The sequence below is a fragment of the Solanum dulcamara genome, chromosome 2 (assembly GCF_947179165.1).
Source record: "Solanum dulcamara chromosome 2, daSolDulc1.2, whole genome shotgun sequence".
NCBI lineage: Eukaryota > Viridiplantae > Streptophyta > Magnoliopsida > Solanales > Solanaceae > Solanum > Solanum dulcamara.
This window is the reverse complement of record NC_077238.1, coordinates 20,280,615-20,352,703: the sequence shown is the minus strand read 5'-3', so window position 1 is coordinate 20,352,703 and position 72,089 is coordinate 20,280,615. Positions and strand designations below refer to the sequence as shown.

General features: G+C 37.8%; 1 long non-coding RNA gene and 1 pseudogene across 4 annotated transcripts; one reads left to right on the top strand and one right to left on the bottom strand.

Annotated features, from left to right (window-relative positions):
• Positions 1-14,000: 14,000 nt before the first annotated feature.
• LOC129880422 (uncharacterized) lies at positions 14,001-41,717 on the bottom strand. Of its 4 annotated transcripts, XR_008765386.1 has the most exons (5): positions 41,343-41,717; positions 41,207-41,268; positions 22,595-22,693; positions 22,451-22,497; positions 14,001-14,151 (listed from the first exon to the last, which is right to left on the bottom strand). It is a non-coding gene; the product is annotated as an uncharacterized LOC129880422 (long non-coding RNA). The 4 variants fall into 4 exon arrangements; XR_008765387.1 differs by having other exon boundaries at positions 22,451-22,717; XR_008765385.1 differs by having other exon boundaries at positions 22,451-22,693.
• Positions 17,951-18,069, top strand: LOC129881234 (5S ribosomal RNA; annotated as a pseudogene).
• Positions 41,718-72,089: the final 30,372 nt, after the last annotated feature.

The following is a 72,089-nucleotide window of genomic DNA, read 5'->3' as shown; positions in this document are numbered from 1 at the left end:
ATGGCAATACTGTAGCTACCCGGATGCTCAGCCATCCACTCTAATCTATGGCAACGAAATATATCACGGATCTCCAGGAATGCCTCCAAACCTGTGGTGGTCTCCTTAAATTTTGACGATTGTTCCTCTCTTGCCCCATCCTATAGAAGTCAAATAGCCCTTCAACACACCAGCGCTTTGGTTTTCCTTTGATGTGGATTGGTATAGAGGGATGCTCGGGCATTGACTTGCCCTCTGACACTCATTAAAGTAGATTGGGGTACAGAGTCATCATCTCTCTCTCCTTGTCATGACCTAAAATGGGTCATGAGTGGCACCCACACTTAACCTCCTAGGTGGGAGAACCAATGACACAAACCCTAACTTACATTAGTTATTCAACTTATGAAATACGGTAATAAATGTGGAAGCTCAAACTTATGAAAGTAAGAAATAACACAATCCACCAAAGTCTATTACATAGCGTTCCCCAAAGTCTGAAAGTCATCACTTCAAGGACATCTAATTCTAAAATACTAATTCTGGAAATATCAAACCTAGAATAAATAAATAACATAATGTGTCCGAAAACTAAGGACATCATGCCACGTCCTAGAGAATCCAACACAAGATAGAAGGAATAGCTCACCCTAGAATCGGATGTGTTGGACACTGGCTAGAGCTGAGGTAGAGTCGAAGTCAATGGAACACTCGTTGCACTCCACAAAATGCAACAAAGAAAAATACAAGTAGGGGTCAGTACATGACAACATGTACTGAGTAGGTATCATCGGCCGACTCAAAATAGAAATCAATATGCATAAAGTAATAGTATGCAATCAACCATTGCACTTAACAGGTGGAAACCAACAAAATCAAAATCAAGTAATAATACAATGAAAAATTACATAATCAGTCGACAATATCAAGATCACACATGAGGACTCAAGCCTTCACATCAAGCTCTTTTGGGATATGCGTTATTTCAGATTGGGTAGTGTTAAGTCATTTTAATATGTTATCCTTTAATATTATCATGTCAGAACTTGACACCCGATCCAATTGTATCGCATCAAAATATGACACCCGATCTAAATATATTATGTCGGCTCATGACATCCGATCTAAATATATTGTGTTGGCTCCTGACACCCAATCCAAATATATCATGTCTGATCGTGATACCTGATCTAATATATAATTAATTTATTATTATTTATTATCACATTTCACTTCAATAACAATATTTCATCAAACCCTCTTTATTCTAGGCATCACTTTTGATAGGACATTAAAGATTATGGATTTCATAGCCTTGAGATTCCAGACCAATCACACAACATATCAACCATTCAAACCATAACAATCAAATGAATAGTAAACTTCATACATTACTCAATGACTATCAATTTCTATTAAGAGTCTATCTATGATATAGAATAAATCATAACCTACCTCAACCGAAGAACCAAAATTAAGCAAGCTAATTCACCAATGATTTTCCTTTCTTCAATATCTCAAAACATTTTCAATCTATCAAATATACAATGTTCGTAAGCAAACAAATCCGTAGACATCCATATTATTATCCCTCTATTTCGAATAAATAAATGTAACACCTTAAAGAAGATGACATTACCCATATGGTAATTAGGAATTGAACATGTTATAAAGAATTTCCTTATGTCCTAAAGCTACGAACTTCACAAAAACATGGAGTAAATATCATGGTTGCAATAAATTATTAATATATAAGTATACTCCTCTCAATCATCAGCCTATAATTTTCTAATCAGTAGCCCTCAACCTCCCACTATAATATTAGTAAAAAAATAATGGTTGTAGTGTGGCAATCAATTTACCAATTTAAGTTAAAATTCATTCACATATACCACATATAATACTAAAATATTAGTACTATATTCTCCAACCATCCTTTTGTATACAAAATGAATAAGGTTCAGTTGTCAATTTGCTTATCTATAGCAGTCGCTCTCGGGTGATGCCGCAGGTAAGTTTTGCCCAAACCCTTCTCTTCTTCTTTTTATTTTCTTTTCTCAATTAATCATGTACTAAAAGTAACAAAACCTACTAACTTATTTTAATAAATATGGAACAATTGGTATAATATATTAACTAAATTATCTTTTCAGCCCATCAATTAAATTAGTTATCTAGAGTTACCCCTACTAAATAATCGTAGTTATTGAATAGTCTAAAATACCCATTAAAATTTACGAAATAAGTCTTTTATGAAATAAGAAGATCTAGTACTCAAAATGACCTAATGGGTCATTACATTCTTGCCTCAGCTGAATCCCCTTCTTCAGATTGGGGGTGTAGATGCTGCTAACGTATGAGAAGGTAAAGAGCCTCCGGTTGGTTTCAACACCAAGATGATTTATTTGGAGTATTTGGATTTGGGCTTCGACACAAGGGGTGTCTCAGAGTCGTGAGAGTACTCCTCCTTGAAACCACTAAGTTTGACATTTGTTGATGCATCTTGGATGCGTCATTTTAAAATTTCCACGGCTTTCTTCTTGTAAATGTTTTTTTCCACCACCACGCTTCAAAGGTTTTTTCAGAGACATTAGTACCTGTGGAGGAAGATTTAGTACAAAAACATAACAAAAAGAATCAAGAAAAGAAAAAAATTAACTGAATCTACTATTTTTTATTCTATAATAAGGTGTCTACAGATCGTAGAGGCGTCTACGACTCATAGAACCTAATCATAGAATCATGCCTACAGTTGTAAGGCTCTGAATCTCTTCTATGAGTTGAATTTACGATTCGTATCATACATTCCTTCTTAGACTTAGGTTTGTACCACTTGAGTTTCGATACTTGACTTGGACGAATCAATCATACGGTTTGTAGCGATGTCTACGACTTGTAGGATGTACTTGTGCAAGTTAAGTGTCAAAACATTTAAAACTGGAATTTTATCATTTAGATTGATGAGTCCAATTGACGAGCCGTAGAAGATTTTATGACTCATAATTAGACTTGCAAAGCTCATTGCTTGTGAAGGTTTAACCACTGATCTTGAGGTCTCATTTACGAGGGGTAGCTATGACTCGTAGAAAACCCTTGTCTGAAAAATCTGCAAATTCACTGATTCCCTTAAAAATGTAGTTCAATAAAAAGTTCAAAATTCCTCACTTATTCTATTCATTGAATTTAAACAACAATTTTATCAAAGACCTAGTTCCCCAGTTCCCAAATCAGTTCAACAAGTTAAGTTCAAAATCTCAAATGCCCTAATTTTGTAACACCAGTTCCTTTCGACCCACATCAATACGAATTCAATTAAAACTCATCCTTAGATGCACATAGCATGGGGAGGTAGACTTACCAGAATGAAAATCTAATCCTTTAAAGTTTGTTTTCAAATTGGTACTGTGATGCACTTGGGAACTCAATGGAGACTTGTGCTTTGAACAGAGTGGTGCTTGTGGAAGGTAATAAGGAATGATGGAGGTGATGGATTTTGATGAAGGTGATGAGGGATAGAGTTTTGGTACATGGGTCATTTGGGTGTTTTTTCACTGGAGGGAATGGTTTTGAGAAGAAGAAAGGAAGTGGAAGTTTAAACTTCACATCTTTTATGTGTTTTAATAGCGGGTCGGTCAATGTTTTAATATAACGTGAGGTGGAAAATTGCTTGTTACGACTCATAGTGGTTTCAATGAGTCATAAACAAGATTCGTTGTTTACTTTAATCTTGAGGAAGTTTAGAAAACATACCTGGAGTCTAGGAGTGTAGGCTTCGAGTCATAGATGTTTCTACGAGTCATAGAGTACAGTTATAGACTTAAAGCTGCTTCATTTCTGTTGATTTGAAGTTGACGAGTCTAGTTTACAAACCTTAGAAATATCTACAACCCATAAAAATAACTCGTATGCCTCTCTGATTGCTTTTTAGTTTCTAGTATTTTCATTTTGACATGGGCATATACTCATATTTTGGCCTATTTTTTATACTTTTTGTGACTCTAATTTGACACGGACCCTAACAAAATCTATGTTATCCTAAAAAATGACAAGTGAACATAAAAAAGCAAATTAAACAAGCAAATATATTGGGTTTCCTCCTAAGTAGCATTTGATTTAACGTCATGGAATGGCACATATATGCCTAGTTACTCAGACTTCACTAGCTTCCATGCTTTCACAATTTTGATCTCATCCTTTGTGCTTATGTATGCTTTGATCTCTTTACCATTAAATTTGAACTTTATACCATCATTCTTCTCTAATTCTACTGCACCATGTGGAAAGACTTGGCACACTCGGAGTGGCCCTAACCATTTTGACTTGTGTTTGCCAGGAATATAAATACATCCTTGAGTTGAAAAGAAGGACTAAGTCTTTGGGTGTAAATGTTCTCTTTTCTATCTTTTGGTTGTGGTACTTGTTCATCTGCTCTTTGTACAAGGCCTCACTCTCATATGCATTTAGGCGGAACTCATCAAGCTCGTTTATTTGATTTATTCTTTGCTTTGATGTGGCATCCCAATCCATATTCAACTTCTTCAATGCCCACATAACTTGGTGTTCCAACTCTACAGGCAGATGGCAAGATTTTTCAAAGACAAGTTGATAAGGTGACATACTATAGGGGTTTTGAATACAGTGTGGTACGCCCATAGAGCATTATCAATCTTCCTTGACCAATCCTTTCTATTTGCATTCACGATCTTTGAAAGTATTTGCTTGATTTCGAATTTAAGACCTCAAATTATCCACTAGTTTGTGGATGATAAGGAGTTTCTACACTATGTTGAACCCCATACTTTTCAAGTAACACTTTGAACAGTCGATTGCAAAAGTGGGAACCTCCATCGCTGATTATTGCCCTTGGTGTACCAAATGTTGAGAAGATATTTTTCTTGAGGAATGTGGCGACACTGTTTGCTTTATTGTTGGAAAGTGCAACAGCTTCAACCTATTTAGATACATAGTCGACCACAACAAGGATGCACTTCATTCCACATGAATTCACAAAAGGACTCATGAAGTCAATTTCCTATACATTGAACAATTCAATGATAAGAATGAGAGTGAGTGGGAATTCATGTTTCCTTGAAATTCCTCTTTCTCTTTGACAATGATCACAAGACTTGGCAGAATCATGAACATCTTGATGAATTATTGTCCAGTAGTATCCACATTGCAGAATTATGTAGGTTGTCCGAATACCACTATGATGACCTCAAACGGGAGATGAATGGTATGCCTCTAAAATACTCATCATCTTAACTTCAGGTATGCAACGTGAATAATCCCATCGATACAAACACGGAACAAGTATGGTTCTTCCCAAAAGAACTTCTTCTCACTGGACATGAACTTGCGGCGTTGGTGAACATTCAATTCGGTCTCACTATATCACTTACCAAGTAGTTAGCAACATCAGCAAACCATGGAATCAAGTAGTGTGATGCTGCCAATACTTGTTCATCTAAAAAGGTATCATATATCACAACTCCATCTCCAACTTTAATATTGCCTCTTTATCAAGTTTAGAGAGATGGTCTACAACTTGGTTTTAGTTTCTTTTCGTTCCTTCACTTCGAAATCAAACTCTTGCAATAATAAAACCCATTGAATTACTCTCGGTTTAACATCCTTCTTTACCATGAGATATCTCAATGTTGCATGGTCTGTATGTACAATGAATTTGGTGGGAAAAAAGTAGGATCTAAACTTCTCGAAAGAGAACACAATGGCAAGCAACTCTTGTTCGGTCACGTTGTAATTTCTTTGAGCAACATTAAGGGTTTTTCTAGCTTAGTATATTGGATGTAGAATCTTCTCAAGCCTTTGTACTAATACTATACCAAGTGCTACTCTACTAGCATCACACATGACTTCAAACGACTGCTCCCAATCCGGTGCAATGATGGTTGGAGCCGATACTAACCTTTCCTTCAACTTCTCAAATGTTTTTAGATAGGTCTCATCAAAAACAAACTTCGTCTCCTTCTCTAGTAGTTTTCATAAAGGATGAGCTATTTTGGAGAAGTTTTTGATGAAGCAACGATAAACTCTAGCATGAATTTCACATTCTTTTTTTTATTCATAAAATCTATACCTATAGAATTTTCCCAAAAAGGTTCGAATGCCTTTGACGGATATAGGAGGGGGTAACTTTGTAATTACCTCAATCTTTGCTCGATCGACTTCTATGCCTTTGCTTTAAATCTTGTGACCCAGCAATATTCCCTCTTTCATAACAAAGTGACACTTCTCCCAATTGAGCATAAGATTGCACTCTTCACACCATTTTAGTACATCTTAGATATGAGCCAAGTTATCGTAGAATAAGTCACCGACTACTGAAAAATCATCCATGAAAAGTTTGATTGTATCTTCCACTATATCTGAAAAGATAGACATCATACAACATTGAAAGGTTGCCGATGTGTTACACAATCTGAAAGGCATCCTTTTAAAGGGGAAGGTACCATATGGGAATGTGAAGGAGGTCTTTTCTTAATCATTGGATGCTATAAAAATCTAATTGTAGCCCAAATAACCATCAAGAAAGTAGTACAATCCTTTGCCAGCAAGACAGTCCAATATCTGATCTACGAAAGGCACTGGAAAATGATCTTTTTTTATCCATGAGTTCAACTTGCAATAATTCATACATACCCTCCAACCAGTGACATGCCTCATTAGAATAAGCTCATGCTTTGCGTTTGGCACCACGATAATACCACCCTTCTTTGGTACACATTGGACAGGACTTACCCAATGATTGGGTGAACAACTCCAGCATCTAACCACTTACTGATCTCCCTTTTAACTACCTCTTGCATAGGTGGGTTGAGATGTCGTTGGTGTTCAATGCTTGGTTTGAAATCTGGCATGAGTTGGATTTTGCGAGTACATATTCTTAGGGGAATGCCTATGATGTTTGCTATGGGCCATCCTATTGCTCTTTTGAAATGTATCAAAATAGATGTAAAAGCTTTCACTTGCTTTTGGTGAAGATCGACAACTATTATGACCGGCAACGTGTTTTTGGGTCCCAAGAATGTATATTACAAGTGCGATAGCAACACTTTGAGTTCCAAAGTCAGAGGTTCCTCGATAGATGGTTTCACGGGCGGAGTTGCTCTATTCTTCAAGTCTAAGTCGAGTCTCTTTGGTGAGTTATTGAATGTTTCAAGGTCATTTAGTGCACAAACTATCTCACTATACTCTCTGATGTGATATTTATCAAAGTTCATAATGACAACAACTAGAGCTTCAACACCCAATATCTCTTCAATTGGTATTTTTGGTTGCAAATCGTCAACAACATCGATCATGGGAACTACTCATAGGTCATTGGATTCTTCATTGTTCGATATATGTCAAAAACCACTTTTTCATTATTTAGTCAGAACTTTAGCTAGCCCATTTCCATATCCACCAGAGCACGTCAAGTTATCAAGAATGTCTTCCCAGAATGATATGAACATCAAAGTCTACCTCCTAGTCAAGAATGAGGAAGTCGGCAGGGAATATGAATGATTCAACCTTCATTGAAACATCATAAATATTGCCCATGGGTTTCATCACAGTACGGTTTGCCATCAAAAGCTACATTGACATTGATTTGGGGGCTCCCAAGCATAATTATCAAAACATTGCTAGCGGTATCAAGTTAATGCTGGCACTTAAGTCGCACAATGCTTTTGCAAAGTTGAATACCCCTATGGTACATAGTATAGTAAATGCACTTGAGTCCTCTTTCATGCCTCTTTCTTTTGCACGAGTGAGTGAGTGATAATTGTGCTACAATGATGCAAGTTATCGACTAGTTCAAAGCTTACTGTTCTCTTCTTTGTGATAAGATCCTTCATAAACTTGGCATATCCCAGCATTTGTTCTGGTGCCTCAATCAAAGAAACATTCACTGAAAGTTATTTTAACATGGAGATAAACTTAAGAAACTTCCCGTCTTCAGCCTTCCTTTTCAATCTTTATGGGAAAGGTGAAGGAGGTCTTGGCATTGGAATTGGAGTTGGAGCAGCGTATTTCGCATTGCTTGCTTTCTCACAATGCTTTTTATCTCCTTTTTCAGGTTGTTTGGTGCTTAGCTCTTCAAGTACTACTTCTTCCTTAATTTTTCTTTCTATTTCATCCTCACTAACAATCGAGTCGTGTGCATCATCCTCAAGTTCTGACATAGGTGAATCCACTGTTTGAATGCCACTTCGGGTGGTCACAACCATACATTGCTCATCATTATTTGGATTTTGAATTGTATTACTTAGGAGAGTTCCTTTCTGGCGTAGATTCAAAGATGATAAAATCTGCCCCAATTGTTGCTTAATAGGTTTTATAGATCTAGAGTGTGACTCAACTTTTTGATTTATTCTGAAAAGATTATTGCGTATATCCTTAAGATTATCCTCTGTTGCATCATACTTTTCATCATTTTTGTCATCATGTCTTTGATTCTTACAGGATCCCCCATCTTAATTTTCAGGAGGGATGTATGCACCACTCTTGTTGTTATCTCTCCTTCCCCAATCACCTTCTCTGTCTTGCGCGCGGTTGTGATCATTGTATCCATTCCGATTGTAATTGTTCTTGCGATTGTATTTCCTATCACAATTATAGTTGTTGTCTCGGTTGTAATGTCCCTTTCGATTGAAGTTGTTATAGTTTTGACCTTGGCACCAAAAATCCTGATTGGATGCTTAGGCGTTAGTCCAAAAACCCCCCGCTTGATCATTCACACAGTAAGCATCTTTCTCATATCCATAATCGTCATAACTTGGCACCCTACCTTACATTGATTTTCTCTAGTCCAATGCTTTTAAGTGCCAGTTTGAGTTTGGTTTTTGACTGAGCGAGCTCTTTTTGTAATTCTTCATTTTGTATCTTGGAACCTTGATTTGTGATAATAGTAATAGATCTTTTTAAAGTTTATATATCCCTAGTGCTCCAAGCTCGGTTAGTCTTTGCAACACGATCAAGTCTCTCTGCATCCTCTTAAAAAGTGTTAGCCAAGAATGCTGCGCCAGTGATGATGTCTACAACAACTTTTCCATTATCCTCAAGTGCGCAGTAGAATAGCTCAAGAAGTGACTCATCGTCAATTCTATGATTAGGCACACTTTGTAGATACTTTACAAATATCTCCCAAGCTCCACTAATTGTTTTTCTGGGCATTTGTTGAAAATTTTTGATTTGGTCTGTTAGTTTCAACTTCTTGGACAATGGGAAATACTTCTCCATGAATACATTGTGTAATTTATCCCAAGTTGTGATGGAATTGTATAGAATCTCGGATAACCAAATTGTGGCTTCGCCAGTAAGTGATAATGGAAAAACAAGTAGTCTAATGACATCTATAGTTAATCCTAGGTTGCCAACACTGCTCTTGCAAACATACACCACATTTTGGAGATGAGTGTGCAGATCTCGAATGTCAAGCCAGCAAACAGTCCTCTACTATGAAGCATTTGAATCAGCCCACTTGTGATACTAAACTTAGTTCCAGGCGACAGTGGAGGTAAAACAATAGCACCAATAGTTTTGATGGTCTCAGGGTTGACCCAATAGTTATTCCATATGCCGAATTCACAAAGATGTATGGGTGGAGGACGTTGTCTTGCGATTGGTTGATTGTTAAGAACATTCTGTGGTTGATGTTTTGGAGGATGTTGTGGTGCATTGTCATGTTGCCCTCCAAGATGTTTTGCATCATTACCAAGTGATTGTCCATCATTGTTATTGTTGTTGTTCGCCATCCTACGAAGCGTTCTTTCGATTTCAGGAATAAAAGGATTTAAGGGAATGCCTTGACTCCTCTTATTTGGCATGCACTAGGATTCAAAACTTGTTTCAACATAAATAAATACGAAAAATAACATAAAATAAGGAAATAATGACTACAAATAAAATAATTAAAATTGATCTAATTTAAAATCCAAACTCCCTAGCAATGTTGCCAAAATTTGGTATGCTCTAATTACACCTCCCTAAATAAGTACAAAGTGATCGTTGATCAAATATCAAACCTAAAAAAGGTGAGGGTCGATCCAATGAAGAATATGGTTTAGACTTTAGATTAATTATTTGCTATTTACTTTACTAATCAATTTATTTTTGTAAAGAAAGGGCAAATTTTTATAAAAACTAATTAACAAATCAAATAACAAGCATCAACGAACAAAGTAACTATTTAATGTGGTTTAAACCAATATGAAGTGAAACTAGGGTTTTATGTGTTCCTCACGAATCCTTAACTAAGTAGACCTTTTTTTATTAGTAATCTTTTCCTAGTATGTTGCATGTAGAATTAGTAAGTTAATTTTACCTAAGCTCTTGATCCAAAAAATAAGTGAATTTCACTACGCAACTTGATCTGTCTACGAGTGTATGCTTTACCAATGATCCCAGATTTAGCTATCCTTTGATCCGTTCAAGATGATTAGATGAGGATGATTAGCCCCAAATCTCGTTGCTTAATCCTTTTTCCCATCCATTACCTCCTTGTTCCGGCAAGTAAGGATAAAGCGAGTTCTAACGTTGCCCACCGTTAAAAAGCAATCAAAACAAAGGGAAAAGCAATACATGCATGCACACTATTCAAGAATTACTTTTTATTAAGTTCTACGACGTTAATTGTTCATGGTTTCCAACCCTAGTTATGGAATTAGCTACTCATAACTATATGATCACAATCAATAATATTTAGGTTAAGAGAAATCATGAACTTACAATAATAATTGTGAGAATCCCAAGACCGTGAACGCAAAGGGTAAATGTAGGCTGCACCAGTTGATGCATATCAACTAGTTTTTCCCAACTTGAAAATCTCTAACTGGGTGCTTAAAATTTGTTCGGAACCCTGTGCACCCAAATAAACTATCTATCCCACCAAATTTGATATTTTGGACTCAACGTCAATGTCAAACATTCCAATAGAGGTCGTCTTGATAAAAAGTGGATCTTAAACCCAAGCTTCAAATTTGGCCATAAACCACGGTATTGCTAGAAATAAGCCCGGAAGCCTCGAGACCTGAATGAAAGGTGCTTCTAAACCATATTCAACGTTTTGGAGTTAACAGAACCGTCGAAATTAGATTTTGAGGCCATTGAGCTGAAGTTCTGACCAAAGTAAACCATTTAAATTTCAGAAGCTCCAAAATACAGAAACTTACACAAAATCCAAACGAATGACCATGCGACCGAACTGTAAGTCCCAGCAAGTCAAAAATGATTTGAGGGTCGCTATTGGAAAACTCTAACGGCGAAAAGAATGCAAATAGGAGACAATGACCTAGAGGGTCATTATATCATATGTGTATAATAAATGTATAAATTAGTATATGATCAAATATATAATATATACACATTGATTATACACATCTTATAAAATAATTATACACAAATTACACAGTTTATATATATACTATCTTGTTTAAAGGCTATAGATATAAAATAGATTTATGCCAATTCTTACCTCTATAAACAGGTGATTAGAATCAAAATCCTACAATTACTCAAGTTATTAGTCTAACTACTACTAAAAGTAAATATCTCATGAAATTTGATTATAATAGGTAAATAGGGCTATAAAAATAAACTATGACTATTTTGAGTTTAAAACTTATATGAACTGCTACTTTTGTTTTAAAATGTGGCCTAAAGCCCACAAAAGGGTATTCAGACCCAAAATGTATCAAAATCATTGAATTTCAGAATTCAAACCTTTCTTTAGGGCTTAGATAAGGATCAAGACTCGATTTCAAGTCAACAAAATATATTCAAGTTTTGACCAAATGTCAAGTCTTCTGAAAATCCTTACCAGATTGTATGTTCCAAGATAAAGGCAAGATGTCTATTAATTTAGAAGTCGAATAAATTAATTTGATTTAAAGACTGAATGAGTTATGTGGATACACATGATTGTACCATGGATTTACTGTACTTTTAATACTTTAAACTTGAGAAATTGCATGTCTTTTAAGCATTTGTTAGTAAATTTGATGTTGGTTGTGTTTGTTTTCCAGAAAACTAAGTCAGAGTATTAAATAAAGAAACATCGCACTGATTGCAGAAATTTTGAAGTCTAGAGGCTAACCTATGAGTCGTAGTAACTTCTACGAGTCACTGATACCAATCGTTAAAACAATATTGAGGTATAAAGGCAAAGTTGGAGTTACGAGTCAAGTCTAAGACTCGTTCAAATATCTATGAATCATAAAGACATCTGTAGAAGAGACCACAATAGTTGAAAGCCAGGACCTGATCTACAAATGAAGTACATGAGTCATTTTGAAGATTACGAGTCGTAGAAGTCATCCATGAAGAAGAAGAGTTCATCGGTGCAAAGGGTTGCGTTAGGATTTGGGTCTATGGCTAGTCAGCCTGAAGAGATTCACATAAACGAGTCATAGAACCCAACCGACTTAAAGTTTTCTATTTCTTCCAAGTTCATGTTTAATTAGGATTATTTGTATATAAATACATTCATTAGATTTATTTTTATATTATGCACATTTTGGATTTGAGAAAAAAGCTTGAACTACTTTTGGGCTTTAATTCTTGAATTCTCGGTTTTTGTTATCAACAATTATGTTAGGATTTTATTTGAAGATTTTGAATTCTCATATTTGTTACTGTAAGTGCATGATTTATTTTAAATCAAATATTATTGATTGTGATCACATAGTTATGAGCAGCTAATTGCACAACTATAATTGTAGGAACCATGAAGAATTAACGACGTAGACTTAATAAAAAGTGATTCTTGAATAGTGTTCATGCATGTCTTATTTTTTCCTTCGCTTTGATTGCCTTTTAATGATGACCAATGTTAGAACTCGCCTTATTCTTACTTGCCGGATCAAGGAGGTAAAGAATGGGAAAATGGATTAAAAAACTAAGATTTAAGGCTAATCATCCTCATCTAATTAGCTTGAACTGATCAAGAGATAGCTAAATTTGGGATCATTGGTAAGGGATAGTAAAGAAGATACTCGTAGACAGATCAAGTTGCATAGTGAAATTCACTTATTTGCCGGATCAAGGACTTAGGTGAACTTAACTTACCGATTCTAAATGTAACACAATAGAAAAGTATTATTAATAAAAAAGGTCTATATAGTTATGGATTCGTGGGAAACACGTACTCCCTAATTTCGATTCATATTGATTTAAAACCATATTAAACTGTTGCTTTGTTACTTGACACTTGCTATTTAATTTGTTAATTAGTTTTACTAAAAATCCCCCCTTTATTTATGGAAATAATCTGATTACCAAAACAAATAATAAATGATTAACCTAAATCCAAATCATATTCCTCATGGAATCGATCCTAACCTCTGTTAGGTTTTATATTTGATCAAGAACCGCTTTATATTTCTTTAGGGAGGTGTAATTTGGGCGTATCAAATTTTGGCACCGTTGCTGGGGAACAAGGCTTTTAGATTAGATTATTTTTATTATTTGATTTGTAGTCATTATTTCCTTATTTTACTTTATTTTCTTTTTGTTTGTGCTGAAACTGGTTTTGAATCCTAGTGCATGCCAAATACAAGGAGTCGAGGCATTTACTTGAGTCTCTTTAATCCCAAAATTGAAAGAACTATGTAGGATGGCGAACAACAACAATTATGTCACAACCCAACCTCGTAGGCTGCGACTGGGGTCTGACCTGGACCCCCCGTATACATATCTATCAGTTGTGGTCACGTCGAATTATAAACATGCAACGCATATAAATCAAGTGTAGTCAAACCGGACTACAAACAACACAACTACATGGATCAGAGCCCTATAGGGCAATAACATTTTCATATATTTGTAGTCTCTTTCATTTGCATCATAGCATGAAAGGGCATGCATGCCAACAAGATTTTCACAACATAATAACATATATTATACATCATGTAGACCCAGCTGAACCAAACAGACACATACAACCCATATATACATGTCTGCATACCTTTAACAATATTAATGACAACATATGGCGGAACAGGGCCCCCACCATACCCCTGAATAACAAAACAATCTTATACATCAACGGCCAGTGCCAAAAACTAAGCTCTGATACAATAGAGCCTCTTCCAGCTGAGCTGAGTGGAAACCTAAGCTAACGAACTTCCAAAACCTGTACCTGTACCTGCGGGTATGAAATGCAGCACCCTGAGAAAAGGGGGTCAGTACGACATATACTGAGTATGTAAAACACAACACAATATGACTGGAGGTATATCTGAAATAGAGAAGCAGGGGATAAAATATCATATAAGGATCTGTACCTATACTCTGTGATTTATAAAAACATGTATGCTCAAATTTTCAATATAGCTGGACCCATCAGGGATCCGGTGAATCATATCTGTAGAACCATCACCTCCTTATTACAACACATTATCACATATATACATATGTACCCGGCCCTCTAGTAAGGGCGCGATGGACAATGTAGTGGAATTGTGCATGAATCCAATACCCGGCCCGGGACTCGGAGAAAAAGTATTAAAGTATACACGAGTAGAGTAGTGAGAAAAAAACATAGTTTAAATCGTTATCTGAGACTCAATGAAGTCCTCAAGTGAACCATCACTTGGAGATCAGGGTAGGAAGTATCTGACGTATACTCTTTAACTGTCACTAAGTACTAAGTAAAAAGGAGTTTTGGAAATCTTAGACACATACCAATGTGAAATATCTTATAAAAGTATGAGCATTAATTATCTCAGAGTCTTTAGGAAAAAGAAGGGCTCTGTCTAATCAATCACTATACAGTCACAGAGAAGACTCGAGGAATAGGGGCTTAACTATTTTAAGAGTCTTAACATTCAGAAGTGAATACGAATTATGAATCATGAATCATGTTCAGAGCTCATGAATAGAGTTACCCCAAGCTTCATACACATATCATTGGTCACTTAAATCTAAGACATGCCCAAAAGAAAGGAAGAATAGGCTTTACCTACTTATGTCAAAAACATGCCAAGAGAAAGCTTCACATACCAGTTTCGGGTTACTTCTTATCCCGTTCGTCTCATCGTTCTTTGAACCTAAGTAAAATAAAAGAAATATGAGTATTAACAACCCTTGTATTTCCAGAACCTTAGGCTACACATGAGTATTCATAGAACTCAACCCCTCGTTCGCCTTCTCGGTTAGTTCCTTAATTAGCTAAGGCGTTAACAAAAATCGGGTAGCACCTCCCCTATAATGTGCCCTATACGAATTTCAATTTCACTCCTAATACCTACATCCAACCAAAAACAAAAACCTTCAGCATATGTTGAAGCAATTCACATCAACAATATACAACATAAACTCCAAACGACTCGCTCGAAACTACGATACCAAAATAAAGTTTCTAGTTTTCATTTTGCAAAACCTTTAACCGTACGAAGTGGGGGGTCATGTGGCCGCAAAACGCAGCTCCCCCACATACTTTAGAAAACTTTTAGTCCCTGCAACACACCACCACACGATTAGCAGCATCCCCCACATCCACAATGCCTCATTTTGACTACAATTTAACTATAACGATTCCAATTTAGTTTATTTCGAACGTCAAGCATTTACACGACCTTATTACACTTCCATCAGTATAAAAGGTGTATAATACACTTCATAAAGACCCCATAAAGACCAAATTTAAAGGATAAGCCTTACCTTACCCAAAATTGGCCAAAATTGCACCTCGAAAACCTTTTTAACGTGCTGAAAGTAGCGGACTGTTTGTAGCTCGTCCTTGTTGCCCCAAAATGGATTTTTACATTTTCAAACATAGATATATCATCATAGGATACCCTAAATAATTAATTTACAGAATGAAATCGGGACTTACCTATTTGTTTCCTCCAAGCCATCGCTAGTTTCTCTCTATACTTAGGGTTTGTTTTCTTTGTTTTGCTGTAGATTTAAGTGTAGGAACTGAAGTATATGTTACATATACATACATATATGTGGTCCCAAGAGGTGAAATGTGCCATCCCCTAATGGGGACACGTGTCCAGCCCTTATTGGGCCACCGTGTCAATAAAAGCAAGGTGGGGCTGCCATATGGCAGTGGGACCCACCTCCCCCAAGCAGGTGGGTCACCTACTTGACCCCAAGAAGGTGGGTCACCTACTTTCTTGAGGTGGTGCCATGTGTTATGCCTTCATTGTCTGCCACGTGTCATTTTCTCCTCTTTTTTGTGGGTTCGTAATCTCATCTTATTTTAAGAGCCTATGTAATCCATGCTACGTAAGCTTAGTACGTACTCAAGTAGATTTGGTATGTAGGACTTCCAAGTTAGTAGATTATGTGGGTAAATCGAGTCCTATGACTCATCACCTGGCCTCCAATTCCTTCCAGATTCTTATGACTCTATTTCCAACCTTCTCTACAATGGGGTATCACATTCTCCCCTTCTTAGAGTCGTTTGATAGTGTCGTAGCATATCCGGCTCATATGATAATGTCTAAGGAAATTAATAGACATTCCATGTTTAAAAGTGTGGGGTGTAACATCCTTTCCCCCTTTAGAACATTCGTCCCCGAATGTTAACTTACCTCGTAGGGTTTCGCAAGGATCTCGGGGGTTCTATATAACCGTCGTCTCTCAATCCATTTAGGGGTTTAGGCTACCTTTGTACATAGGGAACAAGTCTGGATATCTTCTTTCTATCTTCTTTTTAACTTCTCAGGGCACCTTCTTTCTGGTATTTGTTTTGCCAAAATACCTTGACGGGAGTCACATCCTAGTTCGCAACCTTCTAATTTGCCGTTCTAAGATGGTTATAGGTTGTTCCTCATGGGATTCCATTTCGTGGACATCATCTATGGGACACATGCTGGGTGGATCACCAGTACATTGTGAAGTACTCGAATAGACGTACCGGGTGTATAATTTCGTAATCAGGCGATAGATCTAAGTGACGAGCAACTTTGTCCATCTTATCAGCAACTCGATAAGGTCTAATGTATTTTGGGTTAAGTTTCCTTTTTTGGCCAAATCTTTTTACTCCCTTCCTGGGTGATCCTGTTACGAATACCTAATCGTCAGTTTGAACTCTGCACATCGATGTCGATTATTTGTATGTCACTTCTGTCGACTCTAGGCTACTAGTCAATAGCTTGCTTAATCATGTTTGGTTCAACTGGCTTAATCTTTCAAACCTCGATTCAACTAATAGGGGACTTACACGTCCTGCCCCACCAATCTTGTACGGGGTCATTGGGATACCGAAGTGGTAGCTATTATGGTAGGCAACTCGATAGGTGATGGATAATAATCCCAGCTACCTTCGAAGTTAACACCTCAGCTAGCGATATATCTTCTAGCGTCTAATAGTGAACTCAGTTCGTCCAGCAGCTCGAGGGAAAATTGGGGTACTAAGAGCTACCTATGTTCCCGATCTCTTTTTGGACTGATCTCCAGACGTTAATCATAATTAAAGTTCCTCTATCTGATATATTAGCTGGGGAAACCTCACGTAACCTTACTACCTCTTTGTCCTATAACTTCACCTAGTTCCAGCTACATAGGTGGTCTTGATTGAAAACAAATGGGATGATTCATTAGACTACTCACAATAACCCGTATAGCACCCTACTCTAAAAGAGTATAGAATAGGTGCGTAATGACGTTGATCATTTGGGAATCCTTAGCTTCGTATAGTCCCTCTCGACTCTTTTCATAACTTTAACTGGTACTCTTATCTTTTAGGTTTTGCTTTTCAATCCTTAGAGTTGGCTGCCAAGTGGTGTCGAAATTCCCTCACCCACTGGCGCATATAGCCATTCTGTGGTTTGCGTATCATTAACCAGTATATGTTGAAGAACTGTGGCATTCAAGTGAGCCATTAGTTAGTAATTAGCTAATCCTGATGGTTTCCCTTAATCCCTTTTTACAATTCCCTTAACCTAACTTATAGTACCATAGGTACATAATCCCATGTCGTTTCTCCATCGCTAGTTCAGATCCTTCCATCTCGCGCAATCATACCAGCACTAATGCACTAAATTCCATCAGAATTTTGAAGTTAAGCATGCTTGGGCGAGAGTAATACTGGGATGGGTGACCTCCCTGGAAGTCTTCGTGTCGCGTTTCATTGTAATCCTTCCAATAATGTGTGGGGCACTCAACTTAGCCAAGATTTACCTTAGCATGGTCTCGCTATTCCTCGTATTTTGCCTTGCCCTTTCCTCTATTATCTTGCAACCGGTATAGGGGTAGATCTTTAGTTCCACTATAACCACGTCCCTAGTCCCCTACTGTATTCACCCCTTTTTGTATGCACCCATTCATTAGGGTTGGCTACTAAGTAGCGCTAAAGTTCGTTCATATAGTGACCTTTATAGCCGCTTTGAGTTCTGTCTATCATTAGCCGGCATAATCCCAAAGAAGTTTGGCATATGAGCTCGCCATCCTGTAGTAATCAGCTAGTTCTACCCATCTTACTTAACCCATTTTACACTTTTCTTATCCCGGCTGGTAACAAATTAGATTTGTTATCTCATGTCTTCCTTTACCTTTATGAGAATGTGAAAAGGTGCTCAACTTAACCTGAGAAATATCTGAGCGTCATTTCGCTAGGTCTCATGTGTTATCCTGATGTTTCGTCCCTTATTCTACCATCGGTGTCGGGGTAGATCTTTGGTCTAACCGTGGTCATGTCTTACTTTGTCCATAGTATTAATTCCATCCCTATTGTTCGGCTTAACCTATCCCCGTATCTCTCGGTAGGGTATCCAAAATATCATAATGGTATTTTCATTTTTGGACCCCTATTCTTTTTTTTCCCCGTACTTCCTCACTTAACATGATGTCTATATATATATATACGTAGGTCGTACAACCCTTCGGATGCAACTTGTAGGAGGTAGACGTAGTCTTTCCGTCTCCTGGTTTATTCTACTGTACACATCTTACTCACATTGAAACTTACTTGTCCCATCTTGTTATACTTCTTTCTTTTACCTTATTTACTCTTTGCTCTTCTCATCCCCTATCATAGGAGGTTTCGTGTTCCTTTTTCCTTGGTTATTTATCTATCGCAACATCATTTGTGACCAACTCTGTAGCCAACATTTTGGCTTTTGGTCTAGCATGTTGTCATTATCCTTCGTAGTGTCCCTTAAGTTATTCAATATCCTTTCATTGTTAAGCCCTTTTCTTTTTATACGCACCCACCTTCTAGCGTTATGTCATTCAAGGTCTTATTGAAATCTTCTTAACACTGCCTTACATTGCATTCTGACTTCCATTCCATTATCGGTGACTTCCAGACCTTCCTGACTTAGTTCAGTCCGGGTTCTTATTGAAACTTAAACATCCCTCTCAAATATGTTATCCTATCAATTACCTTCACCTTACCTTTGCCACTCTCTCATTGACTTCCCCCCTTTAGAGGGTACTTATACCTTTATATCCTTCCCCAATTTACTTGCTATTGTATCATGTCCCCATCTTTCTGTATATTTTATAACCTGGTTATCCGCGCACGAAACCTTGGCTAAATCACAAAGTGTCGAGAACCTTTTCATACATAGTGCGATACCTCATCTATTAATCTATACTTGAGTAATAGGACTCATGGAACAACTTGCCCAAGGCCACCTTTTACTTATCTTCATCAAAATTTAATTAGTACTTGTAGTCGTTCCAATTTCAATTAGGCGGTGCTAGTATTCCGATGACAACTGTTCAAGGTTTTCTCGAAGTAGTAGCTTTATCCCAACCTATATCCTTTGTTTCTTGGGGTGAATGTAAGTTGCACCATTTATTCCCTAAGTCTGTCGTCTTTGTCTTGTAAGGGCTCCGTTATTTTTGGGGCGACATTGTGTACACGTGTCATTCATTTATACCTTATGCCCCTTTCCCTTACTATGTATCCAACACAGGCTTTTAACTTAGTCAACGTATACCAAGTGCGCCTTACTAGTGGTCCTACTTTATCCCTGTAAAATTGTATCACACCGTTAAATTCATACTTACATATCCCCCTTTTAGTTCGTACTCATATTCAGTTCCTGACATCTCTTTGAGGTGCTTCTGTTAGAAGTTCTTTCCCCAATTAGCCAGTGGAGAACTATAAACTGTTATCATAACCCCTTTTTCAACCATTGTTGGAAGAAACTAGAACCTCTTAAACATCACATTACTTCTTTTAATACTTGACCTACTTGGTCTCCTTCTGAATTTATCCTCGAGTTATGAACAACTTATCTAGTTTACAACTAGCAGTTGGGGCTTGGTACTTCTTCAAAAAGAGTGAAACTCAATTGCGGGACATCTTATCCCTCAACCTTAGCCCCCTATTTTTCCTACGGCACAAATACGGCTGGAGATACCGTGGTCTGAACTCTAGTGCTCGAATAGGCTTTTTCTTCTCCAAAATAACATTCTCCAAGTAAAAAAGGTACCCCTTATCGACGACATGAAGGGTGCCTCTTACATCTTTAGCTAAACATAATAGGGGTACTTGGTATCAATTTCCAAGACATCTTAAGAATCTATGTTTCATTCCTTTTTCTTGTTCTGGGAAAATTTCGGCAGAGTTTCCTCTATACTTCTTACTTATCCCAAACCTGTACGCAGAAAATACCAACAATGCCTCACGGGGCCAAAACATATATATATTCATATCATATCACGGCCACACAGGGCTTCCAATATCATCTCATATCACAGCCACACAGGGCTTTTAATATCAACAATAGTATGAAAATAATGGACTTACCTAAACTTCGAACTGTATTTGTTGCCCTTCCCTATCTACTTTTCTTTCAGGTTTTGCCTTTACATTTCAATCATACGTCAATACCTTACCCAACAGATATCTCTCGTGCCTTTACTTACCTGCGTGCTTTATAACTTCCCATGTCGTCAATTACTTTCTTCTATTGATGTCGTCCTTCTGCTAAAAGCCAAGGTTAGTATAAGAAATTATCCTATGACTCGGGTCTATAGCATGATCTCAGATGTGGAAGACAAGTAACATCCTAAATGTCCTGTATCCTCCTGTTTATAGATGTGGCGCACAACACATTGATACACAAGACTCTACTAGACACGATCTGCAGACAATCTAAGGATGAACTGCTCTGATACCACTTTTGTCACGACCCAACTCTGTAGGCCGCAATTGGGGTCCGACCTGGACCCCCTATATACATATCTATCAGTTGTGGTCACGTCAAATTATAAACATGCAATGCATATAAATCAAGTGTACTCAAACCGGACTACAAACAATAGAACGCCATGAATTAGAGCCCTATTGGGCAATAATATTTTCATATATCTGTAGCCTCTGTCATTTGCATCATAGCATGAAAGGGCACGCAAGCCGACAAGGCTGCCATAACATAATAACATATATTATACATCATGTAGACCCAGCTGAACCAAACTAATACATACAACCCACATATATATGTCTGCATACCTCTAATAATATTAATGACAACATATGGCGGGACAGGGGCCCATCCATACCCCTGAATAACAAAACAATACTATACATTAATGGCTAGTGCCAAAAACTAAGCTCCGATACAATGGAGCCTCTTCCATCTAAGCTGAGCGGAATCCTAAGCTAACGGACTCCCAAAACCTGTACCTATACCTGCGGGCATGAAACGCAGCCCCTCGAGAAAAGGGGTCAGTATGACATATGTATTGAGTATGTAAAACACAACACAATACAACTGGAGGCATGTCTGAAATAGAAAAGCAGGGGATAAAATATCATATAAGGAATCTATATCTGTACTCTGTGATTTATAAAAACATGTATGCTCAAATTATCAATATAGCCGGCCCCATCAAGGATCCGATGAATCATATCTATAGAACCATCACCTCCTTATTACAACACATCATCACATATATACATATGTACCCGGCCCTCTAGTGAGGGCGCGATGGACAATGCAGTGGAATTATGCATGAATCCGATAATCGGGGCCCGGGACTCGGAGAAAAAGTGTTACAATATACACAAGTAGAGTAGTGAGAAACAAAACATAGTTTAAATCATTATCTGAGACTCAATGAAGTCCTCAAGCGAACCATTACATGGAGATCAGGGTAGGAAGTATCTAACGTATACCCTCTAACTATCACTAAGGACTAAGTAAAAAGGAGTTTTGGAAATATTAGACACATACCAATGTGAAATATCTTATAGAAGCTGAGCATTAATTATCTCAGAGTCTTTAGGAAAAAGAAGGGCTCCGTCTAATCAATTACTATATAGTCATAGAGAAGACTCGAGGAATAGGGGCTTAACTATTTTAAGAGTCTTAACATTCAGAAGTGAATACGAATTATGAATCATGAATCATGTTCAGAGCTCATGAATAGAGTTACCCCAAGCTTCATACACATATCATTAGTCACTTAAATCTAATACATGCCCAAAAGAAAGGAAGGATAGGCTTTACCTACTTATGTCAAAAACATGCCAAGAGAAAGCTTCACATACCTGTTTCGGGTTACTTCTTATCCCGTTCATCTTGTCATTATTTGAACCTAAGTATCATAAAATCAACATGAATATTAACAACCCTTGGCTTTCCACGACCTTAGGCAACACATGAGTATTCATAGCACTCAATCCCTCTTTCACCTTCTCGATTAGTTCCTTAATTAGCTAAGGCGAACGAAAATTGGACAGCACCTCCCATATAATGTGCCCTATCCGAATTCCCAATTTCACTCCTAATACCTACATACAACCAAAAACAACAACCTGCATCATATGTTTAAGAAATTCATATAAACAATATACAACATAAACTCCAAACGACTCGCTCGAAACTACGATCCCAAAATAAGGTTTCTAGTTTCCGTTTTGCAAAACCTTTAACCGTATGAAGCGGGGGGTCATGTGACCGCAACCAGAAGATCCCCCACCTCATTTAGAACAATTTTAGTCCCTGCAACACACCACCACACGACCATCAGCATCCCCCACACGCACAATGCCTCATTTCCACTACAATTTAACTATAACGATTCCAATTTAGTTTATTTCGAATATCGAGCATTTCCATGACTTAATTACACTTATTGCAGTATACAAGGTGTATAATACACTTCTTAACGACCCCATAAATCCCAAATTTAAAGGAGAAGCCTTACCTTACCCGAAATTGGCCAAAATTGCACCTCAGATACTTTTTTAACGTGCTGAAAGTAGCGGACTATTTGTAGCTCGTCCTTGCTGCCCCAAAATGGATTTTTAAGTTTTAAAACATCGCTATATCATCGTAGGATACCCTAAATAATTAATTCACGAAACAAAATCGGTACTTACCTATTTTTTTCCTCCAAACCGTCGCTAGTTTCTCTCTAGACTTAGGGTTTGTATTCTTTGTTTTGCTGTAGATTTAAGTGTAGGAAATGAAGTATATGTTACATATACATACATATATGTGGTCCCAAGAGGTGACACGTGTCCAGCCCTTATTGGGCCACCGTGTCCATGCAAGCAAGGTAGGGATGCCACGTGGTAGTGGGGCCCACCTCCCCCAAGCAGGTGGGTCACCTTCTTGCTTGAGGCTCTGCCATATGTCACGCCTTCATTGGCTGCCACGTGTCATCTTCTCCTCTTCCTCGTGGGTTCGTAATCTCATCTTATTTTAAGAACCTATGTAATCAGTGCTACGTAAGCTTGGTACGTACTCAAGTAGCTTTGGTATGTAGGACTTCCAAGTTAGTAGCTTATGTGGGTAAATCGAGTCCTACGACTCATCACCTGGCCTCTAATTCCTTTCGGATTCTTATGACTCTATTTTCAACCTTCTCTACAATAGGGTATCACATTCTCCCCTCCTTAGAGTCGTTTGATAGTGTCGTAGCGTATCTGGCTCACATGATAATCTCTAAGGAACTTAAGAGACATTCCGAGTTTAAAAGTGTGGGGTGTAACAAATAACAATGATGGACACGAAATTGGTGACACAACTCGAGCCTAGGTCCTAGACGTGACACGGTGATCAGAAATCCGAAGGATTCCAACCAAGTCATCTTATCATACATAGCCTACATAAGGTAAATGAACATAATAAGATAAGAGGAAGAATTAACTCAACATCGAAGTCAAAGGAGAAGTAAACCTAACTCAAATGTCCAACATGGACTACATCATCTTTCAACGTCTAAATATGTCTCTATACTAGACTTGATGGGAGCTTAGGACAAGCTCCTAACTCACCCGAATCATAAAAGAAGTCAAAGTAACATATTAAAGAAAATCCCGTCCCCGATGAATGAGGACTCACCAATAACAACTCAAGAATGCTAAGTCAACTCTAGCCACAAATGTGAGGAGCGTGAGTATCATTCATCCCTACCTTATGAGACAATATAGGCAAAATATGTATTAGTACATAGAAGGTACTAAGTATGTGATGTATGCATGAACAAGTAATAGGACGTGAACAATATATCATAGGATGCATGACCAGTCATAAATGAACATGAATACAGCTTAAAAGTATTTAAAAACACATGAAAACTTATGGTTAATGCATCATAGAACTTCATAGTAAAACTTACATCTTTGCATATAACTTGTGTGGGATAAGACCTTTAACCAACATCTAAGACCATGCGAGTGATAATATGGAATCCGATGTAACCTCCACATCAAGAAAAGAGAGGCTACTTACCAAGGTAGACTTCGTGAAAACAACTTTAATGTTATGAGCTATATGTGGATCCACTAGCTAAGCCATAAGGCAACCTACGGTGGCAACATAGTCTGAGACTTTAGGTTGCTACTAGAATTCTTTTGGGTAACTAACTGCGTTACCGGACTGAACTCCACCTAGAAATTCTCTTGGTGCTTAGTCAATATCCCAATGGAATTCATTAAAATATAGAAACATCATCATTAACTTCATTGTGAAAATAATTTTTAGAGTAGCTCATTAACTTGGTTATTCATAAGAATCCATAAATTTGGTGAGAATTATCCTTATGACCATCTTAAATTACAATTTGTGTGAGAATTTCTTTATCATACCATAATAACTTTCTTGGATCATTATTGCAACTTTCATCATTCAATCATAAATTTCAACTCTTTCATAAAAGCTTTCTTTGAAAATCATAAGCATAATTCATGTAAATCATCATTAAAGTAACTTCATGCATGGTAATTCATAAATCAACTTGCAATCATGCAATTAATGTAGAATCATGCTTATAATGATCATTGAAAGCAATTGAAAATGTAATTAAAACAGTCCAATGCAATTCATCAACTAGGGTTAGATACTAATGAAATTTAAAGAGATCTTGGAGGAAATACCTTAGGACTCCATGGGTGAAAGAAACTCATGGATCAATCCCCACATACCTTGGTGAATTAACTCAGAATTTGAAGAAGAATGCTCTTGAAACCCTAGCTTGGAACTGTATGAGAACCTTGAGAGAATTGCTTTGTATTGCCTTAGGGAAATTTAGGAGAATGAATTAGAATAAGAGGGGAATTTGAAGGGTTTGGTGTTTATAGGCTTTGAACTTGACCATAAAAGTGACTAGGTTTATTGAACCGGACTTGGGGATAAAACAATATTACCCTTTATTAAATCTAGATTTTGGACCTATAAATTAACTCATACGAGTCATAATAAGTCCTACGACTCGTCATCGTGAGTCGTCCTGCAGGCCTGAGAAGACCCTGATTTCAAAGCCTCTAATTCCTTCCTATGATTCATGGTTACAACTCATCAACACTTATGAGTCGTAAACCCTAGTCGTGTTGTAGGCCCTAAAAACCTGTATATTTTCTGAGTCTCTAAAGTTTCTATATGAATCAATATTACAAATCATCAATAGGCCTACGACTCATATTGTTGAGTCATAGGGCTTCTCTGAGATTTGGTCCTGAAAAGGCTCAAAATCTCCCTCTAAGACTCATCCCTACGAGTCTTAGGAGTGACTATGAGTCGTATGTGGAGTCATAGACTAAGAGACAGTCACACCTTGAGATATTTTCTTTTGTTCTAACTTTTCAACTTTTGGGGTCTTACAGACTTAGAGGGAAACAAGATAATGTACCGCAACATCAACCACAAAATGTTCTCAATAATCAGCCTATAGTGGGAGAATTTCCTCCACCCAGGAAGCGACCTGACTTCCGTATATGGAACAATTATGGAGTCAACCATGACGCTATCGGAACTACTAGTGCCATTGTGTTACCTCTATTACTGCCTGAAACTAAGTTCAACAATACAAGCAGACTAATTCAAATGCTTCATACTCGAGGACTATTTTCTTTCCTGATATCCGAGGATCCTTACACCCATCTTAATAATGTGGTGTATGTTTGCAAGAGCAGCGTATGTGACCCAGAGATAACCATGGATGTCATCAGATTGTGCATTTTTCCATTATCACTTACCAGCAATGCTATAATTTGGTTGTCTGAACTTCCATACAATTCCATCATAATATGAGATCAATTACAAGAGGCATTCATCGACAAGTATTTCCCATTGTCAAAGAAGCTGAAGCTAAGAGACTGAATCAATAATTTCTAATAGATTCTTGGAGAGTCAATTAATGGAGCTTGGGAAAGATTTGTAAAGTATCTACGAAGTGTGCCAAATCACAGAAAAGCCGATAAGTCACTTCTTGAGCTATTCTACCACACACTTAATGACAATGGAAAAGTTGTTGCAGATATTACTGGAGGATCATTCTAGGCCAACACTTTTTAAGAGGCTGCGGAGAAACTCAATTATTTTGCAAAGACTGACCGAGCTTGGAGTACTAGGGATACCGAAACTTCAAAAAGCTATTTTGGTGTTGGTACAAATCAGAGGTCCAAGATTCTAAACAAAGAGATACTACAACAGCTTGAGAAAGAAGATAAAAAACATGATGAGACATCTAGCAATGAGAAAGAAGCTACTTCAACTCCAATTCCAATGCCATAACCTCCTTCGCCTTTTCTGCAAAGATTGAAAGAGAAGGCTGAAGATGGGAAATATCTTAAGTTTATCTCCATGCTGAAACAAATTACTATGAATTTTCCTTTGATGGAGGCATTGGAGAAAATGCCTGTATATGAGAAGTTTATGAAGGATCTTTCCACAAAGAAAAGAACAATGAGCTTTAAACTAACCAACAACTTATGTCCTTGTAGTGCAATAACTACTCGCTTACTTGTGAAGAAAAAAGAGGACCCTAGAGCATTCACCAGACCATGTACCATAGGGGCATTCAACTTTGCAAAGGCGTTGTGCAACTTGAGTGCTAGCATAAATTTGATACCGCTAGCAGTGTTTCGACAACTGGGCTTAGGATGTAATAAAGTTCAAAGTTAATGGTCAAAGGATCAAATCATATATGGGCACTGAGGATGAGATCAAAACTGTGTAAGCATGGAAGCTTAGTGAAGTCTGAGTAACTAGGCAAATATGTGTTGTGCCGCGATGTTAAATCAAGTGCCACTTGGGAGGAAACCCAAGCTATTTTTTTCTTTTGTTTTGTCTTTTTATTGATTTATTTATTTACTTTCACTTGTTAGTTCTTAGGATAGAATAGAGTACGTTAGGATCCGTGTCAAAATAGAGTCATAAAATAAATAAAAATAGGCCAAAATATGAGTACGTGCCCATGTAAAAATGCAAATACTGAAAACTCAAAGGACCAGAAAGGCATACGAGTTGTTTTTATAGGTCGTATAAGTGTCTACAGATTGTAAACTCAACTCATAAAGATCAAAATATCATACATGTAAGCTTTAAGTCTACGAGTGTACTCTACGGATCGTAAAAACTTCTACGATTCATAGCCTACACTCGTGGACTCCAGCTATGTTTTCTGAACTTTCCTAATTATCAAAGGCAAGTTACAAAGCTTGTTTATGACACGTAATAACTATTATGAGTTGTAACTAACTATTTTTAATTTCCAATTTATTTAAAAACAAATCAACCTGACCCGCAATAAAAAGAAATATAAAGACTGAAAGTTCAAAATCCTTCTCCATTTTCTCTCAAACGAACCTTATTGCTCCTCTCCCCCCCCCCCCCAAATTCCACCTATATCTTCCATCAAAACAACCATCTCCATCCTAATTATCATCATCCACACACCCCACTACAAATCTCCTTAAGGCAAGCACAGTGAAGTCTAGGGCTACTATTGTTCTTTAGCAACTCCCACACTAAGGTAGGTTTGGTTCTCACTTCCATTTTTTTTGATAAATTGTGCGCCCAATTGCTAAACAATAGAAGAAATATGTTTGAAACTTTATGAAGGGTGGGTTGTGAAATTAGGGCTCATTGGATTAGTTGAACATGTGAAATATGGCTAAGGGTAACAATTAAAATTGAGAGCGGGTGTGGCTTGATTGCCATCACAGTCCTATGATATAAATCTAATTGAAAAAGTGGGTTGAAATAAAAATCATGCTTGTAACTTTTGAGGGCAATCACTGAACTTAGAGTTTTCACACTCGGGGGTTTTCTACGAGTCGTAACCTACGATTCATAGTTACCCCTCTTAAAGAGGACATGAGGATCAGTGATCAACCCTCAGAAGCATCAACCATTACGAATCAAATTATGAGTCTTAGAATTTTCTACAGCTCGCCACTTTGACTCATCAAAATCAATTGTCAATTTCTAGTAACTAAGTGTTTGGACATATAACTTGTATGAGTACATCCTATGATTTGTATATTTTTCTACGGATCATAGGGTTGACTCGTACAAGTTCAGTACCCAAAAATAGTTGGCATAGAACAGAATCTACGAATGACCTTATAATCCGTAGAAACTTCTACGAGTCATAAGGTTAACTCGTAGATCCTATTTAGAGGCTAAAATTTGCAGGCCTAATTCTACGAGTAAGTTCTATGAGTCGTAGTGTCTTCTACGATCCGTACACATATCTCATAGAATAAAAAATAATAGACTGTCAGTGTAATTTTTCTTTCTCATTTCTTTGTTCTTGTGTTAAGTATGTGTACTAACTCTTACTCCGGAGGTACAATGCCTCCCAAACAAATCCCAAAAAGGGGTGGTGGAAAGAAAATGAGTTCAAAGAAGGAACCCGTTGAAATTTAAAACAATGGATATGGAATGCACCAACGGACACTGAGATTATTGAGTCCAAGGATAAATACTCCCTTGACTCTGAGACCCTTCTGGTATGGCGAACCAAATCTAATCACTTCAAACAAATCATCCTGGTTTAGGAACCAAGTGGAGACTCTCCTCCTCCTCACACTGTAGCACCATTAATATCCCCTATGAGAGGGAATTATTTGAGGCAGAGGAGAAAGACGATGAGTCGGTGGCACAATATGCCTTTGGGTCAGTGTCCGAGGGAACATCAATATTCAAGCGACCATACATACCATTCCATGTTTGCGGGGAAACAAAATGATGGAATGGAAGGAACAAGAAAAGAATGACCGCTAAAACCTCAGACGTCCCATTACTAAGGAGCCGCGAGTTATCACAACCGATCTTGAGGCAGTCCTAAAGATTTGTGATCCCTTTCGCCACCATAGATGTGAGTGGATGGTAGAACATTCGATCACTTACAATAATCCTATGATACGAGAGTTTTATGTATCTTACGCGGCAACCATCAAGAAGACAGCTCCATCCAAGGTTAAGGAGTTGGAGCAGCATATTTTGTTGACCATACTAGTTGGGGATATCCTAGTTTATTTATTTGAGGAAATGGTCTGACCGGTTATATATCACCCAAATTTTCCATAGGCAGCCCCCACGACCGAGTTTAATCACAAGATAAAAGTGGTTTGGGACAAAAATACGATAAGGGATCCAGTGAAACATGGAGAACTTCTGAGATGGGTTGCCGATTACATCACTGAAAAACGTATAGCTGCAAATTGGACATCTCATCCAACCCCGATCAAGAGAGCTTCATTGAATAACGCAGCTAAGGTTTGGTGGGCCATTGTCCATCACTGCCTTTGCCCGACCAATCTCGACAATCATATGACTCCAAATCGAGTTGTGATAGTCTCTGGTTTGATGGTTGGATATGAGGTCAACTTCATCAAGATCATCATCACTGAGATACATGAGCGGGCCATTCAGAGGAATACTATAATTTCTTTCCTTTTTCTTATTTTTTCCTTGTGTTGCGAGGCCACAGTACCATTAATTGCAGGGGTCGACACACTAATCAAAGTAAATAGGACATAAGATTTTGGGCTCATCCGAGATAATGCAAATCCTATCAGCTAGCAACGTGCCCTGTATCTAGAGGTGAGGTTACTCAAATTTGACAATGTCCAATAGCCTGCCCAAGATGATTCGACAAGTATTCCAGACCATGATACACCTACTATAGATCCATCTAAGGCTGCCTCGACTGTCTCTGCATTCTTGTCTACTAGCACACCATGTCTATAGCCCATACATTTGGTCACCATCTCAGCTGAAGCGTTAAAGAATTTGATGCAGCCATAAGCTCATACATAGGCCCAATGTGGACGCCTGATTCAGCAACTCAAACCTAGGGTCTGAAAAGCTATAGTTGACTTTGAAAAGCGCACAATGGCTAAGTTAGAAGTTGTCACGGCTTATCAGGAGCAGCATATATATGCGTGGAGTGATGCATTTGAGCTTATATTGAATGAGAGGTTACAAACTTCATCGAATTCTAACTTAGAGGCCATCTAAAAAGAAGTTGATTGATTGTGTGCCGATATTACAACCTTAACTACACCAGCTCTTATCCCTTTTGCAGTATCGGCTGTCTAAGATCCGTGTTTGTTTGATTTGTTTAAAGATGATGATTCTGAGGTATCAAGAGACAAAAGATCCCACACTAATGATGACACTTCAGACATTGCTGAGGTTTGGAGAAGGAGGAGGAAGAAGGAGCACCATGATCTAGAGGAAGCCATACAGGCATCTAGACTAACTGAGGAGCTGTGATGAGAGGAGGAGAGACAACGTGCTATTAGAGCTTCGAGATCATAAGTCGCCACTCATGGTGATTTACATACAGCCATGGAGCCATTTGCTACCACACCATTGGACTCGGATGTCACTAGATAGACTTCAGGGTTTTGCGCCACAGGTTCTTTTCCTTTCCTCCTTACAATTTTCCTATTGTTATATTGAATTGAAGACAAGGCATGATTTTTTGAGTATCGGTTGGGTGGTTAGTACTATACAAGTATTTACGCAAAGTTTGAGTACCCTAGACACTCGATTAAATCTTTGAGGTTTTCTTACTTGTGTTCATTTTCTCTATAGGACCCTTTTTGTTTATGTTGAAGTGACATGTTTAGGATGTAAATGTGAGATAAGAGTAGGGATCTATGGCATGATAGCTAGAAGGTTTAAAATGAAAAAATAGACTCCTCCAAAATTTAATTGAAGTATTATAAATGTTTTTTTGATATATTGACTATGTAGGATCTTTGAGTGACATGATGTAAATTGATATGATAACATATGACTTAGACTGAAATGTGAACCAGATATTGATAAATTGAAAATGAAACTTGATGCCAAGTGTGTGTGAGGTATTTGTGTGTTCTGACTATTTGTGACAATCTAATACTTGCCCCATTGGTCGTACTAGATAATTGAACTGTTGATTAGAAAAGGAGCATAGGCCATTGTTGAACGATTCCACTTAGCGTTAAAAGAACAAACCAAAATATCATTTTACCCTTTTGAACCAAAGATTTGAGCCTCTTAAAGACCTTTTTTATTAAATAAAGTAGACTTCACATATCCCTATTGCTAATTGTAATCCTTTTTTTTGGACCTGGTCCCTTCTAGGACAATGTACACTTCAACTCAGGCTAAAAGTCTAAGTTTAGGGTGGCTACTATAAGAGGAAAGCGAGAAGAGAAGGGGTATGAGAAAAGAAAATAAGAAAATAAAAGGAGTGAAAAGAGATGTGCAATAGAGAAGAGAGAAAAGAAAAAAAAGTTAGTGGACTAGATGAAAATATAACTTAGTAAGTATTAGCAATGAAAAGCATAAATCATAAGAAAAGTGCTGAGAAATGAACAAACAAAAGCCACACCCGAAGTAAAATCGAAGAATAAGAGTGAAACAAGTTGTGGGATGTAAGATATGGAATCAAGGTTAAAGTAGTATTTGAGAAGGGACAAAAGTCACTAAAATCCAACTACACCATACCAGTCCCCAAGCCTACGTTACAAGCCGAATAAGTCCTATAGCGATCCTATTTCAACTGTTCAAGAGTCTAAGTATTGAAAATAAGGGCAACCCTATAGTATTGTGCATGAAGGTATGAATTTCTTTTATGAGTGTGAGTGTTTTCCAGTGAGTTTTAAACAGATAGTTATGATATGTGTGAAAAAAAAGACTTCTTTTTAGTTAGGGCAAAAGTGACATTGTCAAAAAAGTCATGAAAATAGTAAATGTTGTTTTTGCATGTGAATTTTCTATTAGTGTTGAAATGTCTCATATTGATTCATATGAGTTAGTTTGATTTCAAATAATGGTTTCAAGGATATCATAAATGAAAGTTGGAAGGGGTCAAGAATAAATAGCCTTGTGCTTGCTGTAGATTCTTGGTTTTATGTTGCGTGGTGTCATTTTAGTATAATAGTATCGCTTGAGGACAAACAATCATTTGAAGATAAGGGCGTTGATATACCATGGATTTACGATACTTTTAATACTTTAAAATTGATAAATTACACATCTTTTTAAGTATTTATTAGTAGATGTGATGTTGGTTGTGTTTGTTTTGCAGGAAACTAAGTCGGAGTATTAAACAGAGAAACACAGCATTGATTGAAGGAATTTTAGAGTCTACGAAGCCAACCTACGAGTCATAGTAACTTCTATGAGTCATAGGTAGCAGTTGTTAAAATAAATTGAGGAATAAAGGCAAATCTGGTGTTACGAGTCAAGTCTACGACTCATTCAAATAACTATGAGTCATAAAGACATCTCTAGAAGAGACCACATCAGTTGAAAGCCAGGACCTAATCTACGAATGAAGTACACAAGTCATTTTGAAGATTACTAGTCGTAGAAGTCATCCTTGAAGAAGAAGAGTTCATCAGTGCAAAGGGTTGTGTTACGATTTGGGTCTATAGCTCGTCATCCTAAAGACGATCCGTAGAAGTGAGTCGTAGAACCCAACCGACTTAAAGTTTCCTGTTTTTTCCAAGTTCATGTTTACTTAGGATTAGTTGTATATAAATACATTCTTTAGGTTTATTTTTGTATTATGTGTTTTAGGTTTGACAAAAAAGCTTGAACTACTTTTGGACTTTAATTCTTGAATTCTCGATTTTTTTATCAATAATTACGTTCGGCTTTTATTTGAAGATTTTGAATTCTCATATTCGTTAATGTAAGTGCATGATTTACTTTAAACAAAATATAATTGATTGTGATCACGTAGTTATGAGCAGCTAATTCCACAACCAGGGTTGTGGGAATCATGAAAAATTAACTACGTAGACTTATAAAATGTGATTCTTGAATAGTGTGCATACATGTATTATTTTTTTCTTCACTTTGATTATTTTTAACGATGGCCAGTGTTAGAACTCGTCTTATTCTTACTTGCCGGATTAAGGAGGTAACGAATGGGAAGATGGATTAAATAACGAGATTTGGGACTAATCATCATCATCTAATTAGCTTGAATGGATCAAGGGATAGCTAACTATGGGATCCTTGGTAAGGGTTAATAAAGCAAACACTTGTAGACAGATAATGTTGCATAGTGAAATTCACTTAGGTGAACTTAATTTATCGATTCTACATGTAATCTACTAAAAAGGATTATTAATAAAAAAGGTCTATATAGTTAAGGATTCGTGGGGAACACGTACATCCTAGTTTCATTTCATATTGATTTAAAATTATATTAAACTGTTGCTTTGTTACTTGAAACTTGCTATTTGATTTGTTAATTACTTTTACTTAACCCCCCTTCTTACGGAAATAATCTAATTACCAAAATAAATAATAAACGATTAACCTTAATCTAAATCATATTTCTCGTAGGATTGACCCTAACATCTGTTAGGTTCTATATTTAATCAATGATCGCTTTATACTTCATTAGAGAAGTGTAATTTGGGCATATCAGCACACTCTAATAAAGAATAGTATCTCTTTAAAAAACTAGCTAAAAGTATCCACAAATTGGATTAATGAAATAATTAAGTGCTAAATAGTTTATTTTTATAATTTGTCTAGAAAAACAACTCTAGTTTTTAGATAAATTATACTCTTTTAGCTAAAAACAATTTAAACTTGTCGGTTAATCACATTTACAAATATTTCAAGATACCTAACAGTTTTCTTGGGAGATCACCAAAATTATTACTCGTTCTTTGATACTAAAAGAGTTTTAGTAAATACCTTTAAAATAATTTTTTAATTCTATATAAAATAAAATAGGTGGTATCTCTATTTATACACAAATAGCGAAGTTCTAGGACGTTTTTAAATCAGTTCAAAAATGGAACAGTGATGACCATGATGGTCATTTTTAAAATAATTCTTGGAAAATTACCATTCTACCCCTCCTGATAGTTGCTCTGAGTCATATTTTATCCATTTGTATAATTGATTTAGGAGTTTCGATAAAAACAATTGTGTAATATGTGAGTTTTCATGTTTTGAAGGTTTAAATTGCTCAAGAGTGAATTTTAATATCATTTCAAATTACGAGTCTTATAATAGAATTTTGTCAGTTACATCAGTTTTTGAATATGGATATTGGTCTAGAAAAGTTGTCGGAGTCAGATTTGACGTAGTTTCGTAGATTTGAGGTCCTAAGTTGGAAATTTTATTGAAATTTGATAAAGGTTTGACTTTGTTTAACGTTTTGAGTTTGGATGCTCGAATTGGATTTTTGATGATTATGTTGGATTCAGGAGGTTATTTTAGGCATGGAAGAAGTTTCATCTTATTTTTCAAAAGTCTTGAGGGCGTTTTGGTCTTTTTGAGACTTAGAGTTGGTTTAATTGCGACTTATTAAATTCCGGCTCAAGAAGACCTTAGATTTGATTTTTGACGATTCCATTGGTTCCGAAATGTGTTTTATGATCAACTTGCACTATTGGATCATATTTATAGGATTTTGAATGAGTTTTGAAGGTTTAAAATATGTTTTGAAGGGTGTTGGTGCAAATTGACCGCAGTCAACATGCAGTCAACACTGTCAACCCACGGTCAACATAGTCAAAAACCCTTTTACTTTTATTTTTATTACTAAAAACATCTCCTTTCTTCTCTATTTTTTAATTAATCCACCATTGTTACACTATTGGAGCTTAAGAGAGACAATCTTTAAGCAATATTGTGAGGAAAGTTATTCGGGTAAGTCTCTTTATCATTTCCAAATCATTTTCTAATGATTTTATCTTCCAAAAACATTTTAAAATAAATATTTCAAAGTGGGTTTTTGCGGTTTTTTCCCTAAATTTCAAAATTTGTGATTTTATTATTTCGAGGCCAATTCTTGCTCAATATTTTAATGGAATTTTCAACCATGAGTTCCTTATGACTTGTAGAAACTAATTTTGCAATAAAATTTTAGAATCGGCCTTTTCAAAATTTAAGCAATTTTTAGATCATTTTACCCCCGATTTTGAATCATTGCAATATGGGTGTTGTTGGACTCCTTGTGATGTGTATTTTACATTCTTGATAGTGGGAGATCGATTTGGAGTTGGAATTTTAATAGAGTTCTCTAATTAGAGGTGTTCGGGTGCGATTTCGGCTATTGAGGTAGGTTTAGCTATCCTTTTTCAAGATTGGGATTGGATTATTGATTATCCTTATGTTGTAGACTATGGTATGGGGATCGTATCATGATTTGGTATCTGATCTAAGAGTTTTAGCTCAAAGAAAAAAGCACTATTAGATTTGGGGTTAGCAATATCGACTTGTATATGGCCAGTTTCCAATATAGGATGCTTAGAGTTAGCTTGATATGGATGTTAATACTTCATTTGAGAAAAAGAGGAGTCATAATTTGGAGTTACAGATAGTGACAATTTAATTTCCAAGGAATTTGGTACTGATAGTGGTTCCGAAAGTATGAGTATGGGATTAGTAAGGTCGTGATATTTTGTTGAAATTAGATTTGTCGGTTTCAGTTGTTGGATTATGGTGAATATGTTGAGTTCTGATGAGAAAGGTATATTTTAAGTTGTGCTAGTGCCCCATAAGAGATCGTGTGCAAAGGAATCTACCTAGTGTGAACCAGATGACCGAAAAAGTTTCAATCATAGATGCTAGAGAGAGTATTGTGAGTATGGCAGAAGAGGAGTATACCAGCACGCTGCAAGGGTGAGCCTTAGTGAGAGTACGAATAATGGATTTATTATGGGAAATTGTAGATTCTCGGCAGTTGTGGTAGCTAACTTGTTGGCAAGGACATTTTCTAGCTTTATGTGATCGACTTTTAGGATTGTTGGGCCTAACTTTATCATTTTCGAGCATCAAATGTTTTTTCATCTACTGATTTAGTAGTTTTGATGGTGTTATTCAGAAGATTCCATATGCATGATTGAATCTTTCATTGAGCGGTAGCTTGACCGTCTCTTCTTCTAGGTCAGATTAATTACACTCTTCTTAATGAGTATGGGTGGCCTAAAGAATCAGCCGGGGCAACTTAAGTTCATGAGAGAACTATGTTAAGTGGAAGTACTATGGCTAAGGGTTGCGGTACTGTGTATATTTTGCGAGTTTGGTGACTGGATCAGATTTTCTCTTGGCGTTAGCAAGTAATTGTTCAGGATCCTTTGTAGTTACGTGAGAAAGGAGTTCGTCTTGGTGGCCATGCTGTGTTTTTGGAGGGTTCAAATGTTCATGAGTTAGTTCATGACTTGGAGATCACCTTTGGACTGTATTTAGACCTTTGAATAAGTTATTAGTTCATACACGTTTTTGTGGCTTTGGATAGTGATGGTAGACTAGGGTCATGCTTTCGTTCAAGGATGGGGATGGGGACGAGGGTAAGGAAGGGTAAGTGGATTAAAGGAGCATCTAGACTGAGAGTAGATTCTTGGAACATTGGGACGTTAATGGGAAAGTCCATAGAGCTAGTTAAGATTTTTAAAAAGAGAAAGATTAATATAGCTTGTTTCCAGGAGACCAAATGGGTAGGTCCTAAAGCTAAAGATATAGATGGGTATAAGCTTTGGTTCTCTAGTAGATCAAAGTATAGGAATGGGGTAGGCATTTTAGTAGACAGTGATTTAAGGTATCAGGTGGTGGAGGTTAGGAGAGTCACTGATAGGATGATGGAAATTAAGGTGGTCGTCGAAGGGATCACTTTGAATATTATTAGTGCATATTCGCAGCAAGCGGGCTTAGGCGAGGAGGAGAAAATGAGCTTTTGGGAGGATCTGGATAAATTAGTAGGAGGAATTCCGCCTACTAAAAAGCTTTTCGTGGAAGGGGATTTCAATGGGCACATTAGATCTATTTGAGGAAGGTATGACGATGTGCATGGAGGTTTTGGCTTCGGAGTTAGAAATGGAGGAGTAGTTTCACTTTTGGACTTCGCAAGAGCTTTTGGGTTGGTGATAGCCAATTTGAGTTTCCCAAAGAAGGAGGACTACTTGGTAACCTTCCGTAGTTCGGTGGCTAAGACTCAGATAGATGTTTTACTCCTTAGGAAGGATGATAAAGGTATATGCAAAGACTGTAAGGTCATCCCAATCGACAACCTTACAACTCGATATAAGCTCTTGGTGATGGATTTAGGGATCAAAATGATGAGGAAGAAGAGAGTTGGGGATGATCGACCTAGGATTAGATGGGGGAGTTTGACCCCAACTAGTGCTCTGGAGATGGCAGATAAATTAAAGGATATGGGGGCATGGGATAGTAGTAGGGATACGACCAGTATGTAGGATAGGATGGCTAGTTTTATTAGAGCTGTAACAAGGGAAGTGTTGGGAGTCTTGACAAGTAGTCGTAGTCGGCATCAAGGGGACTGGTGGTGGAATGGAGAAGTGCAAGGGAAGGTGGGAGCAAAGAAGATGGCGTATGTGAAGTTGATAGAAATCAAGGATGAGATGGAGAAGTGGATGAATAGGGAACTTTATAAGATAGCGAGGAAGGAGGCAAAGTCGACGGTTTTGATGGCAAAAATAGCAGCTTTTGAATGCCTTTATGTTGAACTAGAAGAGAAAGGCGAGGATAGGAAATTGTTCAGGCCATCAAGGGCGCAGGACATAAGGGCACGCGATGTGGATCAAGTGAAGTGCATTAAGGATGAGCATGGAAAAGTATTGGTAGAAGAGACTCTCATTAAATAGAGTTGGCAGTCATACTTCTATAAACTCTTGAATAAAGAAGGGGACAGAGACATTGTGTTGGGAGATTTAGAACATACAGGGAGGTGTCACAATTTTGGGTCTTGCAAGAATATTGAGGTCGAGGAGTTTAAGGGTGTTGTTCATAGGATGCGTTGGGGAAGAGCGATCGGACCTGACGAGATTCTTGGGGAATTTTGGAAGAGCGCAAGCTTTGTAGGTTTGGAGTGTCTGGCTAGCTTATTTAATGTCATATTTGTGATGTCAACGATGCTCGAAGAATGGAGGTCGAGCGTAATGATCCCTTTATACAAAAACAAGGGGGATATCCAGAGTTGCAACAATTATAGAGGTATCAAGCTACTAAGCCACAGTATGAAAGTGTGGGAAAGAAAGGTGGAGATGAGGGTGAGAAGAGGCATTTCTATCTTAGAGAACTAGTTTGGATTTATGCCGGGATTCTCAACTACAGAAGCCATCCATCTTGTGAGGAGACTGGTGGAGCAACATAGGGAGAGAAAGAAGGACTTGTATATGGTATTCATCGACCTAGAAAAGGCTTACGATAAAGTTCCAAGAGAGATACTATGGAGATGTTTGGAGGCTAAAGGTGTAACTATGGCGTACATTAAGGTGATCAAGGACATGTATGAGGGAGTCAAAACCAAGGTAAGGACAGTAGGAGGGGACTCAGAGCACTTCCCAGTTGTGATGGGCTTGCATTAAGGATTAGCTTTTAGTCCAATTTTATTTGCCTTGGTGATGGATGGATTGACGCGACAAATTCAAGGTGAGATGTCATGGTGTATGCTTTTCGCGGATGACATAGTCCTGATCGATGAGACTTGTAGCAAAGTTAATGATAAGCAGGAGGATTGAAGACTTATCTTGGAGTCTAAAGGGTTAAGCTGAGTAGGACTAAGACAGAGTACTTAGAGTGCAAGTTCAGTGAGACACCTCAGGAGGTTGGCGTAGAAGTTAGGCTTGGTTCCCAGGCCATCCAAAAGAAAAGTAGTTTCAAGTATCTTGGGCCTATCATGCAAGGAAGCGGAGAGATTGACGAATGTCACACATCGTATTAGGGCAGGGTGGATGAAATGGAGGCTCGCTTCTGGAGTGTTATGTGACAAGAATGTGCCACCACAACTTAAGGGCAAGTTCTATAAAGTGGTGGTTAGATCGGCTATGTTGTATGGGGCAGAGTGTTGGCCAATTAAGATCTCTCACGTTTAAAAGTTGAAAGTTGTCAAGATGAGAATGTTGAGATAGATGTGTGGGCACACCAGGAGCGATAGGATTAGAAATGAGGCTATTTAGGACAAGGTGGGAGTGGCCTCAGTGGAAGACAAGATGCGGGAAATGCGACTGAGATGGTTTGGGCATGTGAGGAGGAGAGACACAAATGCCCCAGTGCAGAGGTATGAGAGGTTGGCCATGGATTGTTTTAGAAGAGGTACGGGTAGGCCGAAGAAATATTGGGGAGAGGTAATTAGACAGGACATGGCGCAGTTACAGCTTACCGAGGACATGACCTTAGATAGGAGAGTGTGTAGGACCCATATTAGGGTAGAAGGCTAGTACATAGTCGCGTTATTCTTCCTTATTAGTAGGCGCATTAGCACATTATGATTTCTTGTGCTCTAATTTCTGTTATTATCTATTACTTTTTATACTTTTATTACTCTATTTTATCTGTAAAGCTTTCATTATTTGCTTTACAAATCGTTTTGAATTTCTTAGCCTTATCTTTTTATGCTTTTTTGAGTCAAGGGTCTTTCGAAAACAACCATCCTTCCTTGGTAGGAGTAAGGTCTGCATACACTTTACCCTCTCTAGATCCCACGTTGTGGGATTTCACTGGGTTGTTGTTGTTGTTGGTTCAGGAGTTCAATTTTTGGTAAGGTTCTCTGAAGTAGGTCCCCTTAGAAGAGCAATGACGAACTTTGGAATTTGTACCTCAGACTCTTTGCAACGGCAAGTAAGATTGTCTTTTTTACCTTATGCTCGAGAAACAACATGATTTTTGGTGGTAGATGATGTAATGATCATGAAGGTCATTTTTTAAAAATTCTTGGAAAATTACCATTATATCCCTCCTGATAGTTGCTTCGAGTCACATTTGATCCGTTTGTGTAATTAGTTTGGGAGTTTCGAGGAAAAGATTTGTAATATGTGAGTTTTCGTGTTTTAAAGGTTTAAGTTGCTCAAGAGTGAATTTTGGTATCATTTGGAGTTTCGAGTCTAAGAATGAAATTTTGTTAGTTCCATCAGTTTTAAAATGTGGAAATTAGGGCTGAGTATCGATCGATTCGGTATCAATTTTACTCAATGGTTATCGATTAGTAGACATTCTAAATTATTAAATAACTATTAAAATATTGGTTAATATGTTATTGAGCCTTATCCGTTCGGTTATCAGGTTAACTGTTAACATTTCACATAATTTTTTTAATTGAACATCAGTGCTAGACTGTAACTAAATTATAAATATACAGTAGCTGAGGACTAAGCAGTGAGCACTGCAGCGTGTGGCACAATCAAGTGAGCAACTATATGCCTGGAACTTATTTCTTCAATTGCATTTTGCTTGCTGGTGCTTTCTTGTGGTGTTCATTTATTTAACACAACTACAACCTACATTTCCAATCAGTTGCACACTGCACAGTACAGTGGTGCACTAGTGCAGCACTACAAGGCACAAGCTGCTCAAGACAACAACACAACAACACTGCAATACAGGAGTAACAACACAATAGGGCTACAAGCTGCCCAACAAAAATATCGTGGCAAAATAGTTAGACTAAATAACAACACTACAAGCTGCAACATTGCAGCATCATAATTTTAATGCCAATTCGACAATTTTAAATTGTAGTTTTCTCATTAATCGAATCCAAAAGTTGCAATGAAATCGTGAAATAAAGTGCAATTTACACTTACCGATTCAAGAGAATGAGAAACTTGAGCGCTTGATCAGAGTTTTAATTCCCAAAACTGAGAAACTACAATCAACAAACAGGAAGAATTGTGAGAAATGAAAGCCAAATAACTTTTTCTTTTATACGAAATAATATACCGTAAGAGATGCAGCTGGTGGAGAGTGAAATCGTTTGAGCACTAAAAAGTGAGCAAAATCCAAGAGTGAATCAGTAAATTCGTGACTCGTCGCGGAGGAGCGAGACTCGCTGTCTCCTGAGTTTATAAGGAGCGATTACCTCCATCGCGGCGTCGCCTCACCTCACCTGAGTTTCTGAGGACTACAGTGGCAATTTGAGAAGAGAAATAGAGAATTGTGGTCTGCGGCGCTGAGACGCTGAGTTTTCTAAAGCTTAAAGCCCTAAATCCCTAAGGCCCTAACTCAATAACTGGGAATGGGAATTGCTAAATTGGAATTAGAATTTGGAATGGAAAATATAGGGAATAAGCAACTTATTAAAGGGTCTTATCGGCGTATCCGGTACCCCGATATTTCATCTCCCAAAACCAAGCCCCAACCTAAAAAGCTTAGTAGTAACCCGACACCCGACCCAATAACCCGATATCTCGAACTGTTAGCCCAAAAATCCAAAATTGGTTTGGGTTATTGGTTTGATCGGAATTTTGCATAACCTTAGTGGAAATTGGTCCAAAAAAGTTGTCGGAGTCGGATTTGATGTTGTTTTGTAGATTTTATGTCCTAAATTGGAAATTTGGTTGAAATTTGATAAAGGCTTAACTTTGGTCAATGTTTTGAGTAAGGATGCTCGGATTGGGTTTCTGATGATTCTTTTGGATTTAGGAGGTGATTTTAGGCCTAGGAAAATCTTCGTTTTTTGGAAGTTCCGAGAGAGTTTTTGTCTTTTTGAGCCTTAGAGTTGGTTTAGTTGTGATTTATTGAATTTTGAATCAAGAAAACGTCGGATTCAATGTTTGACAATTTCATTGGTTTCGAAACGTATTTTATGATCAATTTGCACTATTATTTCATATTTATAGGATTTCGAATGAGTTTGAGGGTTGTTTTGAAGGGTGTTAGTGCAAGTTGACCGCAGTCAAGACGCGGTCAATGCGGTCAACCCACGGTCAACATAGTCAACAACTCTTTTTCTTTTATATTTATTGCTGAAAACATATGATTTCTTCTCCACTTTTTATTATTCCACAATTGTTACTCTATTGGAGCATAGAGACAATTTTAAAGCACTCGTTTGAGAAAATTCGTTGGGGTAAGTCTATTTATCATTTCTAAATCAGTTTCTAATGATTTCATCTTCCAAAATTCTTTCAAAATCAATATTTCAAAGTGGGTTTTGGGGGTTTAAATTTCAAATTTTGTGATTTTATTATTTCGAGGTCAATTCTTGCTAAGTTTTAATGGATTTTTCAACCATAAGTTCCTAGTGACTTCTAGAAATTGATTTTGTAATAAATTTTTAAATTCTGCCTCTTCGAAATTTAAGTAATTTTTAAATCATTTTACCCCAGATTTCGAACCCTTGCAATATGGGTGTTGTTGGACTCTTTGTGATGTGTATTTTACATTCTTGAAAGTGGGAGATCAATTTGGAGTTGGAATTTGGGTGGAGTTCTCCGATTAGAGGTTTTAGGGTGCGATTTCTGCTATTGAGGTAGGTTTGACTATCCTTCTTCAAGATTGTGATTGAGTTATTGATTATCCTTATGTTATAGACTATGGGATGGAGATCGTATCATGATTTTGGGGGTTGTGAGGGGTTTATTTTTTATTATGATTGTTTTGTGAACATGAGATTTTCGGAAGTGATTATGTTGTGTACTTTTAATGATATGTCATACTTGTGAGATGAAATACTTGAATTGAGTTATGAACATATCATGTCTGTCAAATGAAATGCCTTGGGATGAGTCATGATTTTATCATACTTTGAAAATGAAATGATTTGCAAAATGAGATACTTTATGAAATGATTTGAGAAATGAGATATTTGTGAAATGACTTGACAAGTGAGATACATTGTTAAATAAGATATGCGGAGGCATGAAGTGAATTGAGAAATGTGATATATTGTGAAATGAAATCCGCTGAGGCATGAAATAATTTGAAAAACGATATACTTGTGGAGAATTGTGGTTTGAGAAACATTTTGGGAACTATAGAGATTTTTCAAAGTATTGTTGCTTGTTTTAAAAGAGTTTTCGGCATTTTTTCATAAAACTTGAGTCTTTGAAAACTTTATTACTTTGAGACTTGTATTGAATGACTGTGCTCCTCTATTTGTGACATCAGCATACATTCATCCTCACATATGCTTAACATGGAACATGGGAAGTGAGATTTTCGCAACACTTTTTGTAAACAAATGAGACATCTTTAAAAACCTTTGTATCTTGAGTCCCTGATCGTGGCAAATAAATGGCAGGGTAGTGGATACATTGAGATTATAGATATACCTTGAGTCCCTGGGTGTCAAGGTAGTGGGTACTTTGATTATTCCACCTATATCTTGAATCCCTGAGATGGCGGGGTAGTGGATACAGTGTGAAGCCATCAGAGCCACAAGTACTATCCATGCATTGCATCCATTCCATCTCATTGCATTGCATGTTGTTGTGTTGTGATTATCGACTTATCTAATGATGTGGGTGTGTGACTTATCCATGATTACTCATGTATTTAATTTATTTGTGTTGTTATATATATATATATATATAAATTGGCGGCACCGATGCCGAACTATCTTTCTTGTATGCAGGTGGAAGCGTTCCTAGTTTATTGCATAGTTTAATCAATTCCTACTACCCAGTCGGTCTAACCTACTTGGGTACATGTGAATTTTACTTACCCTTATTTTTGTGTCCCCTTTTTGATGCAGATTCTAGACAAGGTTATCCTCGCAGCAACTGATGATTCTAGCGAAGGCCCTAGATCAGATTTGGTAGTGAGATTCAGTGCATTCTGACCACTACCAATTCTATCATCATTTGTAGTCCTTACTTTTATTCAGAGATTGAGTTGCACGTTCTATTCCTGAGTTGTATTAGATGCTCTTCATACTCATGACACCAGATTTTGGGATTGTGATTTATGCATTTCTTTTCTTTCATTTGTGGCATGACTTGTCTATTGGGAATCTTACACATGATTTTATTTTTTGGCTCACACATCAGATTGGGTTGGGATGTGTTCCATCATGACCTCAATTTTTGGATCGTGACAGGATCGTAACAAACATCGCTAGCTATATTGAGAAACTCTTTATACCATTTTCAGTTGCAATTTTTTTCAAAATCACTCCCAATCTCCATCAAATGACTTCAAATTTGGTAGACAACATCCTTAGAGGAGAGTCCCAAATGCACCAGTGCGGAGATGTGAGAGGTTGGCCATGGATGGTTTCAGAAGAGGTAGGGGTAGGCCGAAGAAATATTGGGGAGAGGTGATCAGACAGGACATGACGCATTTACGACTTACCGAGGACATGACCCTAGATAGGAGGGTGTGGAGGACACACATTAGGGTAGAAGGCTAGTACATAGTGGTTTTATTCACCCTTATTCGTAGGCGTATTAACGCACTATGATTCCTTGTACTCTGATGTATGTTATTTATGATATTTATGTTATTATCTAATAATAATATCTACTGTTTTTTTTGTGCTTTGATTATACTATTGTTTGGACCATTTTCGTCATCTACTTATTTACTCTAATAATCTTGTCTGACCTTTTTCTATGCTTTTATTGAGCCGAGGGTCTTTCGGAAACAGCCGTCCTACATTGGTAGGAGTCAGGTCTGCGTACACTCTACCCTCCCCAGACCCCACGATGTGGGATTTCACTGGGTTGTTGTTGTTGTTGTTGTTGTACATAATATCCACCCAAATTCTCACTAAAATCAAATTGAAATTCAAACCACTTCTTAAACTTGTTCAACAAAAAAATTAAATTTGTCAACTAAGAATCAATATGACTTACAATTTTTAAATTCAACTTCAATAAAATGAACTCAAAATTTTAGACAATGAAGCTTATGAGTTTTCTCCTCCTAACCCTAATCCTAATCTGAATGCAAAAATAAAAATGAATTTGCTACTTGTCCAAAAAAATAAGTAAGGGTCTGTATCAGTCAGTTTGTTTTGATTTTATGTATTATCGATTCGGTTTATCGATTTTTAGTTTTTAAATATGTTAAACCAATAACCAAACCAATAAGACATTTCTTATCAGTTTTTGATTTATCGGTTATTGGTTCTTAACGGTTCGGTTTTCGATTTAACCAATAAGAAAATCTTCATAAAATAAATATATGATTTCTCCAATAATTGGACACGATATAACAATAATATAACTTTGCATAATATTTATGAAATAGAAACAATAGTAACTAACATGAAAATAAGTATACAAGTGCAACACAAATTAAAGAACTAGGACAATAATATAAATTAAAGGCTAAAAAATAAAAATAGTAACCAGTAAGGTACTGATATTAATATGTAGGGATAAAGTAGTGATAAAGTAGTAAATTACTATAGTAACTAACATGAAAATAAGTATACAAGTGCAACACAAATTAAAGAACTAGGACAATAATATGAATTAAAGGCTAAAGAACAAAAATAGTAACCAGTAAAGTACTAATATTAATATTTAGTATTTATGTAGGGATATAGTAGTAAATTACTATAGTCTTAATGGGTTATCGATTTACCCAATATTAAAAATCAATATCGAACCGATAACCCAATATTTTTTTTATAAAACCATTAAAAATAAGTTAATCCAATAATCCAGTAGAAATAAATCAATAGCATTTTTTCTATTCGGATTATTGATCGGTTTGATTTTTGCACACTTCTAAAAATAAGGTAGCATTTGCAGATAAAAGAAGAGGAGAGAGGAGGAAAGAAGAGAAAATGAATGAAACAATTATGTTTCTTAATGTCTTGTTAATTAGTGAAAATGTATTTTAAATTAGAGAAAATACATAAAACTTTCCTTGAACTTGTTTAGAAAATTTACTTTACCACTTTAACTTTATTAGTAATCTTTTATCCCCCCCCCCCCAAATGTAGTTTCAAGTGAATACCGTTAGAGATGACATGGCAAAAAAGGGGGGCTATTATCTTGCACACGCGTGGTAAATGAAAGCATGTAAAATAAAATAAGTTCAGCTATGCATGTAGCATCTTTTAGTTGGAGATTATTAATTAATGAGAAAAGACATAGAAGTTGTTTATAAGCTGTTTTCAACTTTTTTTGAGTGTTTGGCTGGCCAACTTAAAGTCATTTTGTGCTTAAAATAAGCCCCAATAAATAATTGATTTTATTTGAATAAACTTATTTTAAGTAGTTTATAAGTTGAAAACAGCTTATAAGTCAAAAAAAAAAGTTGACATGCACCTACTTTTTTTTAAAACTTATAAACAGTTTTCAACTTATAAGCTGCTTAAAATAAGTCAATCCAAACAGGCTAATAAAGTGACACATGAAGCTGTTCCGAATTTTTTTAAAAATACCTTAACTATGTGGGCATCCTATTACTCTCCTAAATAATTTTGAACAAATATTATTACATCTTTTATATCCACCTGGCCTAGAGTGCATACACTCTCTTGAGCAACCTAGAATGATGAATATAATTTTATTTTTACAAGAATTTTGTTATAAATATATTTTCTTATTTTTCTTGTTATTTTAACTTTTTTTCCTTATTATTTTTTTCTTTTTCTTTCTTCTTTATTCTTCAAAAATTCACTGTCATCTCCATTGAAATTCCTCACTTTCAATGTCACCATTTTTACCTCAACTTCACCCTTCTTCTTTTAGTACTATTAGTTTAACTTTCTTCAATTTTAAAACTTTATCTAAATATTTTTTTACATTTGGAATAATTTGATAAACCCATTAGATTTCAAGATTATTAGGAGGTATCATTTAACTTTGTTATTCAAATTTCAATCAAGCTTCTTTCAATTTTGGGGAATTCATTGATTCTTTCAAAATTATCATTTCTAATTTTGAAGTTATACAAAAAAGAAGATAAATTAATTGATAATAGCTTAATAATTTTAAATTTTCTTGGAAAGTTAATTAGTTTTGCTATCAATAACTCAATAAAGTTTAAAAAAATAGTATGATTGTTTTAATAAAAAAATAGATAAAAAAATGGGGAAGTGGCTCAGCTTGAACATGTGGGATGGAGGGGAGGCTGAAGGTGGGAGGTGAAGATAAAGAAAGAAAGAAATAAAATGGGGGGAAGCGGTCAGCTTGAACGTGAGGATGGGTGGTGTGGGAGTGGGAAGTGAAGTAAAATTTAAGGTGAATTCAAAATTAATGTAAAAAAAATAAAATAAGTCAAAAAGTTAGAGAGAAAAAAATAAAAAAACCTTAAAATGAAAAAATAATTCTATTTTAAATTAAATTAACACGTGTTATGTAATGTTTGGTGCGTGATAACAATTGCGTTTTAAAATCTGAGATTGGTCGAAAAATAATGTAATAATGTCAATTCAAAATTGTTTAGAGGATAAAAGGACTTTCACATAATTAATTTGTCTTTTTAAATATTCGGCACAACTTCATATGTTACTTTATGTGGGAATTCTCTTAATTAATTACATTTAATTTTAGTTGGGCATTCTCTTTCATTTTCTTTTCCTTTTCCTTTTTTTTCCTCTTTGTTTTTCTCATTTTCTTCCTTTCTTTCTTTTCTACCAAAGTTTAGATTTGCGACAAATTTCTTGATGAACAGACGATCGAATATATTGTCGGACACTTTTTCGGTGATCCTCTTGATTTTTGAAACAAAATATTTTTTCCATATTCTATATATATTTTAATCTACAATTTTGAAAGCAAACAAAATTGGAGGTTTTCTTCCTCCAAAAAAATAATTCACCGTTAATATAATCTTAATTTCTCACCAAGATGTTTATCAATGGACAAATCACTAGCAAAACTAATATATGTATGAGAAATCGAAATCATTTTTTGTAATGAAAAAAGTGCTTCATTTCCATAGAAAAAATCATTTATGAATTTTTGAGATTTCTTTAATTTATCTTTTTTTTAACACTTGAACAATTTGACAAACTTTTGTTTCCTAATTCAAATTCAAAGATATAAACATCTTTTACTTCATTGGACAATCACCCTTTACAGAAAATTCTAATTTCTCTGATGCCTCATTCTTTAAAACTCAAATTTGAAAGTTAACACGTAATGGATTTTCTCATCTGAATAGGTTATTATGGGCTCAAATTTATTGTATTTGAATAAAGAGAAAGAGAAAAGTGCCACTGTCATGGCTATGTACATAAGTTTGTAACTCAAAGGTATCAAGATCACCCTGCCACCTCAAGAATATGATGGTGGAGGGAAAAAAGTAAAGAATGAAGATTTTACAGGTGGAGGTGCGTGTAGAAGAGCTCCCACTATAGGTTTTGTTCTCTACTTTTGAGGAGGTATTAAAATCACTTGAAACTTGAAAGTAAATTAAGGGAGTTAAAGAATTACATGTTAAGTTATAGGACTAAAATAAATTTCGTGAACAAGTTCAAAGGAAATTTTATGCATTTTCTCTTTATATTATGTATATAAAAAAATCAAAATTGGATATGATTTAAAAATATATGTTCATTTTGATTATAAGTTCGGGTCAATGACGCATGAAATAAAATTTTCCAAAAATATCTAATTAGTAAAGGAACAACAAAACAAACACTTTATGCCATTCTCCTCAACATAAGTTGAGCATTATAGCATATGTGCACATATAAACTAATCTTTTATAAGCAGGACCTATGTGGTGACCTAAGTCCTAACGATATGAATTATGCAAATATGATTGTAATGATGAAAGGACAATTCTCACATTACAAGTATGTTATGAAAATGAGTTACTCTATGATTTCAAACCTATAATCATGACTATGATATATGTAATTATGATTTCTATGCTATGCATGTATTTCATGGGATTTGACTTAGCACCAAGTGGATGTGAGGTGGGGGCCCTACCTTGGCAATTAGATTCCCCTTTTCTTTGTTGTATAGGCAGACAACGGGATTCCATGTTATATCTCGCATGGTCTTATTATCGGTTATGGTTCCTATCCCACATATGTATGATTTCTTAAGTATGTTATGATTTTGAATTTATGCTTTCAAATGCTTTGGTCAATATGATTTTCTCATAACTTTACTTATTCTATCTTATCATATGTTTTACTTGAACTTTGCATTCCATGATTTACGTTGCATGTCACGCCCTCATATTCATGGTTTAGACTCTCTTATGATGTTTCCACTTTTTACTTTATCTTATGAATGCTTATGACATGTACAAGAGGCTTGGTTGGAGTTCTTTGGGGTTTCAATCCCCATGTTACGACTAGGCCCTAGGTCGGGTCGTGACAAACTTGATATCAAAGCATAATATTTTTCAAGTGTCCTAGGGTGTCCAACATGCCGCATCAAGTAGAGTCTTATTCATAGTTGCGAAATGCGCCACATCTATGAATAGGAGGCTATGAGATATTTTAGGAATTCTCACTTCGTTCATGATCTATGTCGTGCGATTTTTAGAAGAATAGCTCCAAGAAGACCATCGTTTTCAAGGGAAAATAATACTAATGAAGCCCAAGCTCCCCCAGCTCCTCAAGACAATGGTCCTCTACCAGACCAAGTGACTAATACGGAGTTTCACACTGCCACTACTATGCTAGCCCAAATGGTGACCAACCAAGGGATTGCGTCTCCTCCTAATGTTACTACTCCAACCTCAAGAGTAAGGGACTTTGCACGAATGAATCCTCCGGAGTTTCATGGCTTAAAGTCAATGAGGATCCTCAAGAGTTCATTGATGAGGTCTATAATATAGTGAGTATTATGAGGGTGACTTTAGAATAAAAAATGGAGTTGGCGGCTTACCAACTTAAGGGTGTTGCTCGAATATGGTACACTCAATGAAAGTTGGAGAGGGTGGATGAAGGTCCTATTAAATGGGAAGCTTTCAAACCTGCTTTTCTTGATCACTTTTTTCCTCTTGAGTTAAGGGAGGTTAAAGTGTTGGAGTTCATAAATCTTCGACAAGGTAATATAGGGATGAGGGACTATGTCTTCAAGTTTACTAAGCTATCCAAGTATGCTCCTTCAATGGTTGCCGATCCACGTGCCCAAATGAGTAAATTCATATCAGGGGTGTATGACTTGGTTGCTAAGGAATGTCACACCATTATGCTTGTTAAGGAGATGGACATATCTTCGCTCATGATTTTTGCCGAACAAATTGAAGGAGAAAAGCTCAAGGAAATGAGGATGAGGGATTCTAAGAGGGCTCGGTATGAAGGTGGGTTCTCCAATGCTAGGAGCGTTGGTAGCAGTGGATGATCTTATCAAGGCCAAAACTCGGGGAAGATGTTTGGTAAGGATAGGTTTCCATACACTAAAGCTCAAGGAAAAGGAGGTGTAAATGCTAGTAACCCTTCTTTTCCAAGTTGTGCAAAGTGTTGAAGGAATCATGGAGGAAAGTGCTGATGGGAATGAGTGCTTGCTTTGGATTTGGCAAGATGGGCCATAAGCGATCCGAGTGCCATATTGTTACCAACAAGGGTGGAGACAGTCGTCCTATAGGAGTCCAAGTGCAACAAGGCATCCAAGCTCAACCTAAGAGTGGCCAACGCAACAACCGATTCTATGCTCTTCATACTAGAAAAGAGGTTGATGAGGCTCCCGATGTGGTCACAGGTATGTTACGAGTCTTTAACTTTGATGTTTATGCATTTCTTTGTTACACCCCACACTCTTGAGCTCAGAATGTTCCTTAAATTACTTAGAAGTTATCATGTGAGTCGCCTAAGCTACAACACTATCAAACAACTCTAAAAAGGGAGAATGTGATACCCCATAGTAGGGAAGGTTGGAAATAGGGTCAAGAGAAGTTAGAAGGAGTTGGAGGCCAAGTAATGAGTCGTAGGACTCGATTTACCTACGTAAACTACTAATTTAGAAGTCTTATATACTTGAGCTACTTGAGGACATACCAAGCTTACATAGCATGGATTACATAGGCTCTTAAAATAAGACGAGATTATGAACCCACGAGGAAGAGAAAAACAACACGCGTAGCAGCCAATATAGGAGTGACACACGGTATCACCTCAAGAAAGCAGGTGACCCACCTGCTTGAGGTCAAGTAGGTGACCCACCTGCTTGGGGGAGGTGGGCCCCACTGCCATGTGGCATCCCCTAAGAGGCTGTATATATATAGTTGCCAATCATGGCTGGACACATGTCACCCAAAGGGGATGACACGTGTCACCTCCAATAAAAGCCCTTATATACATGCTAAATGACTCATAATTTTAGTCACTTATCCAAAAATCTTCAGCAAACAAAAAAGAAAAGCAAACCCTAGCTTAGAGAGAAAAACGTGATAGCTTGGAGGAAAAAATAGGTATGTTCCAATTTTGCTCTGTATATTAATTATACAGCATATACCAAGATTATATGGAGGTATTAGAAGTAAAAAATCATGTCTTGTTTCAGCCAAAACGGAAAGCAAACAGTCCACGCAATTTCAGCGCAACTAAAGAAGTTTCGAAGCGTAATTTTGGCTAGCTTTGGCCAATTTCGGGTAAGATAAGGCTTCTTATTTAAATTTAGACTTTATGGGGTTTTTATGTAGTGTATTATATACCTTTTATACTGCTTGAAGTATAAAAAAAGGTCATGTAAATGCTTGACGATAGAAACGATCGAAATTGAAGTCGTCGTAGTTAAACTGTAGTCGAAATAAGGCGTTTTGTGTGTCGAGGCTGATGCTGGTTGTGTGTGTGTGTTGCAGGGCCTAAATGTTTCCCAAAATAGGTGGGGGATCTTCTTTTTGTATCCACACGACCCCCCCCTCCCCCACTTCGTACAGTTAAAGGTTTTGCAAAATAGAAACTAGAAACCCTATTTCGAATATCATAATTTCGAGTGAGTCGTTCGGAGGTTGTATTGTATAGTTTTGCCATGTTTTATATATATATATGAGCTCATGTTTATGTTGTTGGTTGGCTTTAGGTATTAGGGGCGTGATTGGGAATTTGGATAGGGTACATTATAAGGGAGGTGCTGTCTGATTTCCGTTAACGCCTTAACTAGTTAAAGAACTAGTCGAGAAGGCGAGTGAGGAAATGGGCTCTATGAATACTCGTAAGTAATGTAAGATGCTGAAAGGACCAAGGATTTTGATACTCATATTTCTTTCATGTTACCTAGGTTCGCGGGACGACGAGGCGATCAGGATAAAGAATAACCCGTAAGAGGTATGTGAAGCTTTCTCTTGGCATGTTTTTGGTGTAAGGCCTATTCTTTCTTTTTATTTTGGCATGTCTTAGAGGTAAATAAAAGGTAATACAATCTCTGGAGTAATTCCATTCCTAAATGTCTCCTGTTCTCATCTAGATAGTGAACTCTCACTGTAGTTGAACTACTTTCCTCGAACTTACTATACGTTAAGAAGACAATGAATATACAGTTTTCTAATCGGAGAGACTATATGACTACATGTACTCTGAAATCCTTAAACGGTTAGCACTACTTGGGTATGTGTCTAAGGACCCCGAGATGCTAATTAATATAGCCCTAATGGCCTTTATAGGGCACTTGAGTTGATCATAATACTACCCTGATTCTTAGACGCTAGCTTAACCTTCATATACTGTCGAGTCTCCAATAATGATTTAAACTGCATATAGTTACTCACTACTCTACTCGTGTATGCTTTAACACTTCTTTCACTAAGTCCTGGGCCAGGAATAGTAATCGTGCACAAATCATTGCATTGTCCACCGAGCCCCTTACTAGAGGGACGTGATACGTATGTATATATATATGATGATGTGTTGTGATAAGATGGTGATGGCACTGGGTTGTGATGATCTTACAAATGTATCCACCGGACCCCTGATAGGGCCGGCTATATGATATAGTTTGACCATGCATGCTTTTATGATTCACAGAATACAGGTACAGAGGTTTCTTTTATAGTATACTTTATTCCCTGCTTCTCTGTTTCAAATAGGGTTCCAGTTATGCTATGTTATACTTTTCATACTCAGTATATATATCGTACTGACCCCCTTTCCTGGGGGGTTGTGTTCATGCCCGTAGGTATAGGTACACAGTTTGGGGATCCACCAGCATAGGAGTCCTACTCAGCGGTCCAAAAGTGCTCCATTGTGCTGGAGCTTGTTTTTGGGTACTAAACCTTGATGTATATATTTGTTTTGCTCATGGGTACGGCGGGGGCCCTGTCCCACCTTATGTTACTATTCTTCTTACTCCTAGAGGTCTGTGGATACGGGTGTGGGTTGTACATATGTGGGTTGTATGTGTACGTGGGTCGTAAATGAGTTGTATATGAGTGGTATATGAGTTGTATATGTGTTTATGTACATCTATACTGATATGACTTATGATTTGGGGCGTTCCCTATGTCGTGGTGGCCTTGCTGGCTCATATATATGCGTATTACAGAATGACCCTATGTGTTACAACAGCCTTGTCGGTTTGTATGTTTTCTTACCTATTAGTATATTTTGGGTATAAATAGGAGATAGGTTATGTACAGTTGGCCGTGGTACACGTGTGTGTCTAGTTTGGGCTCCCATCATAGCCTACGGGGTTAGGTCGTGACAGAAGTGGTATCAGAGCGGTTCTTCCTTGGAGTGTCCACAGAACGTGTCTAGTAGAGGCTTGTTTATCAGTATGTTGTGCACCACATCTATAAGTAGGAGGCTATAGGACATTTAGGATGTTACCTTCTTTCTTATCTTAGATCGTGCGATAGAGCTATATTTTCAGGATGACCCTCCACTAACCGACCTATATGTTTACAGTAATACCTCCAAGGAAAGCGACCACTGCCCAGAAGGGCAAGTCAGCAGCAGGGGAAACTAGTCAGACCCCGAGAGTTACCAGGGCATGTGCCCAGTTTATGCCGAGGATTGTACTTCAGTTGGCAAGCTCTACTACGCTATCGCCCCAAGAAGAGTTTAGAGCAGCAGCAGCTGCAGATCCCAAAGCTCCAGTACAGGAGCCTCCAGTCTCACAGCATGGGGTGGAAGAAAGAGCTATAAGAGATGCAGTACAGTTGCTGACTGGACTGATGGAAGGACAAGCTTAGAGGCCTAGCCCAGATGATGCCAATAGACAAGATAGCTTGAGGGTCCGTGATTTCCTAGCCTGTACCCCTCCAGAATTTCATTGATCGAGACCTGTAGAGGATCCAATAGAATTCATTCGACAAATGCAGCGGATACTGCGAATCATTAGGGCTTTGGAGATTGAGTCAGCTGAATTGGCCTCCTATTGGCTACGTGACATAGCCGCTAATTGGCTCGAGTCTTGGGAGTTATCTAGGGGTGAGGGTGCTCCTCCAGCTGAATGGGATGAATTTACATAAGCCTTTCTCAGCCACTTTTTGTCTCCAGAGATAAAATGAGATAGGGTTGATAAATTCTTACAGTTTAAGCAGAATGACAGGAGTGTTTGAGACTATAGCCTTGAGTTTGACTCATTGGCAAGACATGCCCCTATAGTTGTAGCTGATATGGCAGATAGGGTGCCTCGGTATGTCATGGGTTTGGACCTTTATCTGGTTGATAGCTGCATGGCCATGGATTTTCAACCTGGCATGGATATCACCCGGGTACAAGCATATGTCCAAGGGGTAGAAGAGTGACATAGAAGGCGTCAGCCCGACAGAGGTTTGGAGAGAAGTCATCCTAAGAGGGCTAGGTCAACTGGTTATCCGGGGGAATTTCGCAGCAGGCGGTTCCAGCAGTTTGGTAGATATCCCTCCCAGCCAGCTCAGAGTGTACCTCCATAGTTTCTAGGTGGAAGAATTGAGAGGACTAGATATTCGGGGGCCGGTCAAAGCTCTAGAGCTTCAGGTACATAGGTGAACCAAAGTTCTCGACAGTCAAGAGCACTGTTACCCCAGTGTCCCCGTTATAATAGACCTCATTCTGGAGAATGTCGCTAGATTATAGGTGCTTGTTTTTCTTGTGGCCGCCAAGGCTATATTTTGAGGGAATGTCCATTTAAAAGTACTCTAAGTAGTATGGGTCAACCAACTGGGTCAGTTGCGAGTTCTTCTTCTTCTGTGGCTATGCGCCCGATGGGGCGGGGTGTCCAGATACGAGCAGGCCATGGTGGAATTTCCAGTTCTAGTGGTCCTTCTAACCGTGTATATGCCTTAGCCAGTAGATAGGAGCAGGAAGCATCGCCGAATGTGGTCACAGGTACATTATCATTTTTTTCTCAGGATGTATATGCGTTGATGGATTCAGGCTCTACGTTATCATATATATCTCCTTTTGTTGCTAATAAGATTAGAATTAAACCTGAGTTAATAGAATCATTCGAGGTAGCTACACTAGTAGGGGACTCTATTATGGTAAAACAGGTATATAGAAATTGCCCGGTAAACGTATATAGTCATCATACCTTGGCTGATTTGATAGAGTTAGATATAGTGGAGTTTGATGTTATTATGGGTATGGATTGGTTAGCTTCTTGTCATGCCAACATAGACTATAGAAATAAAGTGATTCAATTTCAGTTCCTAGATGAACTAATTATCGAGTGGTTAGGAAACACAGAGTCGCCGAAGGGTAGGTTTATTTCATACCTTAAGGCAAGGGAAATGATCAGAAAGGGGTATATATATCATTTGGTCCGCGTGCACGATCTAGAAGCAGAGGTGCCAACTCTTCAGTCGGTGCCCGTGGTTAATGAATATCCAGATGTGTTTCCAGATGATCTTCTAAGTCTTCCTCCCGAATGGGAGATAGAGTTCACTGTCGACATGCCACCAGATATTCAGCCTATCTCTATTCCCCCATATAGAATGGCACCCGCGGAGTTAAAGGAGCTAAAGGAGCAGCTGAAAGACTTGCTGGAAAAGGGCTTCATTAGGCCTAGTATATCACCATGAGGAGCGCCGGTACTATTTGTTAAAAACAAAGATGGATCGCTGCGAATGTGTATTGACTATAGGCAGTTGAACAAGGTAATAATTAAGAACAGATACCCCCTCCCTAGGATTGATGATTTGTTTGACCAGCTGCAGGGCGCTAAGTGCTTTTCAAAGATAGACCTGTAGTCAGGATACCATCAAGTGCGGGTAAGAGAGGCAGATATTCCAAAGACCGCATTCAAAACCCGGTATGGGCACTATGAGTTCAAAGTGATGTCTTTTGGGTTGACAAATGCCCCAGCGGTATTTATGGATCTAATGAACCGAGTATTCAAACCATTTCTAGATTTGTTCGTGATTGTATTTATTGATGATATTTTGGTCTATTCACGATCAGAGAAGGAACACGCATATCATTTGTGGGTGGTACTGGGAATACTCCAACACTAGAAATTATACGCAAAGTTTTCTAAATGTGAATTTTAATTAACTTCAGTGGCTTTCCTGGGGCATGTTATTAGGATTGTTGGTCTTCACGTTGATACGCAGATGATTGAGGCCGTAAAGGCTTGGCCAAGACCTACAACCCCTATGGAGGTACGTAGCTTTTTTGGGTTAGCAGGATACTATAAGAGGTTCGTGGAAAAGTTTGCTTCCATTTCGGTGCCTTTAACAAGGCTGACTCAAAAAGTGGCTAGGTTCCAATAGGCTGATGCTTGTGAACGGAGCTTCCAGTTGTTAAAAGAAAAATTGACTACAGCTCCTGTTCTAACTCTCCCTGATGGACCAAACGGCTACATTATCTATTGTGATGCCTCCAGTAGTGGACTAGGATGTGTTCTGATACAAAATGGCAGAGTTATAGCTTATGCCTCCCAACAACTTAGGAAGCACGAAAAGAATTATCCAACACATGATCTGGAATTAGCAGCGGTGATCCACGCCTTAAAAATATAGAGAAACTACTTGTATGTTGTATATGTTGATGTTTATACAGACCACAAAAGCCTCCAGTATATTTTTAAGCAGAAAGAGCTAAATCTACGACAGAGAAGGTGGCTGGAGTTATTGAAGGACTATGACGTCGATATTTTATACCATCTAGGGAAGGAAAATATGGTGGAAGATGCGCTCAACCATAAATCAATGGGTAGCTGGGCAGATGTACAACCAGAATGGAAAGAGATAACTCATGACATTTGCCAGCTCGCCAATCTGGGAGTCCGCTTAGCTGATTCGGGTGATGATAGGGTTTCTGTTTGAGGAGTTGTTGAATCCTCAATCATTGAAAAAGTAAAACAACGCTAGTACCAGGACCTTGTCCTAACACAATATAGGGATAAAACTCTCCAAAAGGGAAAGACTCCATTTGAAATCATGGCTGGTGGGATACTACGATATCAAGGCAGAGTCTGTGTACCGAAAGTTGCAGGTTTACGACAGTAAGTACTGGGAGAGGCACATTATGCTCGTTATTCTATTCATCTGGGGTCAACCAAGATGTATCACGACCTCAGATGTTTATATTTATGGGATGGTATGAAAAATGATATAGTAGAGTTCGTAGTCCAATGCTCAAACTGCCAGCAAGTTAAAGTTGAACATCAGAAATCGGGTGGGCTGCTACAGGAGATAGAGATTCCAACTTGGAAATGGGAAGTAATTAACATGGATTTCATTACTGGCTTACCTCGTACTTTCCAGAAGCAGGATTCCATATGGGTTATCATGGATAGGCTAACGAAATCATCCCACTTCCTTCTAGTCAAGACCACATACTCGATTGAGGACTATGCAAAATTGTACATCAAGGAAATAGTATGGCTTCACAGAGTTCCCATATCTATTATTTTGGATCAGGGAGCCCAGTTCACAGCCCACTTTTGGCAGTCATTCCAAGAAGTCTTGGGAACACAGGTAAGCCTTAACATGGCATTTCATTCCTAGACTGATGGACAGGCCGAGCGCACTATTCAAACACTAGAGGATATGTTATGAGCCTGTATAATAGACTTTAAGGGTAACTGGGATGATCATGTACCACTTATCAAGTTTTCTTACAATAACAATTATCACTCCAGCATCGAGATAGCGCCATATGAGGCTTTATATGGCAAAAGGTGTAGGTCACCTATTGGCTGGTTCGATGTTGGCGAAATGCAACTAATAGGCCCAGACATGGTCCAAAAGGCAGTGGAAAAGGTAAAGATTATTCGGGAGAGATTATTAGTTGCCCAGAGTCGACAGAAGTCATACGCAGACAATCGATGCCGACCTTTGGAATTCAGAGTGGGCGAATGGGTATTCTTGAAAGTGTCGCCCATGAAAGGGGTAATAAGGTTCGGCAAAAAAGGGAAGTTGAGTCCGAGATATATTGGACCCTACTTGATCCTTCGCCGAATAGGCAAAGTTGCCTACGAGCTAGACTTACTAGCGGATCTGGAAGTAGTACATCCAGTCTTCCATGTGTCAATGCTTCATAAGTGTATGGGTGATCCATCCCGAGACATCTTGTAGATGATATCCAGGTCACAGAGGAGTTATCCTATAAAGAGCAACCTCTTGGATTGATAGATCAGAAGGCTGCGGACTAAGGACGTAGCTTCTGTCAAGGTGTTGTGGCGGAATAGGGATCATAAAGAAATGACCTGGGAAGCTGAAGAGGACATGAAACGCAAGTATCCGTACCTATTCCTGACATCTACAGGTAACCCCAACTCCTGAAACTTGTATATTAATTACTTGGATAAAAACGTATGTATCGCAATAGAAAGGAACCTCCCTACAATCTGTATAAAGTCTTCAGGGAAGTTTATTTAACATTCGGGGACGAATGTTCTAAAGGGGGGAAGGATGTTACACCCCACACTCTTGAGCTCGGAATGTTCCTTAAGTTACTTAGAAGTTATCATGTGAGTCGCCTAAGCTACAACACTATCAAACAACTCTAAAAAGGGAGAATGTGAAATCCCATAGTAGGGAAGGTTGGAAATAGGGTCAAGAGAAGTAGGAAGGAGTTGGAGGCCATGTAATGAGTCGTAGGACTCGATTTACATACGTAATATACTAACTTAGAAGTCTTATATAATTGAGCTACTTGAGGACATACCAAGCTTACGTAGGATGGATTATTTAGGCTCTTAAAAGAAGATGATATTACCAACCCATAAGGAAGAGAAAAAGAAGATACGTGGCAGTCAATAGAGGAGTGACATGTGACAGCACCTCAAGCAATCAGGTGACCCACCTTCTTGGGGTCAAGTAGGTGAACTACATTCTTGGGGTAGGTGGGCCCCACTACCACATGGAAGCCTCTAAGAGGTTGCATAGATATGGTGGCCAATCACGGCTGGACACGTGTCACCCTAAGGGGATGACACGTGTCACTCCCAAGGTATCCCTTATATACATGCTAAATGACTCATAATTCAATTCCCTTATCCAAAAATCTTCAGCAAACAAAAAAAAAAAGCAAACCCTAGCTTAGAGAGAAAAATGTGACGGCTTGGAGAAAAAAATAGGTACGTTCCAATTTCGCTCTGTAAATTAATTTTACAGTGTATACCAATATTATATGGAGGTATTATAAGTATAAAATCATGTCTTGGTGCAGCCAAAATGGACAGGAAACAGTCCACGCAATTTTAGCGCAACTAAAGAAGTTCCGAGGCATAATTTTGGCTAGCTTGGGCCAATTTCGGGTAAGGTAAGGATTCTACTTTAAATTTGGACTTTATGGGTTTGTTATGTAGTGTATTATATACCTTTTATAATGTTTAAAGTATAAAAAATGTCGTGTAAATGCTTGATGATAGAAACGATCAAAATTGGAGTCGTCGTACTTAAATTGTAGTCGAAATGAGGCATTGTGTGTGTGGAGGCTGCTGCTGGTTGTGTTGTGTATGTTGCAGGGCCTAAATGTTTCCTAAAAGAGGTGGGGTAGATTCTGTTTTTAGCCGCATGCCCCCCCTCCCCCTCTTCATACGGTTAAAGGTTTCACAAAATAGAAACTAAAAACCCTATTTTGGATATCGTAATTTCGAGCGAATCGTTCGAAGGTTGTATTGTATAGTTTTGCCATGTTATATATATATATGAGCTGTTGGTTATGTTTTTGGTTGGCTGAAGTTATTAGGGGCGTGATTGGGATTTCGGATAGGGCACATAATAAGGGAGGTGCTATCCGATTTCCATTAACGCCTTAACTAGTTGAAGAACTAGTCTAGAAGGCGAGCGAGGAAATGGGTTTTATGAATACTCGTAAGTAATGTAAGACGCTGAAAGGTCTAAGTATGTCTATACTCATATTTCTTTCATGTTACCAAGGTTCGCGGGACGATGAGGCGATCGGGATAAAGAATAACCCATAAGAGGTATGTGAAGCTTTCTGTTGGCATGTTTTTGGCGTAAAGCCTATTCTTTCTTTTTATTTTGGCATGTCTTAGAGGTAAATAAAAGGTAATATGATCTCTGGAGTAATTCCATTCCTAAATGTCTCTTGTTCTCTTCTAGATAGTGAACTCTTACTGTAGTTGAACTACTTTCCTCGAACTTACTAAACGTTAAGAAGACAATAAATATACAGGTTTCTAATCGGAGAGACTATATGACTACATGTACTCTAAAATCCTTAAACGGTTAGCACTACTTGGGTATGTGTCTAAGGACCCCGAGATGCTAATTAATATAGCCCTAATGGCCTTTATAGGGCACTTGAGTTGATCATAATACTACCCTGATTCTTAGACGCTAGCTTAACCTTCATATACTGTCGAGTCTCCAATAATGATTTAAACTGCATATAGTTACTCACTACTCTACTCGTGTATGCTTTAACACTTCTTTCACTAAGTCCTGGGCCAGGAATAGTAATCGTGCACAAATCATTGCATTGTCCACCGAGCCCCTTACTAGAGGGACGTGATACGTATGTATATATATATGATGATGTGTTGTGATAAGATGGTGATGGCACTGGGTTGTGATGATCTTACAGATTTATCCACCGGACCCCTGATAGGGCCGGCTATATGATATAGTTTGAACATGCATGCTTTTATGATTCAAAGTGTACAGGTACAGAGGCTTCTTTTATAGTATACTTTATTCCCTACTTCTCTGTTTCAGATATGGTTCCAGTTATGCTATGTTATATTTTTCATACTCAGTACATATACTGTACTGACCCCCTTTCTCAGGGGGATGCATTCATGCTCGTAGGTACAGGTACACAATTTGGGGATCCGCCAGCATAGGAGTCCCACTCAGCGGTCCAGAAGTGCTCCATTCTGCTGGAGCCTGATTTTGGGTACTAAACCTTGATGTATATATATGTTTTGCTCACGGGTATGGTGGGGGCCCTGTCCCGCCTTATGTTATTATTCTTCTTACTCTTAGAGGTCTGTGGATACGGGTGTGGGTTGTACATATGTGGGTTGTGTGTGTACATGGGTCGTAAATGAGTTATATATGAGCTATATATGAGTTATATATGTGTGGTATATGAGTTTTATATGTGTGTATGTATAGCTGTACTGATATGACTTATGATTTGGGGTGTTCACTGTGTCGTGGCGGCCTTGTCGGCTCGCGTATATGCGTATTATAGAATGACCCTATGTATTGCAACAGCCTTGTCGGCTTGTATGTTTTCTTATATTTTAGGTATAAACAGGAGACAGGTTATGTACAGTTGGCCAGGGTACACGTGTGTGTCTAGTTCGGGCTTCCATCACGGCCTACGGGGTTAGGTCGTGACATTCTTGATCCGAGTGCCAACTTGTCTTTTGTTACTCCTTACATTCCTATGAGATTTGATATGTGCCCCAAAGTGTTAATAGAACCTTTTTTAGTTTATACTCCCATTGGTGGTTCAACATTAGCCAAGAGAGCTTCTAGAATTTGTCTCGTATGGGTCTTGAACAAAGTTATTCCATGTGACCTTATTGAACTTGATATGACTGATTTTGACATCATTCTTGGTATGGATTAGTTACATGCCGCTTACGCATCTATATATTGTATAACTCGTGTGGTTAAGTTTCACTTCCTTAATGAGCTTATTCTTGAATGGAAGGGTAATGATTCAGTGGTTAAGGGTCGATTCATCTCATGTATTAAGGCCCGAAAAATGATTTCCAAAGGGTGCATTTATCATATGGTGCGAGTTAGGGACATTGATTTCAAAACTCCTACTCTTGAGTCGGTCCCTATAGTTAATGAGTTCTTCGACGTATTTCCCGATGATTTTTCCGGTATTCCTCTCGAAAGGGAGATTGACTTTATCATAGATCTCCTTCCTGATACCCAACCTATCTCTATTCTTATTTATCATATGGCTCCGGCAGAACTTAAGGAGTTGAAAGAACAATTGAAGGATTTGTTAGATAAGGGTTTTATAAGACCAAGTATTTCACCATGGGGTGCTCCCATTTTATTTGTTAGGAAAAAAGATGGGTCACTCCGAATGTGTACTACCGGCAATTGAATAAGGTCACCATAAGGAACAAATATTCAATCCCAAGGATAGATGACTTGTTTGATCAATTACAAGGAGCAAGCTACTTTTCTAAGATTGACCTCCGTTCCGGTTATCATCAATTAAGGGTAAGGGAGTGTGATATTCCCAAGATGGATTTTTGGATAAGGTATGATCATTTTGAATTTATAGTAATGTTGTTTGGGTTGACAAATGCTCCCGCTATATTCATGGATTTGATGAATAGTATTTTCAAGCCATATTTGGATATATTTGTAGTGGTGTTTATTGATGATATCTTAATTTACTCTCGAAATGAGGAAGATCGTATGGGTTACTTAAGCATTGTGTTTCAAACATTAAGGGAAAAGAAATTATTTATTAAATTTAGTAAGTGCAAATTTTGGCTAAGAGAGGTTGCATTTCTTGGCCATGTGGTGTTCGATGATGGGATTAAAGTAGATCCAAAGAAAACAGAGGCAGTTAAGAATTGACCTAAACTATTATCTCTTTCAGACATTAGAAGCTTTTTGGGCTTAGCCAGATACTATAGAAGGTTTATTGAAGGGTTCTCATCTATTGCTTAGCTTTTAACTAAGTAGACACAAAAGAAGGCAAAATTCAAATGGTCGAAAGAATGTGAGAAACGTTTCCAAATATTGAAAGATCATTTTACGTCAGCTCCTATTTTGACATTGCCCGAAAGTTCAGATGGGTTTGTTGTTTATTATGATACTTCGCGTGTTGGTTTGGGTTGTGTCTTGATGCAACATGGTAAGGTTATAGCCTATTCCTCTAGGCAACTTAAAGTACATGAAAGAAACTATCCAACCCATGATCTTGAACTTGCAGCAGTTGTATTTGCATTGAAAATTTGGTGTCATTATCTTTATGGGGTGCATGTTGATGTGTTCACCGACCACAAAATCTTACAATATGTGTTTAGTCAAAGGGACTTGAACCTTAGTCAAAGGAGGTGGCTTGAACTCCTAAAAGACTATAATATGGGCGTATTCTACCATCTGGGTAAGGCAAATATTATAGCCGATTCTCTTAGTCGGTTGTCTATGGATAGAGTTGCACATGTTGAGGAAGGTAAAAGGGAATTGGTCAAAGAGGTCCATAGATTGGCACATTTAGGTGTGCGTTTGTTTGATTCCAATGATGCAGGCATTCTTATACATAATGGTTCATAATTGTCTCTTGCGGCAGACGTCAAGGCAAATAAGACAATGATCTAATTTTGGTCGAATTGAAGAAGTCGATTGCCGAAATATCCATTGAGTCTTTCTCCCTAGGACAAGATGGGGTATTACGTTACCAAGATTGGTTGTGTGTTCCAAATATTGATGGAATAAGAAAGTTGATATTGAATGAGACCCATAGTTCTCGGTATTCAATTCATTCGGGATCCACAAAGATGTATCGTGACTTGAGGGAAGTATATTGGTGAAATGGCATGAAGAAGGACATAGCAGAGTTCGTGGCTAAGTGTCCTAATTGCCAACAAGTAAAAGTTGAACATCAAAGGCCGGAAGGTCTAGCTTAAGAAATCAAAATTCCTACATAGAAGTGGGAAGATGTGAATATGGTCTTTGTTATGGGTTTGCCTCGTACTAGAAGATAACATGATTCTATTTGGGTCATTATGGACCGAATGACCAAATCGGCATATTTTATACCGGTCAAAACTTCTTATAGTGCCGAAGATTATGCTAAGTTGTACATTCGTGAACTTGTGAAACTTCATGGTGTTCCTTTGTCGATTATATCGGATAGAGGTACTCAATTTAGTTCACATTTTTTAAAGTCATTTCAGAAAGGTCTTGGCACTAAAGTCAAGCTAAGTACCGCTTTTCATCCTCAAACCGATGGACAAGCCAAGAGAACAATTCAAACCTTGGAGGATATGTTAAGGGCATATGTGATTGACCTTGGAGGAAGTTGGGATGACCATTTGCCATTGATTGAGTTCGCCTACAATAATAGTTATCATTCTAGCATCCAAATAGCTCCTTTTGAAGCCTTGTACGAAGAAGATGTAGGTCTCCGGTGGGGTAGTTTGAAGTTGGTGAGATGGCGTTGATTGGTCCAGATTTGGTAATTGATGCAATGGAGAAAGTAAGGCTCATAAGAGAAAGATTGAAAATGACTCAAAGTCGTTAAAAGTCCTTGTCGGACACTAGGAGGAGAGAGCTTGAATTAGATATGGATGATATGGTGTATTTAAAGATTTCACCTATAAAAGGGGTAATGCAATTTGGTAAGAAAGGGAATTTGAGCCCTAGATATTTAGGACCTTATAGGATATTGAAGCGCATTGGCAAGGTAACATATGAGTTAGACTTGCCACTTGAGTTGACTTTAGTTCATCCGATATTTCATGTGTCGATGTTGAGAAAGTTTGTGGGTGATCCAAATTCTATTTTGCCAAGGGAGAACGTGAGTATTGAAAAGAATTTGACTTATGAGGAGGTCCCGATTGAGATTTTAGACAGGCAAGTGAAGAGGCTGAGAAATAAAGATGTTGCATCTGCCAAGTGTTATAGAGGAATCAACAAGTAGAGAGTGTTACGTGGGAAGCGGAATCAGACATGATGAAGCGATATCCTTATCTCTTTCCTTTCACTAAAGCCTAAAGGTACTAAGTTTCTCATGATCAAATCGATTAAACTTCTACGCTTCAGTTCCATATGTCATTCATATGCATGCATGATTCATGAAAATGATTTTTCTCAAGGACTATGTCTTATGTTAAGTAGGAAGTTTACATGTTATATACATTTTTTTCAAAGTGTCCTCATGACCATGTTGGGTTTCTAAATCCTTTTTCCATTTCTTTCCTGTATTAGTTGAATCCCATTCGAGGACGAATGTTCCCAAGGAGGAGATATTGTAATGTTCCTCAAAATGCACAAGTGCCTTAAGAAATGCCTTGGGAATAGGCCGCTCATGTAATGCTTATCCTTAATCTTTTTGGAAAATCTGAGTTCGCAATATCGATCAGGGGGTCAAAACCAGCAGAAAAAAGGTCTTGATGGATTTTTAGGACCTGTATATCGAAAGATAGATTTTCGAAGAAACTACATAAAATAGAAAGGTCCGCGACAGGTCTGCGTCGTGGACCTGGCAAGGATTTTCTGGCCGAGTTGGGTTTTTAATAAGGGTGTTTTAGACTTTTTCCTAATTGTTAATTAATGATCCTAGACATTTTTAGAACCTAATGCAACTCTATAAATTGACCTAAACCTCTAATTCTATTATTTCTCCTACAATTCACCTACTCAAATATTTCTCTCTCTACAAAAGACTCTCAAGGACTCCATTGAAGACTTCAAGTAAATTCACTCAAGCTCTCCATCAAAACTCTCAAGTTCTTCCAAATTATTTGGCGTTTTCACTTAAGGTATGTGGGTATTGATTCATGGATTCTTTCATCCATGAAGTCCAATCAATTTCTCAAGGTTTTCTATCAAATTAAAGTATGGTATTTTATGGGTTTTATGATCTCTATACCTATTTCATGAATTACGATTCAAACTATGATCATGATTCTATTTTGATATAAATTGATGGTTATTGTATTGAATTGAAGAGTTTTCTCATGAATTCTCCTATTTTGATCTCTAGGGTTCATAATGTAAATTATGAGTATTTTAAATTATACTTCCAAAGGATATTATCTACATGAATTATGTGTGGGCTAATATAAAGTTTATGATCATGCATGTTTTCAAGTGAATTACATAATTTTCAAAGTCAATTGATTATGCAATTGAGTTTTACTCTAAGTTTAAGGTATGAATTTCATGCAAGTTATGAAGTAAGGTGACTTATGGCCCTATATAGTGACCTAAGGCCTAAAAGGTGACTTAGAGTCCTACGTGGTGACCTAAGGCCTAACGATATGAATTATGCAAATATGATTATAATGATGAAAGGACAATTCTCACATTACAAGTAAGTTATGAAAATGAGCTACTCTTGGATTTCAAACCTATGATCATAGACCTTATGAGGCTAGTTAACATTCGAGGACGAATGTTATAAAGGGGGAAAGGATGTTATACCCCGTACCTTTATGCTTTGAAACGTCTTCTTAAACTTCTTGAAAGTTGTCTCATGACCCATATTATCTATAATATGATTAAATAACTCTAAGGAAGGGAGGACGTGATGCCCCTTAAGAGTGAAGGTTGGAAATAGGTCTATAAGGATTTGAAATGAGTTGGAGGCCAAAATAACAAGTCGTAGGACTCGACTTACTTACGTAAGCTACCAACTTGGACGTCTTACATAACTAAGCTACTGGAGTACATATTGAGCTTACGTAGCAAGGATTACATAGGCTCCTAAAGTAAGGCGAGATTACAAACCCACGGGAGAGGCGGAAGGAGGCGTAGCACGTACTCGGAAGCAAGCAGGTGATGCACCTACTTTGACTAAGTAGGTGATGCACCTACTTGGACCAAGTAGGTGACAAACCTACTTGGGGTGGGTCCCACGGTGCTATGTGGCAACTTTGGATTGGTTGCATGGGTTGAGGTGGCGCCTAGGGGCTGCCATGTGTCACCCCTAGGGGGATGCCACGTGACACCTTCTAAGGTGGTATATATATATGTATAAGATGACTAAGAAGTCATTCTTCAGCCATTTTACACTTAGAATTAAAATAGAACTTAGAGAGAAAGCTAGAGGCAGCCACGGTTTTGGCTAAGATTAAGCAAAAATATGACACAAACAGCCCCAAACAGTCCGCTAATTTTCAGCGCTCTAAGGAACTTCCGAGGCTAGTTTTGCTAAGTTTTGAATAAGGTTCAGAGGAAAATGAGACAAGCCGGGTTAAAAGCAATCGATAAGAGGTACAGACACAGGTTTTAGGAGTCCACCAGCCCAGGACTCCACTTAGCAAGTTTAAAAGAAGTTCCATTGATTCGGAGCCAAGTTTTGGTACCAAACCTCTGATGTATATATTTGGTTATTCAGGGGTACGACAGGGGCCGTGTCCCGTCATATGTTGTCGTTCCTATTCATAGAGGTCTGTAGATATATGTATGTGGGTTGTTTATGAGTTTATTTCGGTTCTGCCTATATGGCATATTGTAAATGTTTTTACGTTACGACAGCCTTATCGGCTTGCTTGCCCTTTCATGATACAATACGAATGAAGGAGGCTACATGTACATAAAAAAGTTTTAACCCATTGAGGTTTTTGTGAGCAGTATCACATTAAACATAGTCTAGTTTGACTATAGTTGAAAAATAGGTACACGGGGGTCCAGGTCAGAAGTCGGTCGCGGCCTACGGGGTTAGGTCATAACAGAAGTGGTATCAGAGCAGTTCTTCCTTGGAGTGTCTACAGACCATGTCTAGTAGAGTCTTGATTATCGATGTGTTACATGCCACATCTATAAACAGGAGGCTACAGGGCATTTAGGATGTTTCCTTTCTTTCATATCTAAGATCGTGCTATAGATCCGAGTCATAGGAAACCTCTTTATACTAACCTCTAGTTTTAGTAGAAGGACAACATTGATAGAAGAAGGTGACTGACGATATCGAAAGTTACACAGTATGCAGGTAAGCAAGGCACGAAAGATAGGTGCCAGGTAAGTTATTGAAATATGATTGACATGTAAAGTTGAAAATTGAAAGGAAAAATAGACGGAAAGTCTAAACAGGTGCAGTTCGAGTTGGACATACAAGGTAAGTCCATCAGTTTATACTATTGTTGATATTGGACGCCCTGTGAACCTGCGATATGACGTGATATAATATGTATATATGTATCTTTATGCGTGTTGGCCCTGTGAGGCACTGTTGGTATTTTCTGCATGCAGGTTTGAGATAGTAAGAAATACAGAGAAATCTTAAAGCACTCGTAAGACCTTATGAGGCTAGGTAACATTCGAGGACGAATATTCTAAAGGGGGGAAGGATGTTATACCCCGTACCTTTATACTTCGGAATGTCTTCTTAAACATCTTGAAAGTTGTCCCATGACCCAGATTATCTATAATATGATTAAATAACTCTAAGGAAGGGAGGACGTGACGCCCCTTAAGAGTAAAGGTTGGAAATAGGTGTATAAGGATTTAAAATGAGTTGGAGGACAAAATAACAAGTTATAGTACTCGACTTACTTATGTAAGCTACCAACTTGGATGTCTTACATAACTAAGCTACTGGAGTACATGTTGAGCTTACGTAGCAAGGATTACATAGACTCCTAAAGTAAGACAAGATTACCAACCTACGGGAGAGGCGAAAGGAGGCGTAGCACCTATTCGGAAGCAAGCAGGTAATACACCTACTTTGACTAAGTAGGTGATGCACCTACTTAGACCGAGTAGGTGACAAACTTACTTGGGGTGGGTCCCACACTACCAGATGGCAGCTTTGGATTAGTTGCATGGATTGAGGTGTCGCCCTAGGGGGATTCCACGTGGCACCTTCTAAGGTGGTACATATATATGTATAAGATGACTAAAAAATCATTCTTCAACAATTTTACACTTAGAATTAAAAGAGAACTTAGAGAGAAAGCTAGAGACAGCCACAGTTTTAGTTAAGATTAAGCAAAAATATGACACAAATAGCCCCAAATAGTTCGCTAATTTTCAGCGCGCTAAGGAACTTCCGAGGCTAATTTTGACAAGTTTTGAATAAGGTTCAGAGGACGACGAGACAAGCTGGGTTAAAAGCAATAGATAAGAGGTACAGACACAGGTTTTAGGAGTCCACCAGCCCAGGACTCCACTCAGCAAGTTTAGAAAAAGCTCCATTGATTCGGAGCCAAGTTTTGGTACCAAACCTTCAATGTATATATTTGGTTATTCAGGGGTACGGCGGGGGCCCTATCCCACCATATGTTGTCGTTCCTATTCGTAGAGGTCTGTAGACATATGTATGTGGGTTGTTTATGAGTTTATTTCGGTTGTGTCTATACGGCATATTGTAAATATTTTTACGTTACGGTAGCCTTGTCGGCTTGCTTGCCCTTTCATGATACAATACGAATGAAGGAGGCTACATGTACATGAAAATGTTTTAACCCATTGAGGTTTTTGTGAGCAGTATCACATTAAACATAGTCTAGTTTGACTATAGTTGAAAAATAGGTACACGAGGGTCCAGGTCAGAACCCGGTCGCGGCCTACGGGGTTAGGTCGTAACAGAAGTAGTATCAGAGCAGTTCTTCCTTGAAGTGTCTACAGACCGTGTCTAGTAGAGTCTTGATTATCGATGTGTTACGCGCCACATCTATAAATAGGAGGCTACAGGGCATTTAGGATGTTTCCTTTCTTTCATATCTAATATCGTGCTATAGATCCGAGTCATAGGAAACCTCTTTATACTAACCTCTAGTTTTAGCAGAAGGACAACATTGATAGAAGAAGGTGACTGATGATATCGAAAGTTACACAGTATGCAGGTAAGCAAGGCACGAAAAATAGGTTCCAAGTAAGTTATTGAAATATGATTGACATGTAAAGTTGAAAATTGAAAGGAAAAATAGATGGAAAGTCTAAACAGGTGCAGTTCGAGTTGGACATATGAGGTAAGTCCATCAGTTTATACTATTATTGATATTGGATGCCTTGTGAACCTGCGATATGACGTGATATAATACGTATATATGTATCTTTATGTGTGTTGGCCCTGTGAGGCACTGTTGGTATTTTCGGCATGCAGGTTTGAGACAGTAAGAAATACAGAGAAATCTTGAAGCAGTCGTAAAACCTTATGAGGCTAGTTAACATTCGAGGAAGAATGTTCTAAAAGGGGAAAGGATGTTATACCCCGTACCTTTATGCTTCGGAATGCCTTCTTAAACTTCTTGAAAGTTTTTCTGTGACCCAGATTATCTATAATATGATTAAATAACTCTAAGGAAGGGAGGACGTGATGCCCCTTAAGAGTAAAGGTTGGAAATAGGTCTATAAGGATTTAAAATGAGTTGGAGGCCAAAATAACAAGTTATAGGAATCGTCTTACTTACATAAGATACCAACATGGATGTCTTACATAACTAAGCTACTGGAGTATATGTTGAGCTTACGTAGAAAGGATTATATAGGCTCCTAAAGTAAGGCGAGATTACGTACCCACGGGAGAGGCGGAAGGAGGCATAGCACCTACTTAGAAGCAAGCAGGTGATGCACCTACTTAGACCAAGTAGGTGAAAAACATACTTGGGGTAGGTCCCATGGTGTCACGTGGCAGTTTTGGATTGGTTGCATGGGTTGAGGTGGCACCCTAAGGGACTGCCACGTATCACCCCTAGGGGGATGCCATGTGGCACCTTCTAAGGTGGTATATATATATGTATAAGATGACTAAAAAGTCATTCTTCAGCCATTTTACACTTAAAATTAAAAGAGAACTTAGAGAGAAAACTAGAGGCAGCCACGGTTTTGGCTAAGATTAAGCAAAAACGTAACACAACCAGCCCCAAATAGTTCGCTAATTTTCAGCGCGCTAAGGACCTTTCGAGGCTAGTTTTGACAAGTTTTGAATAAGGTTCAAAGGACTATGAGCAAGCCGGGTTAAAAGCAATAGATAAGAGGTACAGACACAAGTTTTGGGAGTCCACCAGCCCAGGACTCCACTCAGCAAGTTTAGAAGAAGCTTCATTGATTCAGAGCCAAGTTTTGGTACCAAACCTCTAATGTATATATTTGGTTATTCAGGGGTACGGCGGGGGCCCTGTCCCGCCATATGTTACCGTTCCTATTCTTAGAGGTCAGTAGACATATGTATGTGGGTTGTTTATGAGTTTATTTCGGTTGTGCTTATACGATATGTTATAAATGTTTTTACGTTACGGCAGCCTTGTCGGCTTGCTTGCCCTTTCATGATACAATATGAATGAAGGAGGCTACATGTACATGAAAAAGTTTTAAACCATTGAGGTTTTTGTGAGCAGTGTCACATTATACATAGTCCAGTTTGACTATAGTTGAAAGATAGGTACACGAGGGTCCAGGTCGGAACCCGATGGTGGCCTATGGGGTTAAGCCGTGACACTCATGTCCTATAAACTACGTGCCACCATAGGTTTCCTTCATGGCTTAGCAATTGGGTCTGTATATAGTGTATGTATGACCCACCTAGAAGGGTAGAGTCTACCTTGGCAAGTAGATTCTCCTTTTCTTTATTGTTTTGGGAGACAATGGGGTTCCATGTTATAGCTCGCATGGTCTTATTGTCAGTTATGGTTCCTATCCCACATATGTATGATCTCTTAAGTATGTTATGATTTTGAATTTATGCTTTTAAATGCTTTGGTCAATATGATTTTCTTATGACTTTACTTATTCCATCTTATCATGTATTTTACTTGACCTTTGCATTTCATGATTTACGTTGCATGTCACACCCTCGTACTTAGTCCATTCCAATGTACTAAT